Consider the following 72,089-nt stretch of genomic DNA (forward strand, 5'->3'; position numbering starts at 1 on the left):
ACTCACCTATAATTACCAAGTAAATAAGTCAGCCGGACAGTGGAGAAGAATAAACAAGGTATTTTATTAGGCCACAAGCTCCCATATGAGAGAGCCCTGTCCGACCTCACCCCTAAGAGTGCGCCGAGAGGACTGACTCATCTCATCACAGCAATACATTATAACAGGATACAGTAGGATAAAACACGCCCATACTGGAAAAGTACTGGACCCCTGAAAGAGCGAACAATGGCCTCACACAAGAAGCATCTGCACCTGCGATGGCAACATTGCTTATCTCGGCCCAAGGCCACGGAGCCAGGCCTCGGCGTCTCCAGCACATGGGAACATCTCAGAGTAGGAATTTGCTATAGTTTCGATCACAGTTGGCCAAGAAACGAAAACTGCTGCGCTCAGGGTTTTTTCTATTCCTACGGGAGGGGTGAGCGAGTGCGACTCGCACACAGAGAGAAGCACTCCAAAATGGTGGCACACAGGCTAAGCTAAGAAAACTAAATAATGTCACACGCATAAATGAATAATGAAATGGAGAATATAAATGTAAATGCATAAATGAATATATCATTGGTTAGACACATTATGCTAACTCATAAACGTAAGTGTAAGTGGGCGGGGCATCGGAAAATGAAACCTATCAGACCCTCCTTTTAGCAGAATGTGGCTAACATGAGTGTAGCCTTTATTAGCTAAAAGGTAGGGCCTTTAAACAAAATGCTAGGGACGGGGCAGCATATCAATCGAACATATCATCATCAATAAGCAATAACCAATGGATATCATGGAGCTCTACATCATCAGAAACAGGATATTGGCGTGTTGGTCTCCGAGGAACTCGAAAATTGCTAGCACACATGGAGCAACAAGGGGGAAGGCAATAAACGCATAAGGAACAGGTCAGCAATATACCCACAACCCCCACAACACCCATCAAAATCTTCCAGCCCCAGGAGGAGAAAACACTCCACAACCATGTCTTTAATGACCAAGTGCCCGTATCTTGATGAAGTTCAGCTGCCAATCTATGGAGTTTCTGTACTGCTAAGTTAACAGTCGGGGCCGAGTCAGGAATATATACACAGCAAGATGTCCCGATGACGCGGCAAGCTCCACCCCTATCTGCAAGGATGACGTCGAGCTCCATCCTATTCTGGATCGTAAATAGCCTGCATCTCAATGGACATATTAGCTGCAATATCCGCCTCCATATTTACTACCTTTTCCATCACCCTTGACAGTCTCCGAATAGGTCTACTGTTAAAGATAGGGCCCCAGAACGGCAGTAAACCCTTAGAGAAATCCGTCCATTGTTGCAAAGAGGTGTCAGTCTGATCTACATCCTCAACTTGGAGTGCCCTCCTTTTACACTGTCCAGGCATTATGGCAAACCGCCGACGCGTCTTATGATAATCGGAGGGTGCTACATAAACAGGGGGAAGTAAATAGGCCAGGTAGCAGACCCCACCCCAACCCCCGGGCAACCACAAGTAACCATTTCCCCCACATACAAAGTAAATATTCGGGGGAGTTATTAAAGAAGGACTAAGGGGCAGACGAATCGAAGCAGTCACATTACAGGAACTGTCCCCCACCTTAATAGGACCCCTCCCTAGGATACAGAAAAAGGGTGAAGGCCCAACAACTGCCAGGGGCACCAAAGAACGACCACTACTATTTGTCGAAGGAGGATGTCTATAGGCTAGGGAAGAGTTCAACTGTAGAAAACTCTCCCTCACTTTGTCAGTGTCGTTGGGTGTCACAAATCGTTCTACCTTCCTCGAGCATGTTTCCAAAAAGGTCTGATCAAAACGTCCGTCAGTAAACAACCGTCCAAGGGAAGAGGTGGACATAGGGCGTACTCGCATTGTCAACGTCGATCCTGTACCAGGTAATCGGGGGTCCAAGAAATCAGGCTGCTGAAAGAATTTAACCATGCCAATTAGAGTGTACCAACCCACACAACTATTCACAGGTGTTAAAGGAAGTGCCAGCAATCTATCCTTTTTATATGCAGCAGAGGGGAGCAACCCACAGACCCAACAATCTGTCACATTATACACGGCATGAGCATGATGTAGAGTCTTAATAAAAACATTATCTCGATAGCCCATCCGCATGCATTGTTCACCATAGTCAACAGTAACCATATTATGTTCAGGCAAGGCGGAAGGAGTAGGAATGAACTTATGGACAGGGTAAGCTTCGTCAAGGAAAAACAGTATCCCAAGAATTATCAGTAATACAATGATCAATGTCACTATGACCACCACTTTCCCTTTCCGTAATAGAGCAAGCCATGGAGAATCTGGTTCTGGTCTACGAGGAGCTGCAAAGGGTTGCTCCTCCTCAGGGATGGGACGACCAAAAGGATACATATTTCCCTAACTAAAAGTCCAAAACTAAACTAAAAGGTACTCAAATAGTCTCAGTCACTCTGAATCCGGCCAGAGGGGTTCTTCACCCTCAAAAGGGATCTTCTCCCTGTGTCCGTTAAAGCCTCAGAGGTAGACTTCTATTGTTCGTTCCCTAATCCCACGACGGAGTCACACAGACTTTGCAACTCAGGAGCACTGAATCTGGGCCCAGTCGCAATCCTTGTGTCCCATTCAACAATGTCTCGACAGTGCACCAGGGCTCTTACCAGCAGTCCATCCCTAGCACCTAACTATTCTGCAACACAGTCCTCATCTAATCCCTATCTCCAGTGCTCAGTACTTTTTCTTCTCCTTTCTGGGCCGCAGATTATAATGAGTGCTCCCTTGCACCTCTGGATCTGTGAACAGAATGGGGGGCTCAGTGGCAGAAGGTGTATTCTCTGACGTTTGCTCACTGTGATCAGAAGAGGCCTCACCACTTGCAATCAGAACTGGCCTCTTTGCTCTTTGCTCCTTGATCCGGCTCCTCACCCCTCAATGAAGCATCCGAGAAGGGTATTACTGAGGAACCGCCTCACACTCTTGGTCAGTGACACCTCCTCTCACCCATTCATCATATGGCAGAGGTAAGGGGACGCGTTTGACATGCGAGGCATGCGTACACTCCTTTCGACCCTGGATCCGGAGTGCGGTGCGGGTGGTCAGAAGCACCTGCCTCGGTTCTGACCACCTGGGTTCCAAGCAGGACTTCCTCTGGTACTTCTTCATGACAACCCAGTCCCCGGGTTGTATGGCGTGGCCTGTCCCCTCTGGCAGCGGCTTCAGGGTGTCTGCTACCTGCTGATGAATAGAACGGAGATCTTTAGTCAAAGCATACAGGTAATCTATCAACAAAGGATATTCAATCTTGGAGAAACATTTTGGTCTAGGGACACCCCACACGTTGGCGGGGCGGCCAAAAATCACCTCGTGAGGTGAGACACCTGTCTTAGAGTTGACTGTCACTCTAGTGGAAAGCAATGCTAGGGGAAGTACATCTGGCCAACGCAACCCTGTACTTGGCCATTTTCAATTTAAGTGTCCCATTGAACCTCTCTACCAAACCCGCAGCCTGGGGGTGCTGTGCTGTGTGGAACTTTTGAGAGATCTGCAGCCCCTTACATATATGTTTCATCAATTCGGCATTAAAAGACGTGCCATTGTCGCTCCAGATCACCCGGGGCAATCCGTAGCGGGAGAAATACTCCTTGATCAACATCTTAGCTGTGGAAATAGCTGTGCAATCCTTAGTTGGGAAAGCCTCCACCCACCTACTAAAAGAACACACCACTACGAGGACATATTTGAGGTTGTTGACCATTTCCATTTCAATATAGTCCATCTGAATCACTTCAAAAGGGAAGGAAGGAGGGGCAAAGTTACCAACTGGAACAGGTGTTCCCTTTCCCGGATTATGTCTTAAACAAACCATGCACAGTTGCACCAAATGGGTTGCTACCTTGGAAATGGTCTTATTGCTCCACACTGTATCTAACAATTTACATATCCCCCTTGCACTAATGTGTGCTGGCCCATGAGCCATCGTCACCACTGGGATGCATCTGGGAGTAACCATCGTCTTTTGTCTGTCATATCCGTCCAACACTCATCCGAGTCCAACCGCCCCACACCATTCTTCCATGTCCTCAGCTCATCGTCAGTTGCTTTTTCCTGTATTTTCCGCACACTCTGTACAGTATTCGCAAACATATTAACATCCGGTACCCATCTAGCTGGTCCTGCCACAAACATTCGTGGGAGTTTCATTCTCGCCGTCTCCTTAGCTGTCTGATCTGCAAATGCGTTTCCCCGTCCTACATCATCCATCCCCACTTTGTGTGCACTACATTTAATCACTGCCAGTCGTCTGGGAAGCGTCAATGCTGTCAATAGTCGTAGTATCAATGGACCATTCTGAATCCTTTGTCCGTGTGATGTAAAAAATCCCCTCTCCGCCCACAGTCGCCCGTAACTATGAGCCACGCCGAAAGCGTATTGGCTGTCAGTGTAAATATTCACGTCCAGTCCTTCACTCAATTCACACGCACGCATCAATGCTATTATTTCTGCAGCTTGGGCTGTGTGGTACGGGATCCTAGAAGTCTCCACCACTGTTTTCAATGTCGTGACTGCATATGCTGCAGTTGAGGTACCATCCGCAAGTTTAAAACAAGAACCATCAACATACAGCTCCCCGTCAGGATCATCTAGGGGGGTGTCTGTCAAATCTATCCTTCCCTTTGTTTCCTTCTCTGCCCGAAAAAAACAATCATGGACTTCATCGTCCTTTTCATCTAAAGGGATAGGTATCAATGTGGCCGGGATCAGAGTGGCACATCGTTTAATCGTCACATGGGGTGCAAATAACGTCATCTCATAACCAGTAAGACGAGCACTTGTTAAATGCTGTGTCTGCGTTCTGTTCAGTAGAATATCCACAGCGTGCGGTACCATCACTGTGAGTTCTGAACCCAACACGAGCCCTGCCGATTGTCTTATTGAGACCGCAGCAGCCGCTGTAGCCCGTAGACAGCTCGGCAACGCTCTCGCCACATTGTCAAGCATAGCAGAAAAGTAAGCACACGGTCTTTGTTTCCCTTCGAAACATTGAGTTAGGCAAGACAACGCGCAACCTGCCGCCTCATGTACATAAAGCACAAAAGGCTTCTGGTAATCAGGAGTTCCCAAAACAGGCGCAGAACACAAAGCTGTTTTTAGTAACTCAAACGCTTCTTGACATGCCAGAGTCCAGGGTAGGGGTTTGCGCACTTCTTTAGTAGTCAGATACAGAAGGGGTTTGGTTAGTAAAGCATAATTAGGTATCCACTGGCGACAATACGATGTTATACCCAGAAATGCGCGCACCTCTCGCTGCGTGTTAGGTACAGCCATGTTAGTTATCGCCTTGATGTGCTCCGGTGTCAACCTCCTCCCCTCCTTCGATAGGAGATGACCTAGGTAGGTAACCTCCTGTCGACAGTATTGGAATTTAGGAAGGGACACTTTATGTCCCTTGCGAGCTAAATGATGCAGTAATTTAACCGTGGCTTCTCGACACCCTTCCTCGGTGTCAGATGCGATGAGAAGATCATCTACATATTGCAAAAGAACATTGCCCTTGGGTAGCTCTAAGTCGTCCAATTGAGCCTTCAAAGCCTGACTGTAAATGCTGGGGCTCTCGGTATAGCCTTGGGGAATTCTACAAAATCGGAAACTTCGGCCAGCCAATGAGAATCCGAAAAGAAAACGGCTATCCGGATGCACAGGAATGCTAAAGAAAGCGTTTTTTAAATCCAAAACAGAATTTTTTTTTTCCGTGGGGGGTATCATTGTCAAAATCGTGGTAATATCAGAGACCACCGGGTATTGAGGCTCAACCACCTTATTAATGTGGCGCAAATCAATCATAAATCGATAGACATCAGGTGTACCATCGGCAGCATCGGCGGAGTGTCGTTTAAGGATCGGTAGAATAGGACTATTACAACTGTTAGAGTCTGTCTCCTCCACTACACCTGATCGTATCAAATCCTGTATTATCTGCAGCAAAGCCTTCTCTCCATCCCTAGATATCTTGTACTGGGGTATCCGTGGCAACCGGGCTCCCAATTTAACCTTGATGGACACAGGAGCTATATCCATTTTTCCCACATCAGTATCACTACTGGCCCATAGAGTCTCTGGGACTCCCACAAACTCAGCCGGCTTTTGAAAAACACTGCTGCGCATGCGCGACAGTAGGACCCAACGTGAGATACACACCGTCCGGAGAACAGTAAATCGTAGCATTTAATCTCTTCAATAAATCCAAACCCAACAAATTTTCACCACAATTCGAAGTCAGAAGGAAGGGGGAGTCAACAGTAAAGGGACCAATCGTAAGAGTAAGAGGCTTAGAAATAGGGCTAATCACCGGAGTACCTGAGAACCCTACAGAGATATTATTCTTGCCAGACAGAGCCGCCCCTGGGACCTGAGAACGTGCCACAGAACTCTTCATAGCACCCGTGTCCACCAAAAATTTCTGAGAAGACCCCAACAATTCCGCCGTCACATAGGGTCCTTGTTGATCAACATCCACAGAAACCGGTTCCATGCTCTGTCCTACGCTGTCCTAGTTATGAGAGAACCCAGTCAAGTCGTCCATAGCATATGCGTCATTGTAGTATTGTCTGTCCCTACTAGCATCACCCTCTGTTTGGAAATGTTGTCGATCCTTCTCTCCGTCAAAATAATTTCTGCCTTCATCAAACTGTCTGTCATCCAAACGAAACTCACCCCGACCTCTGCCTCTGCCTGACCCAGCATTGGACCGGAGCTCCGGACAATCTCTCCACCAATGCCCCTCCTTTTTGTAGTTCGCACACTTATTCTGCCCTAAACGCTCTCTCTTCTCTCCCCTTCCGTAACTACCTCCCTCTCGGCCCGCTACCATGGGTGGGGCTCCGCGTCCCCGACCCTTCGACACCTGCTGCAGTAACACCTTTGTTTTCAAATCTTTGGCTTTCTTCTCCTGTCTGTCTTTGTTCTCGTTCTCTCTATGCTCATAGTACTGAGCCATACTCAAAATACCAGAGGGGTTAGACGTCGTCCACGTACTCTCTGACGCCTGCAACCTAGCCGATATTTCCGGTAACAAATTCGTTACGAATCAATAAATGAAAAGTCTCAAACCTCCATACTGAGATAGATCCTGACCACTGAAATCCATGAAAGCCTCCTCGAAACGAGTGAAAAAATCTGACGCTGCTTCATCCTTCTTCTGCCTACATGCAGTCAACTTGTCCCAATCCACTTTCTTTGGAGGAATAAGGGAATGCATATACTTTATTATTCGTCCTGGTAATGCTAAAATCTCAGCTTTCGGCTTCTCTCCTGGCTTCCGCTCCTTGTCCCAGTCCTTAATTTCCTCCCAAGTACAGCCCAATTCCTCTGCATGATCTGTCCCCTTCACCTGTCTCCACACATCCACCGGAACCAGTAGTCCAAAAAACAAATCTATGTCAGCTAAAGTCATGACCGTCGAGGAAGCTGCTTCCGTCAGCTCTTTGTAGTAAGCAGTCGGATTTTTTCGTGAATCGGGCAACTGAGCCTTCAAGGCTAGAACCTCGCTCCGTTTCCAAGGCGTGTATACCCACTGTTCTTGGAAATGAGCATCCACACGAGCCCTAGTAATATTCTGAGTTACTGGGTCTACCACTTCAGGCACTTCAGGATGGAAAATAGGGTGTACCTCACGCATTGGGTGCACCCCAGGAAAATGGGGCTCTCCTGCCGTCGGCAACTCATTCCTGTATTCCAACAAGGACCGCAAACTCTGCAACACATCCTTTATTCCAGTATTAGCCCTATAGGCTCTATTCTTAATATCATGAAGAACCACAGGTGCCGCTCCACCATAGCCCTGTTCCCACAACGCTATTAGAGTCGTTGACATATGCCATAAAGCATGCTGCTGCATCAGGGGTTCATAATCTTTCATCGTGGACCAAATGTCTTCAAGTGAGTAAATGTTATTCCTGGCCCATTGACAAGCCTGATTAGCCACTACCTTTTTCTCATCTAACCCAACAGTGGAGCGCGTAAGCATCTTCCGTACCTGAATAAATAGCCCATTTCCCGCACCTCGAGCCGGAGTCAACAACCCACTCTGAGGGGTAGCGCTGGCAGAAACAGTAGGAAGTGCAGGAGAGGCCACCGAGGGTGCAGGTGAGCTCGCCGCCAAGAGAGAGACCAAGGGCGCGGTCAATGAAGAAGTGACAGAAGACAAGGCTTGTTCAACATCTCTCAACAAAGTAGGGGCTGAAACAGAGGAGGTAGGGGTGCCAGACAAGGGAGGGGCACCCGTTTGTGGAAGTGAAACCACTGCAGAGGAAGCAAAACCCGGCAGCACGGGGTACAACGGTTGCGGGGCATACGGGGGAGGGGGACGATCATTCAAAATGTCCTCCATCTCATCTTATTCTTCCTCTCTTACTACATAACTTTTATTGTCTTGCAACCTATAAAGTCTGTATGCGCGCTCAATCCGCTGCTCATTCTCTTTCTTAGTATGTTCTCTAGCCTTCTGCGCCATCGTCTGCGCCGCCCTCTTCTGAGCTACCTTCTCCTCTCTTAGCTGTCGCTCCTTTACTTCCTTCTGCCACATCCTCAGGGAGTCAAACATGCTCTGGCGACTGCGCCTAGCAAATAATCTGTCTTGTAAATAATCTAATTTTGCCACATTGAAAGAACCAGTCAAGGGTCACTGCAAATCCACGTTTCCTTTCGTATATCTGTGCCACAAAGTGATAAACAAAATCGGAGTCAGTCCATGCTTGACATACATCTCGAAATTAGGGGAGCCCTCCACTGGGGCGGGTTGGCTCTCGGCCAATCTAGTGTCTGAGGTGCCGCAACAGCACCCGAGACAACGCAGCTTACTGAAACACGGCATCTCCACTCACTCAATCTCGCACCAATACAAAATTTTCACTCGTCCTCTCACCGACTCCCAAATCCCAAATCGCACAATCACAACGAAACACACACACACGTAGTCGCACTTCTTATCCGTCGAATCCCTACCAAACACGTGTTACCAAAATGGGACAAGGCCCGTCAACCAAGTCCTGGGGAACCTGGACCCTAACCGCAGACCGAACAGTGCACACACCGTTCCGAAATTGGGGAACACATCCGCCTCCCGGGCGGCACTACAGATCGCTGCGCACTACACCACGTGAGATCCGGGACCCGTTCCCAACGAACCACACACCCTAGGGGTTCGGGTAAGTCCCAGAATCCATCTGCAGTGAGCCGCGGCTCGACCGCAGTACCATCCCGTCGGATGACAAAACAAACGTCCACCCAATCTCCACCAAGTCTGTCAGGGCGCCACTCTCACCCTGAGTTCCCCAGAGCACACTAGCCCCAGGAGCACACCGGCTCCTCCAATCACCAGAGACACACCGGCCTCAGAGACACACCGGTCTCATGGAGCATCCCAGCTCCCTCAATCAATAGTCGGACCACTCACCTTCTATACGCGGTACCGTCCTCTACTGTTCTCCACCGCCGGCTGCTGGGACCAACACGGTCAGCTCCAAAGTTCCGCCTTCCAGACCTCGGCGCAGGATCACGATCCGGGACCTCTCCCGATCAGCAGGGTGGGGCACTGCTGCGAGAACCAAGCTCGGCATCAAAGTGGGTACCCAGACCCACCGTGCCGACCAGAGGGTCCCCGGTCTTCTGCTACCCACTTACGGGTGAGAAAGATCCTTATCGCGGGGTCCCTGTTCGGGCGCCATCTGATAAGTGTGGCTCAAATCCACCCGAGTGACTTACCACACTCACTTATAATTACCAAGTAAATAAGTCAGCCGGACAGTGGAGAAGAATAAACAAGGTATTTTATTAGGCCACAAGCTCCCATATGAGAGGGCCCTGTCCGACCTCACCCCTAAGAGTGCGCCGAGAGGACTGACTCATCTCATCACAGCAATACATTATAACAGGATACAGTAGGATAAAACACGCCCATACTGGAAAAGTACTGGACCCCTGAAAGAGCGAACAATGGCCTCACACAAGAAGCATCTGCACCTGCGATGGCAACATTGCTTATCTCGGCCAAAGGCCACGGAGCCAGGCCTTGGCGTCTCCAGCACAAGGGAACATCTCAGATTAGGAATTTGCTATAGTTTCGATCACAGTTAGCCAAGAAACGAAAACTGCTGCGCTCAGGGTTTTTTCTATTCCTACGGGAGGGGTGAGCGAGTGCGACTCGCACACAGAGAGAAGCACTCCAAAATGGTGGCACACAGGCTAAGCTAAGAAAACGAAATAATGTCAAACACATAAATGAATACTGAAATGGATAATATAAACGTAAATGCATAAATGAATGTATCATTGGTTAGACACATTATGCTAACTCATAAACGTAAGTGTAAGTGGGCGGGGCATGGGAAAATGAAACCTATCAATATCTACCTAGCGTTCATTATCGCTTTAGGGATATAATAGTGTATAATAGTTGCCCTCCTCAAATACACGAAGCACCTACGAGCTCATACCTGACATCTACCAACTATCATCTATAGAACAACAGCCTGAGTTAATGAAGGAAAACAAGCATAGTGAGCACACTGAAGAGACGCCAGCGGGGGAGGGGTGGGAGACGCACTTGAAAACCAGGATCTGGAGGTTCAGAGGCAGTTTGGGGACTAATACTCATATAACATATGCATGGAAGCGAAATTACGTCATTATAGCCATCTCTGGGGACATCTGTCACACCAATTTTCTAATAATAGCCACCATGAGTGGGCCCCTTTCCAAAGCAATCTTTCTCCCCTTCTTGGGGAGGGATCCAGCATTTATACCCTGGAGTCTCAGAGACCCCTCTGAGAGAGTCCACAACGACTAGGGAGTCTCACACAGCGGAGGCCTGGGTTTTCACCCTATTACCTCTGGGAGCACAGCACCATACACCATGACCGGCGCACTCGATGGAACGTTTTGGACTATGCCCCTTTAGGCGGAAACTATGACCTTCTTTGTATGTATGTTCGTCCATCACCACCCCCTTTTGAACTGCTTTGTTCGTCATAAGTTGTCAGGGTATGCTCAGACGTGAGTCCCTTGCTCACTTTGCCACTGGATTCAAGCAAGCCTGGCTGAAGACGGCTGAAATGCCAGAAACCGGTCCTAGGAAGTTTGTTTCCGGTCCAGGGAAGGCATGGCTTGGCAGTTCGGGCTGGACTATTCCCATGAGGCACTGGGTCAGACTGATTTGCATATGGCCATGTCTGAACTGGGATGGCAGAGTGGGCTAAAGAACGGTGATGTATTAAACCCAGATCTGTTGACTGGGTGTAAATGTTTGATTGGTTCAGATGCTCCGTCCATCACTACCCCCTTTTGTACGACTTTGTTCGCCATAAGTTGGCAGGGTATGCTCAGACGTGAGTCCCTTGCTCACTTTGCCACTGGATTCAAGCAAGCCTGGCTGAAGACGGCTGAAATGCCAGAAACCAGTCCTAGGAAGCATGTTTCCGGTCCAGGGAAGGCATGGCTTGGCAGTTCGGGCAGGACTGTTCCCATGAGGCACAGGGTCAGACTGATTTGCATATGGCCATGTCTGAACTGGGGTGGCAGAGTGGGCTAAAGAACGGTGATGGATTAAACCCAGATCTGTTGACTAGGTGTGAGTGTTTGATTGGTTCAGATGCTCCGTCCATCACCACCCCCTTTTGTACTGCTTTGTTTGCCATAAGTTGGCAGGGTATGCTCAGACGTGAGTCCCTTGCTCACTTTGCCACTGGATTCAAGCAAGCCTGACTGAAGACTGCTGAAATGCCAGACCAGTCCTAGGAAGCTTGTTTCCGGTCCAGGGAAGGCATGGCTTGGCAGTTCGGGCTGGACTGTTCCCATGAGGCACAGGGTCAGACTGATTTGCATATGGCCATGTCTGAACTGGGATGGCAGAGTGGGCTAAAGAACGGTGATGGATTAAACCCAGATCTGTTGACTGGGTGTGAGTGTTTGATTGGTTCAGATGCTCCGTCCATCACCACCCCCTTTTGTACCGCTTCTTTGTATGTACTGCGGTGCCCGAGCAACCTGGCAATGACCAGTGGAGCTGTCCCACGCAGCTATAGAGGAGTTTGGCTTTGGTTCACCCCTCAGCCGTCACCTACCCAGCCGGACGCTAGACACTGTTTTTCCTTGTTTCCCCATTGTGCCTCCTATACCCTCCCCCTCCTGTCCCTCCATTATTCTCCCCTACCTCCCCTATTCCTTCCCTCTCTCCCCTATCCTTCTATCCCCTTTCCTATTTTTTTCCTCTTGTATATGCTATGCTTTTGTACTAATATTATTCCTGTAACTAAGCTCCAGAAACTGATGTAACTTTGCAACCATGTACCTCATGTAAAGCGCTCTGATACATCCGGGTCTAGCCAGCGCTATATAAAACTCAATAAATAAATCTTAAAAAGGGCTTTTCTCAGTTCCCAGTGCCCAATTACTGTGTTCATTTGCTTTTGTGTGGAACTTTTTTTTCTTGTTATCTTTCTCTGGCTCCACGCATTTATGATACTTCTACTAAAGCTGTTCACACTGTTTAAGCCCCATTCACTGTTAAGATAAGATCTCTTCCCACGGAAAAGGCAGACAGCTTCCAACAGTATGCTTGAATGCTCGCTTTTTTTACCTAGGGCCTTATAACATTGAGACCCGGAAAGCCCCCTGTTAGAAAGGCGATCCCAGGGGAGGCAGAAGATGTCTGACTGACCACCCCGAGACCCATCTCTCCTTCTGGAGTTGGCCGAGCGCCGTCGAGAGGCCTCCTGGGTGAGGCTCCTCTCCTAGAATCGTACAGCCGAGCAATCCCCCCACTACAAATGGACACCACACCAGAGGATGGACACTTAAAGACTTTATCAGCAATCAAGGCAGGTTCTCTCAGCAATATATATATAAACGGATCAAGGGATCCTTAATGTCTCGGTAATTAGGGGAATAGGGTAGCGGGACAGTCTTAGTACCAGCCTGGCACCGGAATACCCTGCGCGGAGCTCTCAATCCTCGAGCTGGGGGGTTCCGCAAGGTCGAGCCGTGACGTCGTCAGCAGGGCTTCGAAGATGGTTTCAGCGAGGTCGGGCCGCGGCAGCGCCAGCAGGGCTCCGAAGATGGTTTCAGCGAGGTCGGGCCGCGGCAGCGCCAGCATGGCTCCAAAGATGGTTTCAGTGAGGTCGGGCAGCGCCAGCAGGGCTCCGAAGATGGTTTCAGCGAGGTCGGCCCCGGCAGTGCCAGCAGGGCTCCGAAGATGGTTTCAGGGTTCAGAGTAACGAGGTTTTCTCAAGGTCAGCCGCGATTCGATCAGCAGGGCTCTCGACTCCAGGATACAACTGCTGACCCATTCCAGAGCTGCCCCAGATATAGGTCTGGAGTCCTTTGATGTCCAGACCCTCGCGCCTGGGGGTCGGAGGGGCCGGGATGAGAGTGTCCAGACACCCAGCAGGGGCGTGGAGCCAGCGCCCAGGGAGGCCGGAGGGCGATCGAAACCAGGCGTCTGGGGACGGCTGGAGGGCCATCAAAACTCCCCTCCTCCTTGATCCGTCAAGTGGCCGCTTTACCACCTGGTCGGATCTTGGTGCCTCGATGTCGGGGCTTCGCTGGGGCCGCGGCCGAGGTCGGGCCGAGGCCACGTGGTCCGGACGTGGAGGGCCCAAGATGGAGTCGGGGCCTGAGATGGCGGCCCGGGGTAGGACCGGACCAGCAGAGTGGGGTGAGCAGGAGTCGCCGTGTTCCTGAGGGGGAGAGCAGGGGGTCGCCAGGAGTGGTGGCTCTCGTTGGAGGCTGGAGAGGGTAGCTTCAGGGGGGAGGACAGGGGTCGATGTCGTCCAGGGCCCGCCATGCGGGAGGAGGGGGACCACGCCACGAGGCCGGGTCCAACACCCCCGACCATAGGTCGGAGGCTTTCCAAGTCTCATCGTGGTTTCAGTTTCGACTGCCGCATTATGATGCAGGAGGTCGAAAGTGAAAGTGGCTAGTCATTCTTGCTGGATTCCGACGGGTCTTGAGCCTGTTGGCCAGTCGAAGACCGGAACGTAATACCAATGGACAGCGGTTCTGCAGTTGGGATTACGATGTTGATTTCCAACAGGCTTTCCATGTCAGGCTTTCCGACATGGAAAGCCTGTCAGAAAGTGGCATTGGGGACCCCCTAGCAGGGTTCCCTTCACCCTGCAGCCTCCGGCTGTGGACCAAGGGGGCCTTTATGGTGCTCCCCTGTCAATCTCTACACCATGTGGCATGCACCATGAGATGCCTGCCACATGGTGCAGGGATTTACACAAACTCCCATTTCTCTATGGGAGCATGGGCTACGTCCGGTTCATGGCCACAGCACATGCTCCCGTAGGAAAATGGTAGTTTGTGTGTTTGCAACCGCACCATGCAGTGTATGGTTTTATTTTAAATATTTTGTAGTTTTGACAACTGTATACAGGGCTCTTGCAGCATCAGAGTGCCTTACATAGAGACAAGAAAGTCGGTGAAAAGGAGTTACTAAAAAGATGAATAAAGTACAGGTAAAAAGAATGAGAAATAAAAATATACACAGTATCTACAAAGCATTAGGTTGGGTATGCATTTTCTTATTGTAATGAATATAGTAAATAGGTTTCCAAAACTGTGTTTGGGGTTCCACATCCCAGATAAAAAGATTCTAAGAAAAAACACAATTGTCTCAGGCATGATATATTGCATTGATGTCAAAAAGCACCAAGAAAATTATTGTGAATACAATCAGCTATGTAGACAGCTGGGCCTTGTTAAAAAACTATAAGGAGAAGCCCTGCAGCTGCGAAAATGTCACCCCCTGGCACACAGGGAAGTGCCTTCCTTTTGTGTTGCTTTCAATCCCTCTTTTGTTTCTTTTACAGGCATGATAGGCCTCTGCTCCGGCTCACCTGGGAAAACCTTTTTAATGTACATTGTGGTGCACGAAAGTTATGTTAGTATAAGTGGCCACTGAGTCACGCGCCTTAGAGGGAATACTGTAGTAAGCCCCCTGCACTGAGGTTAATGCTAGTATGCGTGGCCACTCAGGCATGCACCGTAAAGGGAACACTGGTGGCCCCACGAAGGCATGGATGTCCGTTATCCAAGAAATTACATACAATAAGCCAGTGCCAGAATGTTGCCACTACTGCCATCCATATACCATGGGTGACCTTTTTTTAAAAAGTTACCTCTGGCATGCGTTCAGCATTTTGTCATGTTTGCCCCATCCCATGGACCATGATCATCCTTCTACATGCCAAGAATTACCCTGATTGTGCCAGTGTCAGCAGTTTGCTATGGGTGCCCACTAGGCAAAGAATGTTCTCCAATATGCCGCCATCAGAGTTTTTCCACAGGTGCCTCTATGTCAAGAATGACCTCCTGTCTGCCAGTGCTCGCCATTTGCTATGGATGTTTCATATGCTAAGTATTAGCTCTGGTATGTCGGTGTCTGTATTTTGTCACAGGTATGCCAGCACTAGCATTTTGACTGGTTGACTTTATAAGCCAAAGACTACCTCTAGTAAGCCAGGTTCAATGGCAGACTTGTGTGTATAAAACCACATTCTCACTGATGCTCATTTACTGTCAGTCACTCACACTCATTCTCACTCATTCCTTCTCACTTACTTGCAATCACTCATTCGTTCTCACTCACTCTTGTGCATTCACTCTTGCTCTCACTCACTCTTACCCATGCTTATCCACTCAAATGCACTCACACAAATGCACACACATACACACACACACACACTCTTTCTCACACAGACTTACTCTCACCTCACACATGCACACAAGAGATATGTTAAAGCATTTTGTTATACTTACCTCAGTTAATAGCTCCTCATGCTCTATAGCTTAGGTCGAGCCTCCCAGACAACAAAAGCTGCCTGGTTGCAAAGGATATATTGTGGGGTTGCCAAGAACACAGAGGGACATGCAGCCTGTCTATTACTTGCCATTGGTTTCCTTTAACATCACTTCATTGACTTGCTTCCTGTTAGTTGTCTTGCCTTGGCCATCTTGTGTTTGTGCCTCCGATGGAGCATAGTCTCTCTACAATCTCTTTGACTGACTGTCTTCTATGCTTCCTCTGCTCACTTTTAGGGCCAACTCTTTTCTTTTGTCTGAAGCACACCACAAGAGTGAATATATTTTCCAGCTGTCTCCCCAGTGTGTTTCTCGTCTCATCTCCTCTCTGCACTGCTCTCTCTCGCCTGTGAGCTTCCTTCTACCCCCCTCCTTGGTGCGCTAGCCCTTGTGTGCTTCTCCCCCTGATTGCTTTCTTGCCCATGTGCTTGCTATTGCCACCCAGCTACAAGTTGCTCTCTCTACCCTGTCTGCTTTTCTCCCCACCCTGTCTGCTTTTCTCCCCACCCCATCTACTTTTCTCCCCACTCCCATTGCTCTCCTTTTTTCCATTTGTTTTTGATCCACCCCACTCCACGGCCTCCCAGTTGATTTCCCCACCCACTCCCATTTGTTTATTCTGCCCTCATGTTGCTTCCCCACTACCCACGTTGCTCCCCCCCTTAAGAAAAATTCCCTTTATCTATTGATGCTACTTAGATCTGTAAAAAAAAGAAAAAAAGTTCCTGCACAAATACATAGTGCATGTGCCTCAAAATGACATAGGCAGCTGACTCATAGTTTTTGTTTCCTTTGATCATGCTGAACAGTATCAGGGATGATGTGCAGCTTCGCTAAAGACCATTGGCGGAGCCAATAGGTGCTAAAGCGAGACCTACTGGCTTTATCAATGCTTGTTTTTTTTTACTACTAGCAAATAACAGATTATTATAAACTGTTAGCATAATTAAAAAAAATCGTAAAAAAGCACCAAAGCCTACAAGAGCGAGCTGCCTCCGTTCTCTTGGCACTGACTGTGTCACATCTGAGGACAGGGGTCGATTAGACAATGCCGGCAATTGCAGGGGACAAACAGGGGTTTCAGCTGCAACCCCTAAATGACATCCTTGATAATTACATCAAACTATTTACTTATGAAAAAGGAGAACATTGGACACATACTAGTGCTCTGACTCCCAGGAAATAAAATATGCCAGCATTGGCAAACACTTGCTGTGTTAGGATATTGGAGCAAGACACCATGTAGGGAGCTGGCATTAGTGGATAGAGAGGGCTATAATTGTAAAGTAGTACCTTATGTAGTTTAATGACCCGTGGCCTGCCTACCAGGCAGGCCACAGGAGCCTTCCTGTCCTTGCGGGCTGCGCGTGGCTCTGCAGGCGCTATGGACACGGCTGATTCTTCTAGGGCTCGCAGCCTGCTGGTTTATGCTCTGCTCACCTGCAGGTACTGCGGCCATTGAATGCTTGGTGTAGGCTCTGCGCCCATGCGGGCACCGGGGGAGCTGCGGGAGTAGGATCCTTGTCCTTTTCAGTGAGGGTCATCGGCTGGGGCTCCTCACACACTGTGTGTACTGCAACAAATTTTTTTCCTTTTCCCCATAGTCAAGAAACATTCCACAGGCAGCAGGGGGTGCCCATGACAGGGGCTAGACCGTCCCTCGTGCAGGTGAGCAAAGGGGCTGCCAGCTCATGCAAAGGTGTCGACCCTCTCGTCGCCAATGTGTGGTGTTGGGCCTCAGGCCCACATGACGAGGAATGACAGACACAGACACCTGGATATGTAGTGTAGTAAACTGGCCACAAGCATGTGCCCTGGGCCCTTTTATTGGTGGGGCTACTTCAGTCGTGACACCCGTGATGGATGGGTTTAGGGGTGCAAGTGTGTCCAGCCCTCGAGGGAGTACAACTTCCTGCCGAACACTAGAACGTGTCCTGCAGGACCAGACCACAAACCAGATTTTGTGTGTAAAAGGCCGCTTTATTGAAACAGGTGCACATAACAATTTTAAAACCTCGGCCAAACGCCTTACAAAACTAAACCTCACTAATAAAAAACTTACTTTTTTTTTTTTTTTTTTAAATCTCTTTATTAGCATCAGATTGGTCCGTGCAAGCATACAATTACACATTAAACTGTGTACAAAGAAAACGTTAATGGTCATTATACAAAGGAAGTAAATGGAGGACGAGACCAATGACATTACAAGCATTGGAACACATTCTAAAGTCTTATTTTCACTTTTCCAAATCTGAAGGAATATTGCACACGTGGAAAGATGACACAAAGAGATATAACCTTTTCCAAACAAAACGAAAACGAATGAGCCTTCGTGATAGAGAGAGCGGCAAGCAACACATCCATTTACAAGCATGATGGCAGTAGCATTGGCATAGGCAGACAAGGCCAGGTAAAACGACAAACGAAAAGACCAGGGTGTAGCAACCACTCCAGCCGGGGCAAAGCATGCAAGAAAACGGAGGAGGGAAACAACTCGGTCCCAACCAGCATACAATCTAAAATCAGCAGCACACGCATACCCCTTTCTAATAGTGTGTACATGCTAAGCCTTGTAGAACGCAATAGGCTGCGCACGCCAGGTTAACCAAGACCACCTAACCCACCCCTTCTGGGACAATAGAGCTAGCAGCTTGGGAGTGTGTATCTCGTGTAATCTTGCCAATATACTGCCGATATGGGCCCCAGATGTCGATCGGGCGTGAAGCTGTTGGGATCTGTGTGGAGTATTCCACACTATTGGTGTTGCATTGGGCAAGGCTGCGCATCCAAGTTTTGGAATCAGGGATTCGCCTGGACCCCCAAAGTAAAGCAATTTCCCTTTTCGCCAGCAAGAAACCTATTGCAGCAAGCCTACGCGTGGTCCGGGGGAACTCAGCGACATAGCCAAGCAGTGCAATTTCCGGCCTGTGTTGCAATTCGCAGTCTAAAATGTCGCCCAGGATGCGGTGTACCTGCAGCCAGTAGGTGTGCAGTTTCGGACAGGTCCATGTGAGATGTGCAAAATCGGCATGTGGAGCCTTGCATTTAGGGCAGTGATGAGGCCTGGCCGGGTCAATTTTGTGGGCCAGCGCCGGGGTGAAGTATAGGCGCCTCAAAAATTTAAAATGAATTAGCTTATGTCTACTGTTGACAGACACTTCTTTAGTGGAGCGGCAACAGGCATCCCATTGGGCGTCCGTGATAGGGCCACCCAGATCAAGTTCCCACGCCGCACGAACTTTCGCATCCGAAGCAGGAAGGGCCGCCACACAGAGTCCATACAACCTGGAGACCATGTGGGCTCCTGTTTGTGACTGGAGTAGGAAAGTCAATGCTGCCATGTCGTCCGGCGGCAGTGGGAACGAGGGAAACTGCGCTCTAAGCATGGACCTCACCCTAGTCAGGACAAAGGAATCCATAAACGTCCGGTCCGTAAATCGCGGATCCTCGGACACCGAAAAAACATGTCCGTCCGGGAACAGATCCCCTATCGTGGCGAGCTGGTATTTGGACAACGTTCTGCGGACCACCGCTTCCGCGGTGATGGGGAGCCAGTGTGGGTTAGGCAATGGAAGAGCCGGGGAGTACAGCACGTCCAACCGGAGCAGTCGACGCAGCTGCATCCAGGCCCACGATGTAGTGGACACAGTTTGTATGTCAAGTGGGTCTCGGGGCAAGCCTTTGGGCAAGATCGAGTTGAGGGTAAGTGGCAGGACCAAGTCCGCTTCAGGTCTCAAATATGGGATCCGAGCGTCCGGATGGAACCAAGGATGCGCATAGGCGCATTGCGCGACTAGGTAATAAATATAAAAGTCTGGCACTCCAAAGCCACCCCGTTCATAAGGCAGCGTTAGGATGCGCCAAGAAACTCGAGGGTTCTTATCCCCCCACACTAATCGCAACAACAGAGAGCGTAGTTGGGCAAAAAAGATTTGAGTGAGCGGGATCGGTATGTTATTAAATAAATACAAAAAACGGGGAAGTATAATCATTTTGATTATGGCGATACGGCCGGCCATCGAGAGAGGGAGGCGAATCCAACGCGCAATATTATCCTCCAGAAAGTCTAACGCCTGTCCGTAATTGAGACGAATCATGGATACCGTGTCTAGATGAATGTGGATACCCAGATATTTCACCGAATCAGTATTCCACTCAAGTGGGAACGGGCAGTCCCAGCGGGCAGTGGAGGGGGTGAGCGGGAAGATGTCAGACTTGTGCCAATTAATGAGAAGGCCGGAATATTTCCCAAAGCGTTCCACCTCAAGCAGCAAGGGCGACAGGTTGGTCTCCGGAGACCTGACATACAGAATGGTGTCATCTGCGTAGAGGGAGATGAGTAACGGACCCGTCCGGAACTGGAGCCCGCGGTGCAAGTGGCGCTCCTGAAAGTGTCGTACCAAGGGGTCCATGGCCAGAATATACAATAGTGGGGACAGGGGGCATCCCTGTCGGGTTCCCCGGGAAAGAGGGAAGCCAACAGAGAGCGTGCCGTTAAGGCGCAGCCGTGCTCTGGGGGCAGTATAAAGTAGCTCGACCGTGGAGACAAACAAGGACGGCATGCCCATTCGGTGCATGACGGACAGAAAAAACGACCATTCTAAGGAGTCAAATGCCTTCTCGGCGTCTAAAAACACCGCAGCCGCCGGAGTATCCGGCTCAATCCTGTGAAGTACAGAAAACAACGTCCGCAGATTGAAGGAGGTGGATCTATGGGGGACGAATCCAGACTGGGCTGGCGAAATGATAGATTCCATAAGTAAAGACAGTCGAGTGGCAAGGACTTTCGCCAAAATCTTATAGTCAAGATTAAGTAGGGAGAGGGGCCTGTAGGATCCACACCTAGTGGGGTCCCGCCCCGGTTTAGGAAGTAAAATGATAACTGCCTCCCGCAGCGTGGGCGGCAGAATCCCCGTCTCGAGCGCCTCCGCATACACCTCGATGGGGCGAGGAACCAGTTCCTCCTTGTACGTCTTATAAAAGTCGGCCGAAAAGCCATCCAGACCCGGCGCCGAGGAGCCTTTTAATGCATCAATGGCTTCCACAACGCAGTCCGGCTCGATAGGCATCGCCAAAAATTCCTGCATATGTTTCTCTAGGAACACCATAGAGATTTCGTTAATATAGGGGCCAGGGTCGCGACAGTCAGCCGTAAGGCTCGACGTGTACAATTACTTGTAGTAGGATAGGAAGGCAGCGCAAATGGCAGGGGTGGTCTGATGACGAACACCCAGATCATCTACCAGGTCAGAGATGTATGAAGCCTGGCGGGGGGGACGGAGCAAGTGGGCCAAGAGCTTGCCAGGCCTGTCACCTTCGCCATATTGCCTAGCTGAGTGTTGTGTGCAGAGATACGTCAGTTCCCTGTCTGCAGTGTCTCTGAACTCTTGCAGCAGTTCTAGCCTTTTCGCCTCCACCCCACCGTCTGCGTCAGTGAGCGTGTCCATGTCCAGTGCGGCAATGTCCGTCTCAATACGGGTCAGGGAGGCACGGATCTCGCGCAAAGCCCCTACATGTTTGTTGATGCAAACCCCTCTAATAGTGGCCTTGAACCCCTCCCACAATGTAGCCCAAGTGTCCACCGAGCCCTCATTGAACTCAAAATACTCCTCTATGGCAGTACGGATGTCCTCCTCGAAAACCGGATCAGCTAACGCCTTGCCAGGAAAGCGCCATTGTCTCTCATACCCTCCCAACCTGGGGATCAGTAGGGTCAGCACTATGGGAGAGTGATCAGACAGCGTGCGTGGGAGTGTCGAATGGTCTCTCACCCAACCGGCCACCCCTGGGGAAAGAAGCCAATAGTCTATTCTGGTACTAGTGTTGTGATATCCCGAGTGGTGGGTGTAGGTGGGTGTGTTGGAGTGCAAACGGGCCTCAATGTCAATCAGTGGGTAGTGCGCGCACATATCCGCCAGCACAGCGCGTGAACGGGGCTTACAATCTGGGGAAGAGGAGGTGCTGTCCCTGGCAGGGCACATCAGCAGGTTAAAGTCTCCCCCCATTATCATCATATCAGTGTCCAATCGCAGCAGAACATCCTGGAGACCCTGGAAGAAGGCAGGGGAGTCAGAATTGGGGCCATATATTCCAACAAAGGTGACCTTGAAGCCAGAAGTACCCCTGTAACCACAACATACCTGCCATCTACATCAAATACACTGTCTGAGAGCACAAATGGGACGCGTCTGTGTATCAAGATCGCCACCCCCCTTGCATATCTGCTATAGCTAGAAAAAAATCTGTGCGTGCCCCAGCCTTTTGCAAAGGAGGAAGAGTCAGCTCCCACCAGGTGCGTCTCCTGCAGAAATAATACATCCACCCCGTGTCGCGCTGCGTAGTTCAGAACTTGCCGTCTTTTCCTCGTGTCATTCAAACCCCGGACATTCCAAGACATGAAGGTAAGTCTGGAAGGACCAGACTGCTGACCTATCTTAGCCATTCAGACTCGATGGAATCATAATAAAACATGTGTGTGCAGAGCCGCCGCCACTCTCCCGCAAAACAGGCATCATCAAAATAGCAAAACAGTGCGTGTGCACAAACAACAGAACCAAAGCATAAACCAACCCATCCCAACCACCCACCACCCAGCCACTCCTCAAGTCCCAGGAGGCTTTTCCCACCCTTACGGAGATAACCTAGAGCAACAGACAATAACAGTTGTCCAACAAAGTGCCTGTAAAATAAAGACAACGTTAGAGAAAAGTACAGTACGGCTCGCGCCATGGGGGTAGGCGACGCTCCGCCATGCGAGAACCACAATCGGGGCAACGTTCAATTCTCAGCAATTATGGAAAGCACTGCAAAAAAGAAATAACAGCATGGACAGATGCATAATACTGAGGTAAATAGCCTGCCATGAAAAAGATGGGGTGGAGATAAGTCAACCCTGTCCGGTTTCAGTAAACAGGTCAGCACTAGCCTGCGAGTCAATGTGTGGCGGAGATCGTTGTGCATCATCTGATTTACGAGGCGACCCTCTGTTTTTGTAGGCTCGACAAAATTCCTGTGCCTCCGCAGGGGAATCAAAAATGCGAAACCTGCCATCCACGTCCACTCTGAGCCTGGCAGGATACAGCATCCCATAGCGGAGGCCCAGTTTACGCAAAGCAGCCTTGACACCAGTGTACTTACGGCGCGCATCTTGAACCATGACTGTGAAGTCCGGGTAGAAAGAGAGCACGTCCCCTTGCCACCGAACTTCGCCCGCCTCCCTGGCAGCTTTCAGCGCCGCATCTCTGTCCCTGAAGTTCATGAGCCTGGCTATAATGGGTCGGGGCGGCAGGCCCGGGTTAGGCCGGGGCCCCAGCGATCTGTGCGCGCGCTCCACCACGAAACCAGATGTAAACGTGTCTCGGCCAAAAAGTTCGATTAGGAGGTGTTCCACAAAAGTGTCAAAGCGTCCGGTAGCTGTCGTCTCCGCCACACCAATTATTCGGATATTATTGCGCCTACTGCGCGCTTCTAAATCCTCGTTCTTGATTGCGACGTCTTTAAGGATCTTCTCTACACGTTCCAGCCTTTTCAACGTCGACGCAGCTCCATCCTCGATGTCGGAAACCCTGGATTCCGCCAGGTCCAGGCGCCTATCGTGCAGCTGAATCGTCGCGCCCATGTCCGCCATTTTCTTTTCGAGGGTATCAAAGCGGGAGTCCAGGGCCTTGAATCCAGCCCGCATCTCACCCATCATTTCAGCGACCATACCAGCGGTGTCCTTCGCCGCCGCCTGGCCCCCGGCGTCCGCCTCAGCTGCTGGCGAACCCGCAGACGTACGGAGGGGCGCTGAGCTGAAGGTAAGTCTCTTCTGGGTAACATCCTTCTTCACCATGTTGGAAGTAATGGCGGGCAAATCACCAGTGTCACAGGACCCCACGACAACTGCGACAGCCAAAGAGTCGAGCACAGCGACAGGGCACCCCGACGGCAGTCAGGTCGGGACCAGAGGATCAGGGGTACTCGATGTTACCCCGCACCAGGGCTGAGACGCACCACAGGAGCCTCAGAGTTGCCAAGGTAGAAGCACACAGGTCGTCGGGATATCAATCCGGCTGGAGCCAAACGTCAGAGGCCCTGCGCAGTACGTAGGGTCAGCAAATGGACGTGGCGACCACTCAGCAGCAGCTGGCAGGTCCAGGGCCTCGCCGAGACAGGCAGCAAATGGTGGCGTAGTGTGGGGACCAGGTAGTCAGGGTCTCGAGGCATCAGCAGCACAAATGGGCAAAGGCTCGCAGGTCATGCAGCCAGCGCCGGCCTTGTGAATGTGCATAGGCGTCCGATATTTCCGGCCAATCGCATCAGCAGGAGATCAGGATAACGTAGAGGTCCTGGGTCTGCAGGGGGACAGACGCGGGTCTGGGGTGCACGTTAACGGTGGGGGCAAAGGAGACAGGCCCCCACCGAATGCAGCGATGCGTAGCCGTCCATAGAGCGCCTAGGAGCCCGCCGGCCACACCCCCCGCCAAACACCCCCCAACCCCGGAGCCCGCCGCCCGCACCCTCCGCCCGCCGCCGCACTTCCCGGGCAGCCCCCGAAAATCGAGGACCCGGCTCCCAAGGCCGGACCAGGCCGCAAGTGCCGGTCGCGCACCGAGGGGCCGCACCCCCACCAACGGGCACCACCGGGGCCGAGCAGCGGACCCGGGAGGGCACAACAGCGACCCCAAGGCCGAAGGGGACAACGGGGAGGCAAACAAGCGGACTCACCAGGCGCTCCGGCGCTGCGAAGTAACGGCCCGCGAGGCCCAGCCGGCCTCAGCACCCCTCAGCTGTTCCGCCCGTTCTCGCTGTCCCCCTTCCTCCAGACTAGGCAGGCTGCATCAGGTGGCGTTAGGGGTCAGTGGCAGGCATATTTCGACCCCATCGCAGCGCCGGATCTCTTGCGAACGGCCCCGTTCCTCTCTCGCCCGGCGGAGCTCTACAGTCAGGCGGCCATTTCGTTCGCCTGCGTAGCCACGCCCCCCCAATAAAAAACTTACTTAACCCCATCTCCCCTCCACTGCCCCTAAAATTTCTCTCAAACCCGCCCCCACCCGTACAATACCACATTACAAAATTACAGACAGTACAAATCAATGCATCAACGTATAAACCTATAAAGCCAAACCATCTGTTACACAACCTCCCCTGCCTGCCATTTCAGAACTTCCGATCACCCAACCTATGTAAACACCCCAACCATAAACCTGCCCAAACTATCCCTGTCTATGACCCAACTTCTAAAAATGAACAACAAAACTCAGCCAACCCTGACAAACTTCCAATAACCCCCGCACTGCACCTGTTCCAAATGACAAATACAAAAAGAAAACCTTGCTCATCTGTACCAACAAAGCCACCATAAAGAATTCACAAAACTTCCAATAACCCCCGCCACCTAGAAAGCCGGGGGGGGGGGAGAAAAAACCGCCCCCCTTCTGCCCCCCAAAATGACAGCAAATTTCAGGCCTACACGGCATGCCCCTGAACATTCAAAAACCTCGAAAAGACTTCTCTTATCTCCAACAAATAAAGGTCCATACCCATCCTGTATAAGTGAATCCCATCCCCCCTGAAAAACCCCACAGCCTCATAACGAATGTCCCTATGTGTCACTCTACCAAAACCTAAACTCCTACATAATCTGGAGATCTCTAAGTTCACCTTCTTACGCTCCATGTCAATCATCCTATGGTTCGAAGCTCCCCTCCAGATTCTGCGCGGCACCAGTTTTGTCCACAAAAACGTGGAAACCAGCCCACTGCTCCTTCAAAAAGTGCCAAGTCCTTCTTCATTGCCCTCAACAAAACTACCCTTTTAACTCCACAAAGGCCGTTCTCTCCCAAATTAATTAACAGCCCAACTGGCCACAGACCCCCAACGATCCACTTGTTCAGAGCAGGTATCATCTCCCTCCAAAGCATCCCCACTTTTCCCATCAACCCGATTTTAAACAATCGCTCATTGAAACCCAACATTACCCAAAATAATAACGGCACGCTTGTATCTGTGCCCATATGATGAACGAGTGCCCAACTATCCAGATGGTCAGTTGCGTCAGGCGTGACTGGCTACTTAAAATGTAACGAAAAACATAATGAGACTTATGACAAAGAGGATGACGCATGCGCCTTCTCCGCATTACTTCTCACGTAGCGCTGGAAACAATTAGAAGACCAGAGCCCCAGCCGCATAATATCCCTCCTAGCGCAGCCCCGAATAGAAGCTTCCATTGCTGGACCGATCCTCAAAGAGTGCGTCCCATATTGTGCCCCATCCAACCCAATACTCCAAAGGCCCTGCGCATCACCATTCGCAACTGATACCCTGATACCCGGCTTCCGTCGGCGCGACAGACCATCCTTTTAACCTCCTCCCCTCCCGACAACGCCTTCCCACGATGAGCCTAATGTAGGGGGAATGTCAATACGGGCGTAGCTGCCGCCAGGCAAACACCTATCCCTAAGCCTCGCTGGTCCGTTTTTAAGCTGGCCAGCCATAAATGCACCCCCCTTTCTGAAAAAAATACTTCCTGCCAAAGAATGCCCCATTTCAACTTAGTGCTTAACAGCTCAGAGACTCTAAAAGCTCCGAAACAAAATCTATACCATAAGGGTAGAAAAAAACAAGACTAAAATCCATCCTTACAAACACCCAATAACACTTCCAACAAGCGCGCTAACTTCTGCCATGACAGAGAGCTGCGTGACAACGCTCTTCGCCCCGCTCCTAGGCCCACCTTCCAACATTCTCCTCCCTACTTCACCCACTGAAGGGGAATAACCCCACAGGAGTTTCTCCATGACAGAAATGCCTGCCAATTTCTCTGCAATGGTGACCTTGGAAAGACCCATCTCAGTGATGTCTTAAAGAAACTAGATTGCATCTTCTGACCGCCTCCATTCTTCCTCCCGCCTACAGGCCCCTGATGCTAAGAAATCCTAAAAGCACTGAGAGCCCCTGCCTGTTACCACTTGGCCATCTATTCTGACTAGACCCTCTGTTCTGCCTTGCCCTGCCAGTATATGCCAAAACAAAAACTGCCTGCCACATCTTAAAAATTATTTAAAATCCCATTGAGAATCCAACTCCCTATTCAACGGGACTCCCTTAAAAAAGTGGAGAAAAACTACCCAAATGCGCAACTCCTCTATCACCCCAGACGACAGATGGACATGGTGGTGAGGCAGATGATAACCTGCCAATGCTCGCCCCAATCTCCTGCAAAATGTCCTACCCGCCCTGACTACCCTGCAGGCAAATTAAGGTGGCCAAGCAAGGCCTGTATGTCTTTTACCATCACTTTCTGTTTTGATAGCATGCCATTCAGTAATTGTAACATTTCATTTTTGTTGTCCTCTGGCAAGCAAGCCTGCATTGCCACAGAGAACAGCTCAATTCCCGGAAAAGACATGGTTGTGCATGAACCCATTGTCTTCACTGGGGCCAATGGCACACCCAAATCCTCCATGAGCTCATGGAACGTGTCCAGGGCTACTTGGCACTTTGTGGAGCCCAGGGAATTGACAAAAAAGAAGTCGTCCAAATAATGTGTCACCAACCCATGACCAGGGTGCTGTGTGAAATACCACTGCAACAAGGTGCTAAAACACTCAAACAGGGCACAATACATTGAGCAAACCATCTGTAATGCATTGTCCACGTACCATTCTCCTTCAAAATAGATCCTCAGAAGATTCCAATCATCTGGATGGACTGGAAGCAACCGAAATGCAGATTTTATATCACATTTTACCATCTCTGCATTTGCGCCCGCGGTCACAACTAGTGACATTGCAACATCAACTGAGGAAAATCAAACAGAGGCCGCCTCCTCTTCCATAACATCATTAACTGAAGACCCCTTTGCCCATGACAAGTGCTGTATAAACGGTACTGACCCACCTCTTTTTTGGGCACCACTCCGATCGGAGAAATAATCAGATCCTCCAATGGCCAGTCATCAAAAGGACCCGTCATTCTCCCTTCTCTCAACTCCTTGTCCAGTTTTTCTTGCACAACTGTCTTAAGTTCTGCTGCCAATTTTAAATTGTGCACCCACCTCTGCCGTGACCCGCTGTATCCCAAATGAAAACCCCCTCCCTAAAACCCATCAAAAGCACCTGTTTTGCCCCTACATCTCCATACTCCTCCAAACATTCAGCCAGTGCCACTAGCCTAACTGGCGTATGAGCCCTTGTGCCCAGACCCTTTATCTCCTTTCCCACCATTACCAATCTGGGATGTCGAAGAGGGCCCCAGGTTGGTAGCACTTGTCTGCTGGCCTCCCTGCTGCATAACTCCCCAACATTTTACCACAGGGTGTTTCTTCCCGCACTGAGAACACACGTGTCTGAACCTATAGTATTCCCTTGTGCACCGGCCTTCGTTAAAATCCTGCACGCCCGGGTCCCAGATTGTGTAGCTGTTGTGCTCCCCACCCCTCCATAGGTGGGCTTCCCCTGAAAGGGGAGGTATACTAATGGCAACCCACTAGCCGTGAATATGGTCTTACTCCCAGCCGGTGCTCCCATTGTGTGCTTCCACAAGTTTGTGTCTAACTCACCCCACTTCGCCTCCGGGTCCCAAGCCATGTGGGCCCAAAATTTCTCCTCCTACTACGCCCACTCATAACTACTACCCGTGCTCTGAGCCTTACTAATAACATCCATATTTTTTGAAAATGGCAACGCAGCGCTCAGGAAACTTTCGCAATAAACGCTGGCATAAATTATAATGCAGCCGTCCATTTTTCAATTGTCAAGGGCACCTTAGGCTGCTTAGCTAACTCATACCCCTCCTCTTTAGAACCTTCCTTCAACCGCACCTCCCTATGAAGAAGCAACGGTATTTCAACATATTCCCCCTTTTATATGTGTTCTCTGGTAGCTAACATCAAATGAACACTCAGGGGCTTCATCACGCCCATATAAGGCAGTTTTTTAATCTTTAACTCTTTACTCTATAAAGGCTCTTTACCTGCTTCAAGTGCCTCAGTATACGTCCCACTCTCCACCTTAGTGCCCAGCGGACCCTCCACGTCCCTTGTTCCCACGCCTTGATCCTTAACGTATTTAACTTTGTGAAGCTTCACTTCCAGCACTCCCCCTTCTCCTTCACCCCCCGTCCCCACAGACACCATTTTTTGGCTTGGCCCGTGATTCATAAATCTCACCTGGCTCTAATAAAGCTGCCCGGCCGAGTGCCGACCGCCATGCGACATGCTCCACGCTGTCCACCGTCCGAGGAGCCCTCACCGAGGGGCCGCGCTCTCTTCCGGGTCAAGACGCCACTGCCCTCCTGGGCTGCACCAACCACTGGTGCCTGTAAAAAACTAGGAGACACATGAGAAGCCCCCCCGATGCTCGTTGACCCTCAGTTCTCCTTCCTCGGGCTATCTTCATCATAGTCGAGCACAACTGGCTCCTCCATTTGCCATGTATCCGAAACCATTTCAACATCACAGGCCTTACCGGACCCTACATTGCCCACATCGGCCCTACCGGCCACTGAGTGCACTCCTGAGGGGGGAGCCAACTTTACTCGCCAATACTCCCCCAAGCGTTGACTACCCTGAAAAAATTCCGTCCGCTGGCTTTGCTGACCAATGTATCCTGCTTGTCATTGAGGCCGGCGAGGTCGCGCTTGACCTTCATATGCTGGCCGCGCAGGGATCCCCCGCCGGTACGGAATGTGCCACGCAAGGCTCCACCCTCCCTTCTGCTCGGCGATGTTGGGCCGCACCACTCCCTACCGAGTCTGCCATCCTGAAAAGCTCCCTGCCCTGTGAACAAAATTCTTTGGACTGATTTGCCGGGTCCTTCAAACCTGCTTTCTACCATGCACACCTGCCTACCCCTACCCTACCAGGGGCATGGCAGGGGGGGAATTCCCACCCTTCCTCATCCCCGCTCCCCTCCAACCTTGCTTGCACAGCGACAGTAGCTTGCCCCTGGACCTGGTGCCCGCTCCTCCCCCCAAACCTCTAGAAACCCCTGCGACCCCACCCAATTGGTCTCTTAAAATGAGCTGAGACTGCACTGCGCCGGGCGGGGCTAACAAAGTCTCACCGGTCCCCTTCACCAAGGCCCTGCACACCAGCCGACCAAGAAGGAAATTTAAAGGCCCTCCCAAGCCATGTTCCCACTAGCCGAGGCCAGTTCCCCTTCCCGAGTGCCCTTTTATACCCCACTACCCTGCCTTTCTCCTGCCTTCGGCCTCTCGGGGGTTGAAAGAGGAACTGGTGTCAAGATCTCTACCTCCTGAGTAACCCCCAACTGACGAAAAACTTCCCAACCCCCCCACCTGTGCCCCTTCCCCATCCCCCACTGAGCTACCGAACGCAGAGGCCACTTTGCCCCCAGGAGAATATGGAGGGGGGAAAAGAAAGGGGGCTAAAGGAATCCCCACCCCCACAGCCTCATGCTCCACAATAATTTGGCCTCTCTCTCTACCCAAATGACATGCAGGGGCCCCCATAAATGATGAAACGGCCCGCACCGGAGTGCTAAACCCCACCCCCCCCAACCACCCCACCAGCCACAGTGCCCAGCTCCACTACCCTTGGAGGGGAAGCGAGCTGCACCTGCTGCTCCCCCTCCGCTACTCGCTTCCAAACTCCGCTCGCTCCCAGACTGATAACAACTCCCAGGCCCCCCTGCTCCCCGCCCTCATATACCGCCTTCTGTGCCGGAGCAGCGGACACCGAGGGAGAGCGAGTGCCTCTTGCCGTCCCGTGGTCCCCCGCGCTTACCCCTCAGCGTGAGGGTTGAAGACGCCCTTACAAGCAGCTCCGGAGCAGGCAACAACACTGCCGCTCCCAGCGTTGCTTACTCACCAGCAAGCCCCCCCCCCCGCCCTCCAGCATCAAAAAGCCCGCCTCACACAGAAAAACAATAATCCTGACTATCTAGAGCTCCCGGCCACCAGGTCAACAAAGACAAAATGGTGGCCGGGAGCGGGAGCCCAAAGCCTTTATGCTTGGGCTCCCTTTGGGCTATAAACAAGCCTAAAACAAAATGTCCGGCCCATAGCCTGCTGGCCCCTCCCCCTGCCCCTCCCAAACCACTGGGGGGGGGGACCTCCCTGCGGTCAGCAGCCCCCACCCCCCCCAAGCTCCCCTTCCCACACACACTTATTCCAGATGCAGAAACACCCAAACCCGAATTTACCCACTGGTAATTCCGGCTGGTAAAAGCTTTGTCAGAAACTAGAGCCAGCCTCGTCCCTCACTCCAGCTCGATTTTATTTCCTCCAGCAAGGTTTAACGTTCAGTGCTCCCTCCTGCCAGAACCAATTTTCCACTTCCATCCAACTCTCCTCTCCACTCCTGGCCCGTAGTGTAGCGCTGCTCTCTTTTACCGCCTGGCGGCGTTAAACCCCATGGAATTTGGAATCCAGGTAAAATCAGTTATTCCTCATTCCATGAGGTGAGGTTTAATTCCTAATAGGAGTAAACACGTGGGGAGATAAATTATAATTGGAATCTTGTTTACTCGCATTGTTATCGGGTCAAAGTGCGGTTTTCTTGGCCAGTGAGTTCTTCTCAAGGTCATAACCCACCAAAGAGTTAGACCTCCTCTACAGAACCCCATTTCCTTTACCAACAGCGCATGCATTTTGAACGTTTTAACAGAAATGTAGATTTTTCTAGTGTTCATGACGGAAAATCTTAATTTTATTAAAGACACGGAGGCGAGTATTATGCTTTCTTATCTTGCATTTAATTTAACAGCAGCCAAGATAAGTAAAAAACTACAGTTCCCAGAGGGCCAGGAACACACTGGGCCATGGGAACGAGAAATAACGAGAATACAGTAACCAATCACAGTAGACCTATTAGATAAACACTCTAACTGACTGCGCAGCTTCCTCTTTTCGCTGGCGAGCAGATCAAGTATAGTCATTAAACAAAGGGAAAATAGATAAAATTAAGGATATAGCCAAAGTCCAGGAACATAAGTCTTGAAGCAGGGGAATCCAAGGAAGACCAAATAGGAGTCCAGTACGATGATGCAGGAGCGCTGGAGAAGGAGAAGATGGAGGTGAAGATCGAAGTAGTCGAAGTGAAGATCTTCTAAGATGAAGCCGGTGGCAGGGCTGGATTCGCTGTAGGGAGGGAGAACAATGTTAAAAAATGTTGCGGCGGGATAATACTCGCCTCCGTGTCTTTAATAAAATTAAGATTTTCCGTCATGAACACTAGAAAAATCTACATTTTATGGCAAGACCGGAGGCTCCTATTATGCTTGTTTAAAGCATATTAACAACATCAGAAGCCACAGTATGTACAGGTTTACAATAGAACATGCGAAAAATACTGTCATTTGACCAGTCTGCTGATCTCAAAATGTCCTCCAAACGAGAGCCAGACCAAAAGGCTGTAGAAGCCATGGCTCCCCTGGCCGAATGAGCCCCGAAAACGGAGACATCAATTCCGGCAAGAGACATGACCCAACGAACCCAACGGGCGAGGGTAGGAGAGGAGACAGGAAGATGGGGTTTACGAAAGGATATGAGGAGTTGAGAATGAGAGGGCGTTCTGAGATCAGCAGTTCGGTGTTCGTACACTTTTAAACATTGTCCCACACACAATTTGGGATGATCTGGAAAGTAAGGATAAAACACTGAATCCAAATGAGTTTTAGTACGTCTGCGTATCTGAAATAGGACACCTGTAGGAGAGAATTGGCGAGCAGAAACATCTAGAGCCTTAACATCAGATACTCTCTTAATAGAAATTAGACACAGTAACATGGTAAGTTTGGCGGATAGCATTTTGAGAGAAAGAGCAGAATTGTCTGGCCAATTAGAAAACAATTTAAGAACCACTGTAACATCCCATAAAGAGGTATACTTAGCCAACGGTGGTTTTGCACAACGAACACCTTTGAGTAGGCGACAAATCAGAGGGTGAGCGCCAACCGGTTTGCCATCGATTTGGGAATGGTAGAGGGAGATGGTTGAACGATAGAGATTGATAGTGCGGTAAGCCTTACCGGCACTGGCTTGAGAACCAAGGAAATTAATGATGAAATTCAGAGAGGCTGAAATGGGATCGAGGTCCCTTTCCAAACACCAGCTTGACCAAAGAGACCAGGCGGATTTGTAAGCTTTGGATGTGCCAGGAGCCCAGGCTTGGCTGATAAAGATTGAAGCCTCTTGTGAAATGAGGACGTCAGAAGTGGAAGGCCGGAAACTTTCCAGGCCGAGAGCTGCAGGGAGGAGTCTAGGATGAGACTGTGTTGAACGCCTTGGGGATTGAGCAGAAGATCCTCGAAGGAGGGAAGAAGGACAGGGAAATCCACTGCCATCTCGAGAAGAGTCGGAAACCACACTTGAGCTTGCCAGAAGGGGGCCACAAGAACCAGAGACGCAGACTGGCGGCGAACCTGAGAAAGGACCCTGTTGATCATCAGAAAAGGAGGGAAGGCATAATGAAGGTGACGAGACCAGTCCTGTAGGAAAGCGTCTGTCGCCAAAGCCAAGGGGTCCGGGCGCCAACTGTAGAACCGGGGTAACTGTGAATTGAGCCGGGATGCAAAAAGATCGATAGAGAAAGGGCCCCAAAGATGGGAAAGAGACAGGAAGACGGATGGACAGAGCTTCCAATCGCTGGAATCTCGAAGAAATCTCGAGTGCCAATCCGCAACACTGTTGAGATCTCCGGGGAGATATTCTGCGGTCAAGGAAAGATGATGTGCGAGACAGAACTCCCACAGACTCTTTGCTAAGTCCGCCAGGGGTTTGGACCTTGTTCCGCCTAGATGGTTGATGTAGCGGACCGCAGAAACATTGTCCATACGAAGAAGGATAGAACAGTGGATCCTGTTTTTTGTAAGGCTTTTGATCGCAAAGGAACCTGCAAGCATCTCTAAACAGTTGATGTGCAACTTGGACTCCTCGGCGGACCATGAACCTCCAGTCGAGATTGGTCCACATCGGGCGCCCCAGCCCGACAGGCTTGCATCGGATTCTAAGACAAGATCTGGGGCAGTGGCGAAGATAGTGCGTCCGTTCCACGCATCTAAATGGTCGATCCACCACTGAAGCTCGGTACGAGACTCGGGATCGAGAGACACTAGATCCGAATAAGCGAGGCCTTGTCGAAGGTGTTGAATTTTGAGGCGCTGAAGAGCGCGATAATGGAGAGGGCCAGGGAAGATGGCTTGAATGGAGGAAGATAGGAGGCCGACGATCCTCGCTAAGGATCGGAGAGACAAAAGAGAGGACTGAAGAATGGAAACAATCTCCGCTTTGATCTTGGAAACTTTGGAGAGGGGCAGGCGCAGGGACGCTGCAGCAGAGTCCACTAGAAAGCCCAAGAATTCCATGTTCTGAGATGGAATCAGAGATGACTTGTCGATATTGATGAGAAATCCCAGGTCCAGAAGAAGCGACCGAGTCACCCGCAGGTCGGAGAGGAGGGACTGGTGGTCGGAATTCATGAGGAGGATATCGTCCAAGTAAATAATTAGTCTGATGCCAAGAGATCGAAGATAGGCGACCACTGGTTTCAAGAGTTTTGTGAAGCACCAGGGCGCGGATGATAAGCCAAAGGGAAGAGAGGTTAAACAATAGTTGACACCTGCCCACTGAAACTGGAGATATTTCCATTGAGAGTGATGAATAGGAACCGTGAGGTAAGCATCCTGAAGATCCAAACGGACCATCCAATCGTTGGGGCGAAGAGTGTCCCTCAGGTGCAAAATGGTCTCCATTTTGAAATGGCGATAAACCACAAATTGGTTGAACCACTTCAAGTTGATGACTGTGCGGAGCTTCTTGTTTTTCTTTTGAACTAGAAAAATGGAGCTTAGAAAGCCTGAGGAGTCGAAGGGAAAAACTTGAATTGCCCTTTTTTGGAGAAGAGCCGTGATCTCGGCGGAGATCTGAGATGCCACGAGAAGTGAAAAAACGGGAGGGGGAGGAAGAGAAGACTGAACGGGAGGAGAAATGAACTCTATTAGGAATCCCTGCACCGTGTGTAAGACCCAAGGGTCTGCACTGAGAGTGCACCATTTTTGAAGAAACAGTTTTAAGCGGCCCCCGACAGGAGGGGAAGAAGAAAGGCTTACCTTGTTGGTTGGAGTTGTGGCGGTAGTTTCGTTGACCTCTCCCACGGAAGCCACGTCCACGTTGGGGATAGAATTGGGGTTTGTAGTCCTGGTTGTTGGTGGACGCACCTCTGGAGCCTTGGTGATAGGGACGGCCGGAAGAGCGGCCCCTGCCTCTGCCGGCCCGTCCAAAAACCCGAGGGGCGAAAACCTTTTTCACTGTTTGCTGGGCTTTGTCCAAAGAAGCAAAAGTAGAAACGAATCTACTGAGGTCACGCACCAAATTTTCTCCAAAGAGGAGACCGTTTGCCTTGGGGCCAGGATCCATAGGAGCTAGATTGGAGAGTTTGGGATCCAATTTGATCAGGAGACCCTTGCGACGCTCATGTGTAATTGCGGAATTTGCATTACCCAAAAGACAGAAGGCGCGTTGGGCCCACATGGAGACTTCTTCAGCAGAAAGGTCAGTACCTTCCAAGCGGGAGCATTCAGCCAAATCAAAAATACGGGCTAGCGGGCCCACAACATCCAATAATTTGTCCTGGCAAGTGGACCAAGCCTTGTCCACCCCTCTGCGGGGGTCTTTGCCAAACTTGGAAAAGAAAGTGAGGAGAGGTTGGTCGATAGAAGGAACCAAAGTGATTTTGTCGGGAAGAGAAGGTTTAGGGCATTCAGATTTGAGTCTGGCTCTCACAGGGGCCTCCAGCGGGAGACGTAATCTGGCAGAAATATACTCTCCGACATGGTGAGAAGGGAGCCATTCGGTAGAATTCGGGTGTCGAATAGTAGAGGGATCGAACATAGGAAGGCCCTCGGAGTCAAAGACTGGCTCAAAAGAAAAGGAATCTGAATGAGATTTTGAAGGAGGGGGGGGGAAGGGTCAGCAGTGTCAAAGAGGTCAAATAATTGATCAGCGTCATCAAAATTTGCATCATCATCATCGTCTGTGTCCAAAATGGTGGATATTACCAACTTTTTTCTAGGAGACTCTGCATGTTTGGCTTTTTGTTTGCGCTTGCCCTCGGAGCCAACAAACCCCTCCTTAGCAGGAGGCCTGGGAGGAACTGGGTCCTCAATCAAGTGCGAGGAAGACTCGCAAGACAATGACGCTTTTTTAGGGACATGAGAATGAGCAGAGTGTTCCACCTTTCTTTTTCTGCTTTCCCCCGCAGATTGGGCCAAAACTTTGGACATGATGCTTAACATGGAGTTTTCCATGTTTTTTGACATTCTTTTCATTGAAACTTCCACTGCAGTCTCCACAGAATTATTAATAAACTTATTCAGATCTTTCCTGAAGGACTGGGAGTCCTGTGCAGGAACTTCTTCAGAGGAACTATCGAGTTCCATTAGGAGGCTGAGACAGCAAGAACAAAGGAGGTAGGCGAGGGTTAAAATGTGAGCAGGGGCGTGTGAGGGGGCGGGCCGAGAAGAAGCATCAGCAGAAGGCTTCACACGCAGTTTAGACAGAGCACCAGAGCTGAAAATATCGAAGCGCAGAGGAGCCGGGAACCAGAGGAGCCCTGAAGAGGTGAGGAAGGTCGGGGAAGACGCGCGAAGCAGCGCGCGCAAGGAAGGAACCAAGCGAGGCCCAAAAACGGGGGGGGGGAGCGGGGGAACAGCGCACCGGAGCCGGCCAGAAATACACGCGGAGAGCGTGAAAGCAGTAGCGCGAGGTCGCGCTTTACCAATAAACAGATATGAGAAGAAAACGGGCACAATAAATGTAAAAGCAATAAATATAAATAACTGTGAGCAAAGATAGACACTTATCTGACTGCGAGCAGCAAGAAAAGAGGAAGCTGCGCAGTCAGTTAGAGTGTTTATCTAATAGGTCTACTGTGATTGGTTACTGTATTCTCGTTATTTCTCGTTCCCATGGCCCAGTGTGTTCCTGGCCCTCTGGGAACTGTAGTTTTTTACTTATCTTGGCTGCTGTTAAATTAAATGCAAGATAAGAAAGCATAATAGGAGCCTCCGGTCTTGCCATAAAATTTAGTGGCAACAATGCTCATTCACATCTGACTGTCCTTTTGTGTCTCTGCCCCCAGGTGGCAGTCTTATCCCAAAGTATTTCATGGTGTGACATTCAATTTACAGTACTTCAGCTCCATTTGGGGGGAGGTTCTTTTTTTTTTCTTTTAACTTTGAGGCCTATTTTTAGGAATCAGTCCCAATCAGACAGCTATCTAATTTTCAGGAGCATGTCTGCATCTACTTTACCTCACCTACAAACATGCAATCATCAAAGAGATTTATTTTCTTTGTCACTATATGTTTACTTCCTAAAACTCCAGAAGATTCCACAATACCCTTTTAGTTCTATTTGAAAATGCTTTTTTTTGCTATCATAATTAAAAGTTTTTGCAGCACTGGACATGTTTTACAGATTTTCTTCCATGCTCTACTTCGCTCAGCTCCTATTGGCATTAAATGTCTTTTTTAAAAAAAGGCGAAAATCATGCTTTGCCTGTGTTAATTTGACATTGCAATTATGTGATTTTCCTTCTCGAAACTAATGTGGTAAGCCTCTGTCTTCTTCTACTTGGCATTTAATTATTGTAGCGTCCGTGTGCTGCAGGAGTACTTTTGCTTATGTCTTTTCAATGGTTTATACTGCGAGTCAGGGGCATAGCTATCAGTGGTACAATTTCTTCCCCCGCCATTTTCAGTCGTACAGCAGGTGCAGTGACACCAGGTCCTGGGGGCTTATGGTCTCGCTGTACTCCATTGAAAGCTGTTTTACGTTATGCGGTAAGCAGATGAAGTCATATTTTCCTAGCTTGTTTTTCAACTGCTGGGAGTGGAAGTCGCCTTGCACACTGCCATGTTTGCCCGGAAGTTGCTTAAGCCCTAGCTTTTCAGGATCCTGTGTGCCAGGAAGTGATGCTGTGCATTATTATAAGCGGGAAAATAAGAGACCGAAAAAGCCAGAGAACTGTAAAGTAACAGTGAGAAAACGGGACAGCAAAAGAGCAACAGGACAAACATGCACTGGCAATGCCTAGTTGTAAAAGAAAGTTGTATGGTAATGTGAAGCATTACAAGTATATAGGATGGGGATGGATACGTATTTCTGAGGAAGCAAAGGACTGTACAATAATATTTGTGTAGGTTAAAAAGTCAGGTAACTGTTGCACAATCAAACAAAACCTAAAAATAAATGTAGGCTAATCACTGCCCTCCTCCCATCTGTGTGGCTGCCAGAGAAAAACAACACAAATTACCTGGTTATCTACGACAGTTTAATAGCATTACAATGTCATATGTGTGCCCCTGAAAGTTCAAACTCAGGCAGCTGGATGAATAAATAAATAGCTGTGTGGATGTCAAGCACGTTTTTGTGGATCCACACAAATTCTGCCCAATCAAAACATGAACTCCTAGCTCCTTACATGTGGGTAGAGCACCGTCCCACCTCTAGTGAGTATCGCATAATTGTCTGATGAGAAATGTGATGTCAACCTAGACTATAAAACCATTTGAGGGCAGTAAAGGTTTGATAAAAATAACAATTGGGCAGTAATAAAATAGTACAATAATAAAACAACAAAGCAATAAAAAAAATATCAGGGAGTTCAAAGGCAATGAGACTAAACACGTATTGCCAAGCCAAAGCAAAACAAAAGGCAGTTTAGTGGAATTACCCAAAATTTTGGCCAAAACTTTTTACCAATTATGATCCTCATCAGCAGAGAAAAAAAAGCGTGTGTTTGCTAATAGGTAAAGGCACTACTGAAACAAAATCAAAGCTGTGTAGTGTGATGGCCTAGAAGTGTGCATACACCCCCATGCATGCACCCTTATGAGTCATAACATGGTGGCCATTTATTTACACTATTTAAATATTACTTTACCATTCCAGGATGGTGGATGTCAATTTTGGAGTGGTAAATAAACAAAAATACACAGAAATGCATATCAAAGAAGAAGCAGTGGCATAGCCAATAGGTCTCGCCTTTGGGACCTTATAAGTGTTTAGCCATGCAGCACATTATCCTTGCATCGAATGAGCTATCCTGAGGGATGTATGATGTTACAACTAACCCTGGGCGGGCGGCTACGTTCCGTGCACGGAGTGTGCGTAGTGCCGGCTTCTACGCATTTTGCGTAGCAGGCGTAGAATCCGGCACTATGCACGCTCCGCAGACGGAGCGTAGCTGGCCGCCACCCGCCTCCCTCCCGCCCTCCCTAAATACTTTAAATTAAAAGTGTAAAAGAATTAAAAGGCACTTACCTTGCCCGCCGCTGCCCGCCGCGTCCCCGGGGCTCGCTATCTTCATGGCTTCCGTCTTGTGTATCTAATGCGCATGCGCGAGCGGCCGCGCATGCGCATTTCTCACGAGAAATGCGCATGCGCGGTCGCCCGCCAACTCCAGTCCCCGTGGATAGTAGGGAAGGTGTTGGAAACTATTCCCTATCCTAGAGCGCCCCCCAGCGCAAGTCGTTGTAAAAGTTGCGTTGTAATTGTGCGTCGAAAAGGTACTTTGTTGTAACAGTTGCGTTGTAAAGGATGTTCCCCATCCTGAGCCCCTCAAAGCAATAGAGACCAGGTCCAAGGGGCATCAGCCTGATGCAGAGTCAGTAATACGGGAGTGTGGTCTAGAATGTGACAACGTACAGCCTACAGAGTCTAGGACAGTATTTCACTAACTTTGGCTGGGTCGCATGCCAATTTATGGTGAGTTGTGAATGTTGAAGCAATAAATCAAGATGCCTTTAAATTCAGCATTTATCTTGTCATATTTTCTGTGTTTCAAAGACAGTGGGTTCAAACGTCGGGCTAAGTCTAAGTCTTCTGACATGTATCATTTCGCTTTAGGCTAGCTCAATTCTCAATGATCCCTTCATTTAAAAGTCTTACAGAAGTTCATTCTAAGTTCGAAAGACTAAGATATAGTACTATTCTCACATTTTCCCTACAATACCTTATGCACAGGTACCACTTCACTGTATGTGCATATTTACTTACCCCACAATACATCTACCTACAACCAACACCCTATCAAAGATGCACCCCAAAGAGAGCGCTCAAGAGCAGATGTGCATTGAAGCGCTTAGCAGCCTCCTCATGGAAATGATGCAATTTCCACAATTCAATGTTGGCAGTCCTTTTGGAAGACACGCTTTTGTCCAGCCAGCAAAGCTTTGCATAATATATTGATTACACAGCAGTCTGTCGATTCACACAGTGGCGTCACTAGGGGGGTGCGGACCGCACCGGGTGACACCATCACCTGGGGTGACACCAATTACGCACCAGGTGATTGGTGTCACCCCAGGTGGTCATGGTTAGTGGGACAACGGGGCTGCGGCTCACTAACGCTGCGAGCCTGGACTACGCGGCAGCAGTCTGGAGTTGACTGACAGCCTTGCAGGCAGGCCCAGGGTAGCGCAGCAGCAAATAGTGCTCATGTTCCGTTTTAACCCCCGCCCCCGGTCTCCTATGGGCAGGTAGTAGTATCCCTGCTCTAGCCAATCACAACGCTGCCATTGCAGCCTTGTGATTATCGCAGGGGGGGGAGGGAGGCTGCTTGAAGCCTGTCTCGAAAAAATGCGGCAGCCCAGGACCGGTTAGGCGCGTTGAGGCGGCGCGGAGTGGGACCAGGCGGTAAGGTAAGTTTTTTTTGTTATAACAAACACCTCCCCCCCTTCCCCCACGACCCCATCTGCCATGCCATTGCACTCCGGTGTCCACAATAAGGTAGGAATGTTAGGCAGTGTCAAAACATTTCGCTACTCCTAATCAGGTAAAGTACTAAGATTCGCTATGGTTTTGAATGCTGTTTTGGAGTAAAGTGTGTATAGTATAAAATAAAAAAAAATACGAATAAACCGATTCAAAACGAGGAACTTTATCGCTGGGATGGTATTTTCCTCTGGTTGTTTCCATTATTGCAGTGGTTCTGTTCATTTGAATTATTAGGCAATAATCCTGTAACCTTTTATTTGGAGCGTATAATAGTCCCGTCTGGACTAAAGATGTGTGTTTATGTAACACAGCGCATGGAACACAGTGTCCCTTTTACACTACTGGTGATATTGTTTCACTACTCGACGGTATCCACTGTATCGGCTACAAAAAGATGAAAGGCCGAAGAGGCCCAGGTGGTTTTGAAAATCTGGCCGATTGTTCTTAAAATCGGTTCTTGGGGTTTCACTCATGCCCCGGATGTGTTCATAATAACCCAGCCTTCCTTCCACCCAATACTGGGGACCCCGATTTACCACTTAGACATCGTATGAGGAGGGACTTCGGGGAAATTCCCTTTCCCATGTACCCGTACACACCCCTCTGCCTGTCTTTCCCACCAGTCGTGAGGGGGTGACACCTTTACCCGCACTGGGTGACACCAACCCTAGTGACGCCACTGGATTCACACTTGAATAGATAAAATAGAAATTATGTCTCAAATTCAAAGAAGTCTTGTAATATATGCTCCGACGTTCATGCCAATGGAGAAATCCTTGGTTGTTATGTAATGGTGGGGGATCAGTGAACAGAGACAGATAAAGAATAGCAAGTCTGGCACAAAAGCGCTTTGTTCATAAGCAGGGTTTTTGCTGAGTACATAGCATTGTGATATGGTGGTGCATCTTACTCACTTTGAGCGCACCCCTATGCACCACTGATCATGCACCACCAGAGATCACCACATTCTTTAGGGGAGGGGAGGTCCAATTGAGCTCTGAAGAGCAGATGTGAATCAGAGAGCTTAGCAGCCTCCTCGTAGGCATGGCATAGGTAGGTAAGGTAAGTATACTTGTAAAGCACACGGTTACTCCATCTCGGAGTGTCCTGGCGCTGTATACCGCTGGGGAACCCGGCCTGGCTTTCCCTGTGAGATGGTCCCTCCTGGGCACCTCCAAGGTGAAGCCAGGCATCCCCGGCGTTGATGGGGCCGTAGTGGAGATTAAGAAAGCTATTGCCCAGAGTTGCAGAGTGGGACCCATGGTTAGCTTAGGCACCTCGGTGAGAATTATCGAGTCCGCAGACATTGACCCAAGACCCTGCCGCGTCGGGAATTGAACCCTGGTCCCGGGCCGATCTCTGCTTCAGGGTCTTCCGCTTCTAACCAGTGAGCCACACTTCTCCACATACTATACATGCAAGTTCTACAATTCTATGTTGCCAATCTTTTTGGAAGGCAGGTTTTTGTTTTGTAATGGTGGGGGAGCAGTAAATAAAGACATATAAAGAATGGCAAGTCTGGTGCAAAAGTGTGTTGTTCGTAAGCAGGGGTTGTGTGGGGTATATTGCATTGTGATATGGGGGTATCTTACTCACCCAGAGCGCACTCCAAGGCACCATCAACCATGCCACCACCAGAGATTACCATATTGTGCATGGGAGGGGAGGTCGCGGTTCAGTTGCCTCTACAGGGAGCCCATGGGGCGCGGAGCCAACTCAGAAACCGCATTCCCAGTGAGAGAGGCATTTCCAGGTGAGAGAGCTCAGCAGCCTATATGTTAATATGAGCAGTGCCAACAACAGAGAACTTTTATTTCAGGGATTGTGAAATATAGCCAGTTTCATAAGGACAGTGACGTCAGTAAGGTCAGTTCAATGGGACCAGTGCTAATAATAATATCACATTGTTAATGCTTCAAGAAAGATGCTACAAGGGCATGGTATTTACAGTACATAGCCTGTGTGTTTTGCTGTTGCTGCTTCAGCTCCTCCTGTGCCTTTAAGGGGCTGCTCCCTGCACCTACTCCGCTCTTTATGCTGTGACTGGGAGAAAACAGCCCAGGGAGGCAGCAGACAGCGCAAGCAGTTACGGGAGCCCTGTGGCCATGCAGAGGGAGCAGGCCGAGTAAGCAGTTCGGACACTGGCAACCATGAGGGGGACCTCCTGCAATATCCTCCCGCCTCCCTCGTTGCCGCTCGCAGGGTTTTAAAAAGACGTGGACCGCCATTGTTAAAGATTAATCGTGGCATGCAAAAAAAAAAAAAAAGAATGTTGGCTTGGAACAATATCGCAAGTGTCCGCGGGCAAACAAGAAACTGCGCTGGACTATTCGATGAAAGAAAGAGTGCACCAAAGACACAATAAATACAGTCAAGAGTAAGAGGACATGTACCAGGGCAGTCGCCACAAAAGTCAAAACACACCCAAAGGCAGGACAATGAGCAACGTTTCACCCATGAAAAGTAAGCAATTTTGACAGGCACAGGAGGGAACAAATCGAAAGTGGTGGGCGTGGCCTAAGCCCCCAGAGTAGATACAGAACGCCTTGCAGAGCAGCACATGCGCTGCTGGGTCGACCTAAAAAGGAGCAGCCTTGTAGCAATTTGAAGCAGACAGAAAAATATGTTTTTTTTAAAAGAAAGCAAAAAAGATTGGCGGAGAACAGCATGGGCTTGGGTGAGCCATGTCAGGCAAAAGATAAAACTTGAACAGCAACAGGAACTGAAGGATCTGGGAAGGCTGAGGAGAGGAAACTGGGAGAACAGAACATAAGGGGTGGGGATTTGAAGGTGGTAACAGCATAGGAGGGACAGAGGAAGAAAACACACTTCTGCTGACTTCTGAAAGAAAAAGAAAAATGTAGTTCCCTGAATGTAACCAGTGGAAGGGTACAAGTCATCCAACCAAAAGCATGGTAAAGAAGCAGCTATGCTTCAGAGGAGGGAAGCAGAAAGAGGAAGGAAAACATTGGAGTTTAAGCAGGCAAATGAGAATGACAAAAAGCCAATCAATTGTAAGCAATTGGCTCATCTAAAATCTGACTGTAAGCATTGATATTGTCTACAATGGGACTTTCAAAAGACAGCAAACAGATGCAATGGGCAATACCTAAAAATATGCATCCCTCTATACATCCCACGTGCTCTCCATATAGATTCTTTTAAATCTGTTTTATTGAATTTTTTGTAGCATTAACATGACTGAAAATCACTGTGTAGCTTCTCACTCCCTCTATTGCTGACTCCATCACTCACCTCCCTGCTCGCCTTATTTATCCCTCAGCTCCAAGCTCCTCGATTATCCCCTCACCACTCGATGCACCATGTTGTTCCAGCCGCTCTATGATGTTCACTTGTTCATCAACTTTCTCTTCTTGCTGCACTATGGCTCTCCTGTCCCCACCTTCATGTTAACTAAAAAAACATCTTGTTTGGAGTGCCCAGCAGTCAGAATTTGCTGTCTGACCACTCCTTTCTAAATTATTTACTTTAGAAAACGTTTAATATATTTTTTCATTTACTGCCCAACACCTTGGACCAGTAATTAGCCGCTGCAGCATCATGAGGCAAGATGTGCATGCATGAAAGTTCTACAGAATATCGACTCCCAGAATATCGTGATCCAAGAATATAGTGGACAGAATATATAGTTACAAATACCTAAAGGTAAGTGCACATAGGGAAGTATAGATATACTATTCCTTGCTCCACATTTGTGTACCTTGAAGATATATGTATAGTAGAAGTACATATGTGTGAAGTTAGGTATAGAATATCTAGACTGATTTACCTATACATTTTTTAAATGTGTTGTCATGTCACATCAACATTCTGGTGTCAATATCCAGGGCATATGTCATCGTGTCTGGAACACCATGGTATCATGATGAATAAGAACGCATGTGAGATGATGCATGATCACATATACCTCATCGCCCTAGTGCTTTTTTTCAATGCTGAAGCTGTTCCGCATTGGCAATAACCATTTTGTTGATAGTTTTGCTGTTGCTGAACAGCATCCAAAAAAAGCATTGGCAAACAGTGCCGGACTGGGAACCCAAAGCAGCCCTGGCAATTTTTTATCTGGACCGGCCTCCACCCCCGGGGAAGTGGGTGAGGCAGCAGCATGAAGCACTACAGCTAAACAAAACTGGCCCCCAGCACTGCTGCATTTTAGGTCGAGGACTCCGTTGCACTGCTGTAAGCAGTGTGGGCAGAGCCCGAAGATTTATTGTTTCTTAGAGAAGGCTTGGAACCCGCCCCTCTTCTCCATTGGCTGGCCTAGTAAATGCTGGCCAGCCATTGGAGGAGAGGGGCATCACTCCGATCAAGCCCCGTCTTTTTGCATTCGGGGGCGTGTTTTTTAACTTTCTTTCTATTTGCTTTCTCTCCTCTTCCCATTGGTTGGAACTTTACATTCCAGCCAATGGGAAGAGGTGAGAACGAAAACACGCCCCCAATCACGAAAATGGCGGTGGTTTCTCCGAGGTATTTCTGCTTCGCCTCGGAGAAACGTGGTGGTGTGGAGCACTCCTCGGGGAGACCGGCGTGCTGGACCCGCTTCTACAATGCAGGTGAGAGGCCCTCTACTGCCCCCCCTTCCCTCGTTGTGCTTGCTTTCTTGGTTGCCCGCCCGCTCCTCGTAGTGCTTGGTTGCCCGCCCGCTCCTTGTTGTGCTTTGTTTCCCGCACGCCCCCCCTTGTTGTGCTTTGTTTCCCACCCGCCCCCCTCCTCATTGTGCTTGGTTGCCCGCCTGCCCCCCTCGTTGTGCTTTGTTTACCGCCTGCCCCCCCTCGTTGTGCTTTGTTTCCCGCCCACCCCCCCTCGTTGTGCTTGGTTGCCCGCCAGGTCACTTTCTCGGGTGGACCGGCACATTTCCTCCTCTGCGCTCCTTGAAGATTCAGCTGCGAGGGCTCCGACCTCCTGCAAATACACCACAAGAAATGCAGCACATGCAGAAAACACTGGCATACGACCGTCCCGGACAGAAAAAAATCCAGTGATGGGCTTAAATCGGAAATATTCCAGTGCTTCCCTGCAGTGAGAGGGTTAACCCGGCAGATATTACCCACAGGAGCCTGGGTGTCCACCTCCCAGCTGCTGGGTCAGCAGGTCTGGGCGCTTAGGCACAGCTGCCCTTTAAACCGCAGCCTGGTGTCTTCCAGTGCAGACCCGTGCGCTGCAGCCGGGGCTTCTCCCCGGGAGGGAGGCTCGACCTTTCCTCCTTGAAGTCAGCCTGCAGTGGTCCAGGGTTGGGCGCCCCTGTCCGCCTCTGCAGTCCAAGGCACTGGCAGGGAGTCGCCCCTCTCTCTGTCCCCTTCTTGCAGGGATGCACTCCGGGTGGTAATCCTGTTTGTGTTTGTGTGTGTTTGCCTGTTTGTTTGCTGCCGGGGTCTGAGCTGTGTGTTCTGCTGCCCGTCCCTCCCCCTCCTCTTCAGATCTGGGTCCAACTGCATGAATGAAAACACTGCAGAGAAACACATTGCTGTGACCCGCTCTTACCGTACTCTCCCTACTCCAGGCCTCTCATTAAAACATAAGGCAAAGTAAGTAATTATTAAGCAAGTATGTTGTTTTAATGGCTGAGGAATGTGCTGGAAAAGTGCACCTCTCATTTGAGTGAGTCAGGGGGAAAAAGGTTGTTTTTGCCACTAAATCATTCGTTCTTGCTACAAATCTGTGTTTTACTCATCATTGATTTTTTTCTTGTCATGTCTTTATTGTTTATTACACATTATTTTGTCATTTTTCACAATTTGACTTTCATGGCAGTGTTTAGATGTTTCTCCACACAGATTTGTTTTTCCACACGGATTTGTTTTCCCTCGCTGTGCTTGCTCCCCTGCCCGTGCTTGCTCCCCTGCCCCCTGGCTGTGCTTGCTCCCCTGCCCGCTAGCTGTGCTTGCTCCCCTGCCCCCTAGTTCCCCTGCCCCCTGGATGTGCTTGCTTCCCTGCCCCCTGGCTGTGCTTGCTTCCCTGCCCCCGGTTGTGATTGCTTTCCTGCACCCTGGCTGTGCTTGCTTCCCTGCACCCTGGCTGTGCTTGCTTCCCTGCACCCTGGCTGTGCTTGCTTCCCTGCACCCTGGCTGTGCTTGCTTCCCTGCACCCTGGCTGTGCTTGCTTTCCTGCCCCCTGGCTGTGCTTGCTTCCCTGTCCCCTGGCTGTGCTTGCTTCTCTGCCCCCTGGCTGTGCTTGCTTCCCTGCCCCAGGCTGTGCTTGCTCCCCTGTCCCAGGCTGTGCTTGCTTCCCTGTCCCCTGGCTGTGCTTGCTTCCCTGCACCCTCGCTGTGCTTGCTTCCCTGTCCCCTGGCTGTGCTTGCTCCCCTGCCCCCTGGCTGTGCTTGCTCCCCTGGCTGTGCTTGCTCCCCTGGCTGTGCTTGCTCCCCTGGCTGTGCTTGCTCCCCTGCACCCTGGCTGTGCTTGCTCCCCTGCCCCCTGGCTGTGCTTGCTCCCCTGCCCCTATGGCTGTGCTTACTCCCCTGCCCCTTAGCTGTGCTTGCTCCCCTGCCCCCTGGCTGTGCTTGCTCCCCTGCCCCCTGGCTGTGCTTGCTCCCCTGCCCCCTGGCTGTGCTTGCTTCCCTGCCCCCTCGCTGTGCTTGCTCTCCTGTGTGTGTATGTGGCTCTGGGTGTGTGTGTGGCTCTGGGTGTGTGTGTGGCTCTGGGTGTGTGTGTGGCTCTTTGTGTGTGGGGCTCTGTGTGTGTGTGGGGGGGGCTCTGTGTGTGTGTGTGTGAGGCTCTGTGTGTGTGTGTGTAGGGGCTCTGTGTGTGTGGGGGGGGCTCTGTGTGTGGGGGGGCTCTGTGTGTGTGTGCGTGTGTGGGGCTCTGTGTGTGTGTGGGGGCTCTGTGTGTGTGTGTGTGGTGCTGTGTGTGTGTGTGTGTGTGGGGCTCTGTGTGTGTGTGGGGCTCTGTGTGTGTGTGGGGCTCTGTGTGTGTGTGGGGCTCTGTGTATGTGGGGCTCTGTATGTGTGGGGGGCTCTGTGTGTGTGGGACTCTGTGTGTGTGGGGCACTGTGAGTGTGCAGCATTGTGTGTGTGGGGCTCTGTGTGTGTGTGGAGCTCTGAGTGTATGTGTGTGTGTGTGTGGGGCGCTGTGTGTGTGGGGCTCTGTGTGTGTGTGGGGGGGGCTCTGTGTGTGTGTGTGTGGCTCTGTATGTGTGTGGGTGGCTTTGTGTGTGTGGCTCTGTGTGGGTGTAAATGCAATAGGTCTTGCATTTGCGAGCGATTAACCTATTGGCATTGTAAATGAAAATGCCATTTATTTAACGATTAAGCTATTGGCAATGTAAATGACAATGCCATTTATTTAAGATTACAAGAAAAAAATGTCATGAGCAATGCCAAGAGCTCTACCTTTAATAATGCCAAGACCATTGCATTGTAAATGCTTGTTTTTTACTTGGCACAGTTGTGCAGCATTGCTGCACAACCTTCCCCACTGCTCCAAAACCAGACCCCGCTCTTCCAGCCTCCCAGGCAAACACCCGATGCCCGTCACAGCCAGTCCAGCCCTGTTGACAAAGCCAACAGGTGAGACCGGTTTTTCTCAAGTGATCATGGGGAAAATGAAAAGGTCAATAATTCTGAAGCTATTTTGTCTGAGGTTTTGCTTCAATGAAATATCATAGGAATTGAAGATAAATAAATAGGAGATCATCTAATGTCACACATGTTCAAACCCAAAATTCTGAAAAAGTTGTGGGATGAGAAGAATGAACCTATCAGAAAGGTAATAAGATTTACTGCAAGGGGTGGAAATGTTGAGTAAATGCAGAATGATTGATATTAAATAGAGACAGTGTGATATGGGTAGCTATAAAGGATTGAAAACACAGTGGAGCCTGGCCAACGAAAGGAAATCATATGACACAGAAGGATGGGCATACCACAGATATTAGTACAGCTAAATTAGGAGGGACAGAAATGAATGAGTGCATCTGGTGGTATTTTCCAAGTCACATGAAAATATGTAAAGATGTCTCACTTTGATGAGTCTGTGTAGAAGATGTGGTTTAAAAGGCCACTATGGGAAGCTGGATAAAAAGCACAGCATGTCCAAGAGTGCTTTGGGTACTGAAGTAAACACTGATAATGTTGAGTGATAATAAGTGATTATATGTTATAGATTAATGGTGAAGCTGATGAACCTTTACCCCTGTTTATTTATTTTTTGGTTTGTGATCTCCTGGTGAGTGTAAGGTAGAGCACGGATCCTCATTAAAGCAGCACTGCAGTGTATGCAAGGGAATACTGAATCGACCTAGTAATGAAGCGAAGATAGCCCTCATTGAGCAATTGACACCAGAAAGGTTTGTGGCTGTACAAACTTTGTATATGCATAGTTGAGCTGCATAGGGTCGGTTTTGCAGCAGTGATGCAATATAAGCCCCGGATAACAAACGCAGCAAGCAAGCATGTTCAGCCTCCTGGAACCAGGTAGTGCTTCCCCAGGGGCTGGCCCTAGTGAATTGCTAACGTTGCTTTTTTTCCAAGTCCGGCCCTGGACGCAATGCATAGTTTAAAGTGCCCGCCGGGTGCCTACCTGGCACTTTTCAGTGTTCTTAGTGATGCCCTGGGGGAGCACGAATCTTGCTTCCGTCATCTCCTGCTTTCCTTGGATTCACATCCCGCCCTGAGACAGGATAAACAAAGAGATTGTAGATGGATAGTTGAGAACATGAAAAGAAATGCAGATGACTGAAGCAAGCCACACGTCTGCTCTATCAATGTTGGTAAGTGTCGGGAAATAGAGGGATGGTGGAACAAACTGGGGGATGTCAGTCATGGCTGGGGAATAAAAAATGCTTTTTCCAAGGTGGCAACAGGGCTTTTTGCCAGAGTGAGTGGTTGCCCCGAAGACAGTCATCTACAGGGCTGGGGCAGGCCCTGAGCTTCTGGAACCACTTGCCTTGGTGCTTATAACACTTGGATCTCTGCAACAATTGATGTTGGCTGGCTTTACTTTCAGTTTTACCATCATGTTTCTGTTGTGTACTAGGTCTGGTTCACATTATCAAAACTACAAATAAATAAATAAGAAGCATTGAGAATGGTTTTATGGCAGGCGAGTAGTCAGTGAGTTGATAGCACAGGAGATGATAAATTAAAATACTCACAGTATAGCTATAGAGTTGAAAATACAAGAGCGATTCCAGCAAGAAAAAATTAAAGACTGTTTATAAAGACTGCTTTGGCCATAGAGGGTTTTGACAGAGAACTTATACAATTGTAGACTACATGGCTCTTCCAATGAAGACATCAGTCATAAATTCTTGAATGCTCAGATGAGAAATTTAAACATGTTTTGTGTTTTTTTTTACCACAATTAGATTTGTCATTGGCAGAAGCAACTGGTCTTTGCTTTGGGGTTTGTAAATATGTTCAATCACCCATAAAACATGTGTTAATACAAAAAGTTTTATTTGTGGGGCAGTATAAATGTGTTCTTTTTACAAAGGGTTGGCCATTATGTTACATTATGTTCTGTTATGTAATGTTATGTTTTGTTATATCATGTTATGTTTTGCTTTGGTGCTAACTTTTGCACCTTCACCTTGATACTCTGTTCACCTTTTCAAAGAACTTTGATGAACACGCAGTGCGCCATACCCATTCCATTTGGCATATTTTCCTCCACTGTTCGCAGGGCAGGCAGCACGCACCTGACAACATGCAGTACGAAGAGATATCCAAATCCACTGAAGCTCGAGCTGAAACTCTAGTCTTTGACACAGACGCCACGGAGAGGATATACGCCCTGATTAGCGATGATTTAACGCAAACTGCGACCAGCAGAACAAAGGAACAATGCATCAAGCAACTTCTTTATTTATCAAGACGCCGAATTAACCAGAAGCTACACGCCAATACCCTGATAAAATATCACAAGGTACTCCGCATTCCCCGTGGCCTACGGATCGCATTGAAACCGTCACTCTGTAAAAATTCCAAACAATTCATTGAGAGATGGAACGCAATTCTAAACAAGTGCAGCCTCGACTTGATTTTGTTAATTGTGGAGGAGTTATCTGGCATACTAACTGATCTCACTCAAGAAATAACAACTCTTGAAAGTGAACTAAAAGATCTGAGCACCCCTGAAGAATTAAACGCGACACTAGAAGAAATTTCTGCTCAACTGGACAGACATACTAAAGAAATAAATGAAAGGAAGATACGTAAATTTCGACGGGACACCCTGGACTACAAGCTAGGGGAGGTATATACGTGGGCTGATGTTTATGCCCAACGCCGCAGAAATAAACCCTTCAACCCAAACACAGATACCTCATCTTCGGGGAGTGATAACACCAACAGACCTCCGAGAAGAACACCCGCAGGACCAACCACGTCTGCTCAAGCATCTAGTGAAACACCTCCAACTCAAAATATCGATTCAACCTCCACTGAGTCTTTTTTAGGGGAAGGCACAGACAAAACCGCAGACCCCGACGGGGGAAGAGGGCTGGAAAAAGGCAACGGAGAAGTTCAACAACCCTCAAAGACCAACAAGAAAACCAGGAAGCACCGCTAGTGATTAACATCTCGAACACCACCCTGACTGATCACGAAACTAACATTCTTCAAAAAGGCATGACTTTTGTTCCCACCAACGATACCAATCTCCTTGAATTGGACGTTAGCACGTTCAAACTTACAAGGAAACTTCGCCTCAAGCATTTCTTTGAAAAAGTTTTGGACCCCGCTACCAATCAAAAACCAGATGAACTGATGGGTTTACGACCCTCTAGTACCTTCATACCACCAGTTAGCCATAAAAGCATCGACACGTTCGAGACTCTTGTGAAACAGGACATTTCCAAGATTAACTTTCGGAAAAAGACTCACAAGAACATCACCATTAAAGACATGGACATTCTAAGAAACATTGCAAAAAATCCGGCTATAAAATGCGTGAAAGCCGATAAAGGAGGCGCTCTCGTCATCCTCAATACGGACCTCTATAAACAGAGAACCATAGAACATGTCATGGACTGTAATGTCTACTTACCTCTAGACGGTAACCCTACGAATGAATATAAAAGGGAATTATTGTCCATCGTTAACAAAGCCACAACTGATGGAGTCATTGAAGAAAGAACTAAGAAATTTCTAATCTTAGAACATCCACGGAGTCCGTCAATAACCATGCTCCCGAAGATACACAAAAACTTGTTGGACCCACCATTTCGTCCAATTGTCTCGACTAGAGGATCAATTCATGAGCCCACTGGTAAATTCATAGACCGTTATTTGCAACCAATGGTCCAAGCTTTACCCAGTTACATTAAGGATACTACACAACTGCTAAACAAATTATTGACCATTGAAATTTGTGAAAATGAGAAACTGATCCTGTGCACAGCCGATGTGAGAAGTTTATACACCTCCATCCCGCATGAAGGTGGTATTAACGCGGTGGAACAAGCCTTGCTTTCTTCAGGAATCAACGACACCTTGAAACCTTTCATTCTAGAACTGATGGTATATACTCTATACCACAGTTACTTTGAACATGACCAAACCTGGTACTTACAAATGTCCGGAATGGCTATGGGGAATTGTGCGGCTCCTACCTATGTGAACCTATACATGGGTAACTTCGAACACAACCACATATACCAGAACAGAATGTGGACGGACAACCTTAAACTCTACACACGTTACATCGACGACCTACTCTTTATTTGGAAAGGCTCCCAAGAAAGTTTAGAACTGGCCTTAACGGACCTCAACACCAAGGACGATCGTATAGACTTTACTTGGAACATCAACCACCAAGAAATTGCTTTCTTGGATGTACTCATCCAAATAACCCCACAAGGTATACAGACAGATCTTTACAGGAAAACTACAGACCGCAATAATGCGTTATTGTACAGCAGCTTCCATCGAGACTCCCTCAAAAGATATCTACCTTATAGCCAGATGCTGAGAGTAACCAGAATCGTTTCTGATCCCATCATCAGAAGGAACCAAATCACAGACATGGCATCCAGATTCCAACGGAGAGGATATCCTGAGACCATCCTCAAAGACGCCAGGGATCGCATATCCAATATCTCAAGAATTGACGCCTTAGTAAGCAAACCTAAAAAGGAAAGCCAGAGAATGGTATTGGTTTCAAGGTATTCGACCTCAAGCAACCAATATAAACAGATCATTATGAAACATTGGCGCATCCTATCATCAGAACCGGATTTCGGTGACCTCTTTCATGATCCCCCGATCTTTGCCTACACCAGGCCTATGAACTTAAAGGAAATTCTATCCAAGCCCCTTGCTGCAAATACACCCATTACTCACACTGGAACTCGACCATGTCACCACTGCAGCAACTGCAACAATGTAATTAAAGGTAACACCATCTGCCATCCAATGAGAGGATTTAACATCAAACTGAACGTCGACGCTACATGCGACTCTTCAAACTTAATCTACCTCCTGAAGTGCCCATGCGGCAAAACATATGTGGGAAAAACAAGTAGGAAAATTAAAACAAGGTTGAACGAACATAAGTCCAATATCAGGACCAAGAATTCCAAATCCAACATTGCGCTTCACTTCAATGAAGCGAACCACAATATATCTCAACTCAAATATCTGGTTCTTGAGATTGTCATTCAAAAAGAAGGCAGAGACAATAACAAGGCGTTACTTCAGAGAGAAACAGCCTGGATGTACAGGCTACAATCACAGAAACCTTTTGATCTTAATGACCGGACTGAGCTAAGTTGCTATTTGTAATGCCGCCCACGGGCACTTTTTGATGCACTGTAATACTGTCTTGCTGTTTGCTGTTGATATTGTTATTTTCTCAATCATGTCACATTACTGAGGCAGGAAGCTCACTTCCGCGCGCGTCCCGGGGCTCCCTCGTCTCTTTCAGTGCCCGCGTCTTGAACCCTAATGCGCATGCGTGGCCGCCCGCGCATGCGCATTTCTAGCGAGAAATGCGCATGCGCGGGCGGCCACGCATGCCCATTAGGGTTCAAGACGCGCACTGAAAAAGACGAGGGAGCCCCGGGACGCGCGCGGACCAGGTAAGTGGTTTTAAACTTATTTAAACATTGAAGGGGGTATTTACTGAGGGCGGGAGGGAGGCGGGTGGCGGGCCAGCTACGCTCGTCCACGGAGCATGCGTAGTGCCGGCTACTATGCCCGCACCGCAAAATGCGTAGCAGACGGCACTACGCATGCTCCGTGGACGGAGCGTAGCTGCCTGCCCACCCCTACCATACAGTGCAACACGCACACAAAGTCGGAAAATAAAGAAGAAAAAAAGCATTTGTACTTCATAGCGCCTGGTTGAAAGCTGCCCTACTTTCTGGCACTAAACCCTGTCTACTTTATTTAGTAAATTGGGTTTAGCATCAGAAACCTTAGGTGCTTGCAAGGGAACGCTAAGTAATGATATTGAGCTTCAGTCATATTTTTGGGTCAATAGTTATTTTTCATTCAGTGAGCTGTGTGTGGCTTTGTCAAATGTTTATACACCTTCTAGGTAGATTGACATGCCTAGTGCCTAGAAGACAGCAATGTGCGTGAGGCGTGTCTTGGTAGCCAATGCTGTTGGGTTCAGTGCTAGTCAACTTTATATCATCATCATCATCATAATCTTTATTTCGGTTGTAAACCATAAAAGATACACACATATTCTTCCTTAACAGTGGAGCCCATGATACAGTTAAAACAAGTACAAGCAAATATTTAATATACCAAGTTGAAATGGTCAAGTATCAAGTAATGAGAATTGTAGACACTGAGAAAATCGCAAAAATGCAGCATTTCTATGCGTGTACGCAATTAAAAATCAAGTAAAAAGGATAAAACAGGATTAAAGTGCGAGTGCAATAATGACTAACAATATCCACAATTTAAAAAGATTTTGATAACAACTTGGAAAAGGAAGTTAAAAACAGGATCCTGGGGATTAAAGCACCCTCGAGTCGTACGATTTATACTATAGCTGGTCCCTGGCACAAGGAAAAGTGGACCGGAGCCTTTGCCCAATGAACCAGAACCGGCCAAGAAATTTTGCAATGGCACATACAAAGGATGGTTTCGTATCCGATCTTAAAATCCGTAGTGCGTCAAGATGGCTATGGGTCCCCAACTGCCTGCATATTGGGACAAACCAATTCCTTCTTGGTCTGTCGTAGGTTGGACATGCAAAGAAAACATGGCCCACAGTTTCGTTTGGGTCGGGACAGGATGGGCATCCCTTGGGCTGGCTGGTGTTTTTTAGCCAAAGGTTGGTAAAGGCATTGATGGGTAAGCAGCCAAACCTAAACTGGGTATACAATTTCCTGTCCCCAGGCACTTTGATGATATCAAGATATTTCTCAAGGTATTTCTCAGATTTTATGTCTAAGAAAACAACCATGACGAATCCTCGAATAGGTTGTCTGTTCTACCCAAAGCCAATATTGACTCTTTAGCTGTTCCTTTGAGTTCCGTGGTAGAGAGCTAGCAGGCTCATTAGGGAGGCCAATTCCTGCCTGAGCAGTGTTAACAGATTTTATCCACCCAATTATTTTGTTCCTGTGTAAGGCGCACACTTCAATAAAAGCAGCAACATAAGGGTCGGGGTAGTAACCAACCTATACCAAAAAAGCAAGGGGCGCAGACTCGTTTGGTCATGTATAGACCTAACTCCCAGGTCCAGTTTCAAGGGAAGGAGTGGGGTGCTTTGGGGCAGGGCTACAAGACTCCTACGAAACTTGTTTTCAACTGTTGTTCATTTCCTTGCATCCACCAGACCCCACAGTTCTGCCCCATAGAGTACACTACTCACAACCTTTGAGCTACATACTCTAAGAGCTGGGGCTACGAGCTTCGTATATGATAAGCAAATCTCGCACCGCAATGCCCCTGCTGGCTGAGAGATTTTTAGGGACGCCTTGTTCAACTGATTATTCCAGATCATGCTATCGGAGACCACTATGCCCAAATATTCAAAGGAGCTACCCCTCTCCAAAGGGACATTATCTAGGACCAGGTTCTGTTTAAAGGATTTATGAGGGTTCATTGTCATCAACTTGGTTTGAGGGTATTAATAACCAAGCCCCTGACATCACAGAAAGCCTTAAATTTGTCCAGGACCTTCTGGAGACCTATTGGACTTTTAGATACCAAAAGGGTATCATCAGCTAACAGCAGAGTAGCTATCTTCTGGTTCGCCAACGAAGGGGCATCAGCTGGAGTTGCACACAAAAGGTCGACAATCTCGTTGACATAAAGGGAAAAAAGAGTAGGGGCCAAAACGCACCCTTGGCGTACCCAGCGCCGGATCTTAATTGGGTCGGTAAGTTGCCCCTGGTTGCCCCACCTCACACGTGCAAAGTTATCATCATGCAACCTGACCAAAGGTTCTAAAATTTCGAGAGGCATTCCCATATTCATGAGGGTTTGCCAGAGTTGGTCTCTAGAGACAAGGTCAAAGGCGGTTTTGAGGTCTATAAAGGGAAGATATAAGCTGCCTTTGCCCAACACAGCCACCTTCCAATATAGCAAGAGAAGGCGAAAAGCAAATCAGTCTTGACCTTGTTCCTCATGGGAACAGTCCAGCCGGAACTGCCAAGCCAGGTCTTCCCTGGACTGGAAACAAGCATCCTGTGACCGGTTTCAGGGTAACACCCCTAATCAGCCAGGCTAGCTTGAATCCAGTGGCAAAGGGAGCAAGGAATCCACGTCTGGCCCTAGCCTGCCAACTGAGGGTGATCAAATCAAGCACAAGGAGATGATGAACAGAGCGCTGAAACTTTTCAGACACTTACCCCCAGTCACAGATCTGGGTTGAATCAATATTGTTCAGACCCAGCCATATGTAAATCAGTAATGACCCTGTTCCTCATGAGAACAGTCCAGCCCGAACTGCCAAGCAAGATCTTTTCTGGACTGGAAAGAAGCATTCAGGGACCGATTTCGGGGTAACATCCCTCATCAGCTGGGCTAGTTTGAATCCAGTGGCAAAGTGAGCAAAGGACCCACGTCTGGACATACCCTGCCAACTTAGGTCGAACAAAGCAAACACAAGGAGAGGATGGACAGAGCGGTGAAACATTTCAGACAGTCACCCCCAGTCACAGATCTGGGTTGAATCCATCATTGTTCTTTGGCTCACTTCGCCACCCCAGTTCAGAGCCAGCTATATGCAAATCACTCCATTGGATTTATTAATAGATAGTTTAAAGACTGGGGAGGGGATTTTTATTTACAGATAGGTAGAACTAAGTTTATACATCAGACGAAATTAAGAGAAAATCTTACTCGAACAAAACCCTCTCAAAGGACATGCTATGTCAAATTATACATGCAGATACAATATTCTGCCATACAACCTCGTGAAAGCAATGTGGAAGCTACAAAACACTATGGGGTCCATTAGGATGGCGGACAGACTTAGTCCGCCAGCCATCCCATCGGTAATCGGGACCGCCCGCCATAAAGGCGGCGGTCCTGCGGGGGGTATTAGGATGCATTCGCCACTGTGGCGGGCGCATCCTGTATTCATAACAATGCTAAAAATGCACTTTTACATTTGCATAAACAAAGTGGCAGGCACCGCGCGGTGCCTGCCGCTTTGTTAATGCAAATGCAGGGGGGTACCACAGGTACCCCCCCGTGTGCACCCCCCACCTCTCCCTCACTCTGGGGGCCCACAAAGGGCCCCCAGAGTGAAGACCGCATGCCTTTCCGTGCCGCAAGGCGACCGGGGCGGTAAAGCGGCGGACGGTCTTTCCGTCCGCCGAGGTCCCCCTCCCGCCATACTAATATGGCAGGGGGGAATTCGAAGGCGGATGTCGGGCGAAATCCGCCCGACATCCTAATGGGCCCCAATGTTTTTTAGCAGAGATGCTATCATTAAAACCATTTGCAATACAATAGGTCTTGGCTATTGGCATTCTAAATAACAATGCCTTTTATTTATGTGTTTTAAAAACCTGCAAGTGGTGCGTAGTCCTTGCTTACGACTAGCAAAGCTGGCAGTAACTGCGCAACTTATACTGCCAACCCTGATCTTGTAAGTAAGGACTATAAGTACAAAGTGTGTGTTTACGCGCCGCTTGCACATTTTTAAAACACATAAATAAAAGGCATTGTCATTTACAATGCCAATGGCTCAAATTCTCGCAAATGCAAGACCTATTGCATTGCAAATGCTTGTTATAAACTGTATTATGTTTACTTAATTTACCCAGCTAAACTTAACACCTGTATGCAGTAGAACTGGGGTGTATACACAATGATATAGGATTTATGTAATAATGCAAAAATGTTGTTGTGGAAGGAACAGCTGGACACGAGCCAGCCTTATATATTGAATGTCCATGTTCCTAAGGGTTTAAGGCTATGGCGTGCAACAAGATTTTACATGGAGAGCTGCTGGCTGGAAATGAGGGCACGAAGAGTTGAAGCACAGTGAAGTCATTATTCCTTCCCAGTCATCTGACCAGGGTTTTGTTGCCAAGCTCTTCTGATAGACTTTAATTCACTCTCGAAGAACAGTGTTCCTATTATCTCTTTACATGAGTAAATACATTTCTGATTCTTAGTGCAAACCAAGCTCATTGATTCATGCTTATTCTGAGCAGAAAAAATGCATGATTGTGTTGAAATGTGCAGGTCAATTAACAATTTAGGGCTTAAGGGCCATCTGGGTTTGGCTCTGAAATCTTTATGGACACTATTATTTTTCAAAATAACTACTCTTTAAAAAAGAAGTACTACCAAACATAAACTTCAAATTTATTGTCAAATTTATTGTCACTTGCTATGCTAATTCTTTCTTTTTGTTGATAAGCTCCTCCTACCCCTCGATGTATACCTGCTATAAGGATTTGCTTCACTTTGAAATATGTATAGCTGTCATGTTTGAACAACTTAAATGGGAATTTAAGATAGAGAGATAGAGTAAGTGATCTACGATCACATAGACAAGAGGAGAAGCTAAAAATCAACATCTTGTATGTAGATCGCTAAAATGTTTTTCACTCCTGAGCAGCCGAGGCCCGTGGAGGGAGTTTGGTGAGGCAGGGAGGCGGTGCGGGGGAGGGGCAATGTGGACAGTGGAAAACACCGGAATATGGACAATTGCAGGTAAGTAAACAATTAAAAAAATGTAACAAATCTTGTAGCGCACCATGCCACGCAAAATGCGATGCAGCACGCGCTCCGAAATTCGTTTTATTTTTTAAATTGTTTACTTACCAGCAATTGTCCATATTCCGGTGTTTACCACTGTCGACCTTGCCCCTCCCCTGCTCCGCCTCCCTGCCCCACCGAACTCCCTCCACGGGCCGCGGCTGCTCCTGAGTGATACTTAGGTCGACCATTGTGGGAAAGATTTATCATACTTTGAAGCAGTGCAATGCAGCAAATAAACTTGCTTTGCTGCGCTGTGTCAAATGGAGAGGGCAGAAATGTCCTATAATTACCATAATATGGCACGTTCTTGCTCTCTCCTTGTGCTGGCGTACTACGTAGTGCCTAGCGCTAATGCAGGCACCGTAGCGCTATGATGCAAGGGTGTCTGCATTGCAGGCAGGATTGTTTTTGTATCATTAGAGATTATTTCCTCTTTTTAAGTATGCTGCAGAATGCAGCACAGTTAACAAGAGGAAACAACAAGGATAAATTAAGGTATTTCTCCCCGTTGAACCTACCCAGCAATGACATAGCATTTTGATGCATTCCTTTTACCCATACTTGAATTTCACCAAATCACTGTCTAGAAAGGAAGTCCCTTTCTTAGAGCTACTGGTTACCATCAAACAGGGACGTTTACATACAAAAACCTACAAAAAAAGACACAGACTGTAACAGTCTTCTCCCTTTTGACAGCCACCATCTGAAGGCTCTGCAAGAATATCTGACCTATGGCCAATTTCTCGGAATCCACAGGAACTGCAGCTCCCTAACTGACTACGACTTCCAAGCAGCTTCACTAACAGCTTACTTGGAGACCAGAAACTACCCAGTGTGATAAAGAAAGACAGGAAAAGAGCCCGCAATAATAACTGTGAAGGCCTCCTGGAAAACAACATACGATCAAATGAAGATGTGATGACCTGTGACACCACCTTCACCCCAGTGTCCAATCAAATCAAAGACATTATACTAAGAAATTGGAGGATCCTGAACACAGACAATCTAAATATAGCATGGCCCAGGTTTGTCTTAAAGAGGACCACCAACCTGAGAGACCAGCTGGTACATACCAGACCACATTCCGGCAGAAACCCGGGAGAGAATACCCTGTGGAACCTCCCTCTGGTAACAGGACATCACCCATGCAGTACCTGTAACGCTTGTGCACCCACCAGACACTGAAATTGGGCAAATTTATCTGGACACAGAGACAACACACGAACTGTAACACCAAGAATTGTATATACCTCATATGCTGCCCGTGTGAATTATTCTACATAGGGATGACCTCTAGACCGGTCAAAGTCCGGATAGGGGAACACAAAAGTACGATTCGATGCAGGCGCATCACTACCAGAATGTGCAACCACTTCATTGAAAAGAAACATTCTGCAGATGACATCAAATGGACCATCATAGCGACAGACCCCACATGGAGCACGACTGCCATATTCAGAAGAGAACAATGATGGGTACATCGCCTTCAGACACACAAGAGGGGACTTAATCAGGACATCCCATGGTTTGAATTATGTCCCACCCTGACCACCGAGTAAGATACCTTTGTCCAACATTATCTCTAGGAAGAGACTAAATACATTTATTATTGGGCACCTGTAGACCGAAAACAAATATCTACTACAAACTATGGCAGCATCAGAAGTGGGGTACTCCGCACGCCCTATACCTTATTAACATAACTAGGTAGATGTACCTCACTCTTCTTTACCCCTAAGAACATGAAGCCGTTTCACTCTCTTTACCAAGAATCTCCATGTTATAAGCATCGGGGATGGGGCCTGCAGTGTGCACTGGTAGGATTGCCTGAGTGCAATGCTTATAGCCTGAAGATACTGGTGGCCATGTTAGGGTCAGGCAGCCATCGGCCTCAGCTTCGAGAATGTAGTGGCCCCAGGGACCACTCTCCACACCCTACATATGCCAGGTACTCATAGTAATTTACAAGGAAGGATGGGCCAGTCTCCCTTTGCACTTCAAAGGTCACAAGATCTCCCAGGCGTCCACGGGCGATCGTGGGTCATGCAGTCCCTATAAGCCCACCGGGTCGCAATGCCCTCTTGGCAGGCCAGCACGGTAGGAGGCGCCATTTTGCATTGTGCGGGGGGGAGGTCTGCTCACCTCTTCCTTCAGCTACAAGTGCCTCTGGGCTCCTGAAAACTTGTCCGGCATGTCCGCTGCGGCTGCCGTTTCCTTCCACATGCTGCGGCCGAGCCACACAAGCAGATGGAGGCCCCCGTATGACTGGATTTCGTTGGTTGTAGAGCCGGTGTAGTTTCCCGGGGGCCCGCTCCCGATGTCACGGCCCCAGCTATGCTACATCAAAACGCGAGTCCCCTTCACCCCAAGCACCTTCTTCAGGCGCGATCACCTGCAAAGAATTTAGCCAATATCATGGCAATGCAGCAGCAGGTGAAACGGTGGCCACAGAGGCAGACGCTTCCAATGTTCCGATGTCAGAATTTGGCCCTTCCTGCTGGTTTTGTGGTGTTGAAGCATGAGTTATGCTCCTCCGTAGCACTCCCTATCCTTGTGTGCCTAGGGTGGGTGAATTTGCTTAAATCCCTGCGGGTGATCCAACTCCCCAGTTACCTATAGGTAGGTTTCATCTGGAAGCCCGTCATAGTGCAAAGCCGGGCACCATCCTTCTCAGGAGGTAAATAGGATTCAGCTGGGCTGGAATTCTGGCATGGGGAGACCTCAACAGTGTCAGCAAAATGCTCCTCTAACTAAGCAAAGAAGTGATGTTGTTTATAAAATAAACGTCAGCCATGTTGCAATGCTGAAGCCTAATCAGGCTGCCATTATTGTTCTTTCCAGACAGGTCGGTCGCCAAGCGTACAATAACAACAACAACAACATATTTCAGAGACTGTTGTACCGTACAGACGCACAAGCAAATGTGTGTCAAATGTCAATGTTTAAGAAAGATGTCAACTTTAAACGTGAGCACGTAAAATGATGAGCCACATGGTCTGTTGAAGCAATGTCGTCGGGCAGCAGCTTCGTCGGCATGGAAGAGTAACTCAACGGTTCCGATCAGCGCAAAGTCATCGATGAGTGGATTCTGCTGGGTCAGCAGAGAAATAAGCACTTCCAAGGGCCTAGGACTGGATTGGCATTACTTGGCAAGCCAGGACTCACAGATGGCAGAGTCCAGGTACTGTTGCAGGGTTGGAGGAAGTCTTTAATGGCCAAGACGGGAAACATATGTTACAATGCATTCATTACAATGACCTACCTTTACAATGCAACCCTACTGTTACAAGTCAACTTGCTTTACATCGCATGTCAGTAAAATGCATGCCATTACAACGCATGTCACTACAACGCATGCCATTACAATGCATACCATTACAACGCATGCCATTAGGACACATTAAAAGGTAAATAATAGAGATTTCTTTAGTATTAGGGTGGGTATGGGTTTTGGGGTACATGGGAATAGTAATTTTTACCCTTACACTATCCAACACTGCCCCTACTGTTGAACTCACTGGAGTGGGAATAGTAATTTTTACCCCTAAACTATCCAACACTTACCCTACTGTTGCCCTAAAAGTATTATGTGTTGTAATGGTATGCGTTGTAATGGAATGCGTTGTAATGGTAGTTTTTAAAAATGCATATATATATTTTTTTTGCATGCTTTGTAAAATCATGCAATGTAATGGCAGTTGCGATGTAAAGACTGCATTGTAAAAGCATGCGTTGTAATTGCATGTGTTGTAACGTCATATATTCACCCTGACACTTCAGAAGAGGGGGAAAGCCAGCACGCCCTTGGAGTCACTCTGGGTTCAAGTGAGATGGGCCCAGTCATTTTCCTCAGCAGGGTATAGGTTAGCAAGCAGCTGGTAACAGGCAGAATCTCAGAGCATAAATGCAATTCTTCCAGCGCAGGATCCAGCCGAGTAGCTAACCTTGTAACAGCACAGCAGTCCTTCTTCCTGACAGGTTTCTTCACAAGTCTAGTAGCGTACTGTCTTGGTAGAGTCAGAGACCCAGTTGTTATGCCCAGTTGTGTTTTTGAAGTGGAGGTGACTTCAAAGAAGAGTCTTTGAGGGGCACACATGTCCTTTCTCCTAAGCCCTGGCTCCAGACTATCGGTTGGGGGTAATCAGTCATTTGTGTGACAAACACAACATTGCCTATTTAGGTGTAAGTGCCAGCTCCCCCTCCCTTCCTGCTCAAGAAGGGCCATCAGAATGCAGCTGCGTATACAGGCACACCTAACCTTCCTGTGTTGGAGCTGTCTGGAGGGAATGCACAAAGTGTAGCTCTCACCCACCCCTGACATGTATTGGAGACAGGTTGCATACACACAGAGCAAAAGGGCAGAGAAATGCCCACTTTCTAATAGTGACATTTCTAAAATGGTCATTTTAAATCCAACGTTTCCAGTGAAGAGGATTTATTAATACCATTCCAAAGATATAAAACATGATGCGCCACTCCTTTCTAATCAGGAATTGCAGCTTTTTTTTTTTTTTTTTTAAAACCTTTATTGAACAATGAAAGCTCACAAATACTGGCCTACAACCCCACGGGCTGGCCAGAACAGAATGGTCGAACAACCAGCATACAAAAAGAAGACCTGCACAGGATATAACATCAGGAGCACTGGGGAAGCAATAAAAACCATCGAGCGTTCAGCAAGAGCAGGATAATAAAGGTTAATTTTCTAGCACGGGGAGGGGACCAAAGGAATAACGGGCCGTCTATGAGAATAAAAGGGAGGAACCGCGGCAAGCCGCCATTTTATAAACACAACGTAAGAAAATGACTCCATATAATCCAATCTAGTAAAGGACAGAAACAGAATCAGACCATCAAATAGCGACCGTGGCAACAGTCAAACGCGCTCACTCACCTCCGCCCCTACCCGAACAAAGAAGACGTGATCAAAAAGCCCCATCACAAAGACTATGCAATACGCACCCCAACGGAAAAGGGGGACCTCCATAAAGGAGGAAGGGAAAGAGGGAGAAAAAGACAACAAAAGGAACACCCGCCAGACCATGCACCCCCAGGGGGAAAAACAGGACAATAAAACTGGCATGCGATGTAACAGAAACACGATACCAGAATAGGCAGCGAACCACAATCAGCCACACACCGGAAGAAGGACAGAAAACCCCCGGGGGAGACACGAGGTGACAGAGTCCCGAAAAAGTGAATACACAAGAGCCATAGAACAAAAAAAGGGAAAATAAGGGGGGAAAAAGACCCCCCGACACAAACAGACCCCCCCCACCCACCCCTAAGCCCACCCTGCACCCCTGCAGAAGGCTACGGCCTACCCCCCCCGCAGCGTGCCTGTCGCCCTAAATAGAACCCGAAATATAGTGGAGCAAGAAAAGTTGGAATTAAAAGACAAAAAAAAAAAGGGGGGGGGGAAGGAAGGGAAGGAAAGAAGGGAGTAAAGACATACAAACATACACACGGGGGAGGGCCAAAGACAGGAGTAAACGCACCCATCCACCCGCCCGGGTTAAAGGTCCAAGTCCTCGGGAAGCCAAAAGTATCAGGCCAAAGTCCAGGAACACTAACCAATTACACAGAACCATATCAGGACACAGAGATCTTCCAAACCGTGCATGAGCTACCGCATATAAGAGTCAGTTTTCATCAGCCCTGACCCTTTTTATCCAAAGCAGTAAGGGTCCGATCCAACGAGGACCCTGCCAGAAAGAACAGAAGGCAGGCAGCAGGAGAGTCCAACGGGAGTCCAAAAAAGTCACAGGAAGAAAAGCACGGAAGATCCAGGAAAAGCACAGAATGTAGCAAACGATGCAGGCACAGTTCCAAGGATACATCCATAAAAACCGACCCATCCGGGCCGGCACAGGAGACGTCATCGGGCAGTGGTGATTGAGAGGGACCAGGAGAATCATGAAAGTCCGGCAAAACAAAATCCAGCTCCCGGGCCAAGGGCAGAGGAGGCAGCACAGGAGGAGAAGGCGCCATCAGGTTGCGCACCTCCGGGGCGGCAGCCGGGGCCGAGTCCGCCAGGAGAGTACCAGCCACACCCCGCGATATCAATGCCTCATCCGGTCGTGGGGGCCCGGGAGGCCCGCAGTGAGGAACCGTCTCCAGAGCCAGGAGTGGCGCGGCCACCGAGAGCCGCCAGGATAGCAGGATGTTTAAGATCCCCTTAAGTGCAGGAAAACCTTCACAGTATCCGACACCCGGGCCTTGCGGCGGGCCCCCAGTGCTCGTCCGGGCCCGGCCCAAACAAATGGGGTTGGTCGCCATCTTGAGAGCCCGAACAGGCCGCGCGGCCAACAACCTCCGCCGGGGCGGCAGTCAAGCAGATAAAGTCCCGCCGACAGGCAGAAGAACACCCCGGACAGGAAGGGGGGCCACCAGAAGAAGGGGATTCACCGGCCCCCCAATGTCGCCAGTCCCGTTTTCCGAGTCCGGCGGCAAAGAACAAAATGGCCGGACCGGAGAACAAAGGGGGAGGAAGCTGAACACACGAGGAACCCCAATAATGAAGGGCAGCGTCACCATCCAAGGCTGCCGCCACACAGGAGTCCCTCAGCCAGGAACCTCCGGCTCACACGAACAGCGGCCCTCCAATCACCTCCAGCGCGCCCCGAAGGGCAAGCCCGCAGGCTGCATCCGGCCCAGGAGCCGGGACGAAGAACCAGGCCAGTCCGCTCTCGAGTCCCGGGAATGGTCGGGGGCACTGCACCGGACCCACAGCAGCCAGGACAACCGGAACAAGTGGTAAGTGCCTGCAGTGCGTCGTAGTAGTACCACACAGCAAGGAGGGCTTCCCGGGGCAGGATAAATGCAGGATAAATGTGAAAAACACAGGCGGGCGAACGGAGCCGAGCTAAAGCGCGGCCATCTCGGTCGCGAGCTAGGCTCCTCCAGGAATTGCAGCTTTAAAGTGGATTTAGGAACTCCCAATGTTAACCAATGACAAGAGTAGATCTCACAGTAGTGAAAAACGAATTTGGGTGTTTGTCACTACTAGGACATGTAAAACTTAACAGTACATGTCTTCCTCTTTACTTATACAGCACCCTGCCCTATGGGCTACCTAGGGCCTACCTTAGGGGTGACCTATGGGTATTAAAAGAGGAGTTTAAGGTTTAGCAAGTAGTTTTAAATGCCAAGTCGAAGTAGCAGCAAACTGCACACACAGACCCTGCAATGAATGGCCTGAGACAAGCTTAAAAGGCTACTTGTGAGGGTGACACAATCGCTGCCGAGGCCCACTAGTAGCATTTAGCTTACAGGGCCTGGGTATGTGTTATACTGCTGTACAAAGAACTTGCAAGTAAACTAAATATGCCAATTGCATAACCACCAATGTTACTATGTTTAGGGGAGAAGCAAATGTACTTTAGCACTGGTCTGCAGTGGTAAAGTGCTCCAAGTCCTAAGCCAATAGAAAGAATCAGCAAAAAGAGGTGGTAAGCAGGCAAAATGTTTGGGGGAAGACCACCCTAAGGATGACAGACCTATAAGAATGGATTAGGAGTATGTGGTGAGAAGTGATCATGCACCACAAGGGATTTATCTATTGCTTTTTCATTCCAAGCATACAGTTACAAAATACTATGTGGTCCTGGTGCAAAAAACAAGTGGTAAAATCTTTAATTATGTTGTCATTAACCATGAGAGCAAACAGGATAACTATCCGGTGGTGTGGGTAGATAGCTATAGTGAAATAGCAATTAGTAGGAAAAAATTAAAGAAACGTACCCAAGGAGTTAAACCCTTGATAAAGGTTGGAATCATGGGCATGATGGCTTGCCTGCATTTTTTTTTAACAAAAGAATTAGTGCTTTGGGAAGGAAGACATGATCCCACAAAATAAAAGGCATACCTTTTGAATAAATGTAAAATGGTGCCAGCTAAGATATTGAGGAGCAACATTATGCACCTGTTACATGAAGGACAGATAGGGCTTGTAAAAACTGAGAAAATGACTAGATAGTAGTACTGGTGGCCGGTAGTAGATTCTGAAGTAGAGCTATAGGGCAGGATTTGTGTGGAATGTGCCACTGTGGGAACAATTCTAATTACTGTGAAATCACCTGTGTCCCATGGAGTAACCAGTTATGCCATGAGAGGTGGAAGCTATTGACATCAAGCAGATAGTCAATGTCAATGTAGTGTAATTCAGGATGTATTGTGTTGAAACTATCTTCCCCATAATGTCATTGTACACAAGACCATTATATTATTCAAGAAGTCACAGCGTTGTTTGATAAATGGTGCGATATAATCAGCATCTAGATTGGGAAGTAGACAAGATGCTGTATCGCATTACTCTCAATGAAGTGATTGATTATGCCCTTTTAGTGTAATGAGAAGTAGAGTTCTGTTTACTAAGGACAGTCTGGAAAGGATGACTCATTTTAGGAAAGTGGATGGGTCTCCTCAAGCAGTAGGAATAACGTGTTGAAAGCAGAAGGCACATACAAGGGTGAACCACGATTTTTGGCATGGAGCGAAGAGGTTTTTGATTAATATAGGATAGTGGATGCATCTCAAGAAATAATTTGGCATGGCCTAAGCTCGCGGAGTTCCGCTATGCGTTATTCCATGGAATGGCCAAAAAACTCAGCGAACTATGCGGAATTCTGTGAATGGGCAGAGCTTCTCAAAGCAGGAGTTTGTGCTACGTTCTTGACGCTCAGCAATGCGTAGCATGTTCTCATACTTGAAAACACGTGCGAATGGCACCACACAGTGATAAAAATTAATAATGGTAATGAAAGAAAATGAACTTATCTGCTTGGAGCCGCATTTAAAAGAGGCAGATTGTTGATGGCTCATGCCTTTCATGTGCTGCTATTGTTCTATTCTGGAACCTTTTAATATTGCGATGTAAGCGGCTGCTTGGACTGCATTAAAGGAATAATGCATAATGTCAGCCTCCATGTCTTTAATGAAATTTAATTTCTCTAGTCATGGTAATATGAGAATCACAATTGTACAAAATGACAACGTTAGCCCTTTAAAATGTCTGCTTGCCCAGTGTGTTGCCCTGCATGCAGCATACATTTTGGAAACATATGCTCTAACCAGACTTTGTTCTAACCTTTGTTAAATACATTTCTGTGATTCCCATAGTATGCCACCTGACCGGTATTTTGGTTTCTCTCTGAGATGTAATTGTATTCAGATAAATGACACAACAACTGACATAGACCTAAAACCTGTCAGTATGATTGGCTTTGTCAATGGGTGTTAGTTGTTTAAGATAAATGAGTAACAACAATGATTTGTTCTAAATAATTAACATTAGAAATGTTTCAGTTCTGAAACTGTGAGTCTGTGAATTAAATAGCATTGAGGCCTGTGCACGTAGTTTTGGCCTTCAGTTATGTTTGCTTTATGTTAAATATGTATCCTCTTTTTCTCTGCTTCTCTTGTCCATCTGCACATCTTCAACCACCTCTCTTTCCTCTTCAGTATCTTCTTTTTACTCTTCCCCTGAATTCACTTCCTCGCATCTCTGTCACTTCACTGCCCCCAAACATGCACTTTACTCCAGCTAATGTAAGCACTTTAGTTTCTCTTTAGACTTGCAAATATTTTTACATCTGTGTACCCCCTTCACACACATATCCAAAGAATGTCAGCTGCAGACGGAACATATACACATTGTTCTGTGTGCTCTGTAGAGAGGCCAACCCACTGACAGGCTGTTTCTTTGGCTTCAGCCTTGGGGCCTGCGTGTTCAATGAAAGCCCCTCAGAAACTCCTAGCATGGCTAAAGCCTCATAGTACGCACAGAAAAAAAATAGATAAACAACATTATAAAATAGCTTTCTCTTGGGGAATGCAAGATTAAGTATAGCATGTGAAATAAGAGAGCCACTTATTCGCTGAAATGCATTCCCTTAACATTTTTAACATTCATTGTTTGCAAGTCAATCCATGTTTTTGGCATCAGCATTAACTTAGGGGCATGAAGATATGGCCAGTTTTAATGTCATACATCAGAGAACTGTCAACTGTAAGCACATATTAATCACCTTGGTTGACTGGTATTTTTGGATCAACTTCACAAGGGAACAAGAATCCTGCTAGTTATTTGGATCCAGGAAAAAATACAGCAGCTCCACTTCTAATGGAGCTAGCAATCTGCAACGAGGGCCTGGGATATCACAATGGGGGAGGTTAGCATGATGAGGGGCCTCAGCACAACATTAGCATGCAAACACTTACTATTACCGAGAACAAAACACCAGATCAGACGTACTTTAGGCTGAATAATTTGTCACTGCTGAAACACCCTTCCTGTCTAAAAAGCACCTTTAGAAATTGGAATCTAACCAACCTGAAGACGCTTCTAGACACTTTATCCTTCGAGCAGCCTGCTTTAGAAGGAGAGTTAGATAGCTAATTGGCAAATTAAGGCCTTTAATATTCATGCTCCCTCACAGACTAAAACTTCCCGCCTAAGGCAACATGAAGCATCTAAATGGTTCACTAAGGAATTGGAAATCCAAAAACCTCATGTTCGCCAGGCTGAACGGAAATGGACCAAATCATATCCAGTGGGGGATAAGATAACATATACCTCAAAATTGTATGTGTATAAAAATGCCATATTGGAGGCTAAGAGAACCTTCTTCACGAATAAGGTACTCAATTCGGATAATAGCTCGAACGAAATCTATAAGGTCGTGAAAGAGTTATCTAATCCCAGCCGCGTGACTCCGTCTCTCATGGCAACCCAGGATCTCTGTAATGATTTGAACTCTTTTTTCATTGAAAAAATGGGGAAAATTCAACATTCCATTGATTTTAGTAATCCTAGCACAGAAGCTAGCCTGGCCTATCTCCATTCTTTTTCTCTCAATACTTTTCCTAAGTTGGACAGAAACCTTTTTTTAGATCTTGTTACGAAGATTAAATCGGGCTCCCCCAAGGAGGATTGCCCTATTTACATACTAAAGGCAATTTATCAGGCTTTCCCCGATACTATTTTTTAGTTTCTTAATCTATCCCAGTATTATGGTACTGTTCCGTCAGTTTTTAAGGAAGCAGTGGTCATTCCTATCCAAGAAAAGCAGAGTATGGATCCCAAAAAGTTGGAGAACTATAGGCCGATATTGTCACTCCCATTTCCAGCTAAACTGCTGGAGGCTCCTGTAGCTTCTTGTCTCAGTTCTTTTTTAGAGGCAAACTTGTTTCTGGATGCCCATCAGGCGGGCTTTCGCCCCGGGCATTCCACTGAATCAGTGATTCTATCTGTCATGGATGATCTCAAAAGACATGCGGACATTGATTGTATTCAGGCTCTGGTCCTCCTTGACCTATCTGCAGCATTTGACACCGTGAACCACAACATTTTGTTGAATCGTATACCAGCAGTGGGTCTGGGAGGACCAGCTTTGGATTGGTTTAAATCCTTTTTAGAGGATCGCAAACAATCTGTGTGGCTTTCCCCTTTTAACATAGTAGAAATGAGTTGTGGTGTCCCGCAGGGCTCCTCTCTCTCACCAATCTTAAAATTAAACTCTGACAAGACAGAGATAATCATACCCAGCAACAAACTCATCTAATGGACACCCTCTCATTGGCCTTCGGAGTTAGGGGTGATCCCACTCCCTGAAACAGTGAAAAAGAGTCTGGGTTTTCACATTGATTCAGGTCTCTCCATGAGTGCCCAGATTGGGTCAGTTACTTCTTCTTGCATTGTCCAACTTCGTAAGTTGCGCAACATTGGACACTTTTTCAGCAAAGAGGCCTGTACTCAAATGGTGATTGCACTTATCCTATCTAAAATTGATTATGGCAGTGCTCTCTATCTTGACCTCCCGCAAAAGCAGAAACATCATCTACAGATGATTCAAAATCAAGCAGCCCGGAAAGACAATGTCATATTAGTCCACTGTTAAAAGATCTCCACTGACTCCCAGTAGAACAGAAAGCTATGTTTAAAACTGGCTGCATTCTCTTTAAAGCTATTCAGAGAACTGGGCCTAATTTCATCTCTTCTCGAATCAATAAGTACTCACCCCTGCGAACCTTGAGATCACTGCACGTGAATCTTTTAGTGGTTCCCAGATTCAAACGTAAACGCATTGGTGGGACTCAGTTCTCCTTTTTGGGTCCGAGGCTCTGGAACTCGCTACCCATCTCACTGAGGCTTGAAGTAGATTAAATGTGGTTCAGAAAACAGCACAAAACATGGCTGTTTACCTAGGCTTATAACTAGAAGCTCCCTTGCCTGTAATGTCTCTGCTCAGACCCTCAGCACCATGAAACCTGCTGGTATACGTTTGCTTTTACAAATACCTAAGTAACATAACATAAAATCCACTCTCATGTATGATGAAAGGGTGGGATCTATGTCTTTGAATGACGGCCGTCTGAAGTCACGCAGGGATTAAGTCTCAGACGCCCTAAACTGTGACGCTGATTGCGTCACTGGCCCACAGAGTGCATACAACTCAAGACCACAATGGCAATGAAGTGCTTTAAAACAGAAAGCCCTGCGTCCTGCATTACAGTTCAGAAAGTTAATTTACTGCCCAGCTTCCGTCTCCTGCTTCAGATCAAGGAGGGGCAGGCAACCTGAAACAGACAGCCCTGACTTAAATACATCGATTTATTTAGAGATATGATTGTATCTCCAAATAAATCGATCTATTTAATATGTTTTTATGTAAATGTGTAGGAATTTCTGAGGGGCGCAGCTCCTTAGCCCTAATGGAGAAACCGCACCTGCCTTTGCAGTCCTGTATTCTCAGTCAAGTGAAGGATTAAGCTCTGAATCAAGGTATATGCATCTTCGCATTCATGAATGTGAAACTGTCAGACACATTTTTTAACTGCTCCCCTTAGCAGATACAGCAACGGGATTGCTTGGCCCATCCTACTGTCCTCCTTGCTGACTTCCTGTGTGAACACCTCAAAAGGAAGTAGCAGCTCTGTCAGGCATTAGACTAGTTTGTCCATCCTAATGGTCATGCTTTTAGTTACATCCCTCCTCTTCGCATGACACACTCCTTGATCTTGTACTGCTCAGAAAGACGTTGTAATATGTAATAGGTTGAGTTCCAACGTGTTGGCACCTCTTGTATGAGAGCTTCATTTGTACTCTTTTACCATGCTGAATGATCCTCAAATGCTTCTGGGCTTTTAAAGAATGACTGAAATGATTGCAGATTCTTTTGCAGCTGGTCATTAAGTTGCTGACTAGTACTTCCTTTTTGAGAAAGTCTGCACAATGATGTTGAAGCAATGTGTCAAACACAGGACCCGTAAATAGAGACCATCTCCCATGTGGCCTTAATTATATTACTGCCATTATCCATGGCAACAAATCCAATTCTGAGACCTCTGGTTTGCAGTCATTCAAACACCTTGCAGTTAAA

The sequence above is a fragment of the Lissotriton helveticus genome, chromosome 3_1, assembly GCF_964261635.1.
Source record: "Lissotriton helveticus chromosome 3_1, aLisHel1.1, whole genome shotgun sequence".
Taxonomy (NCBI): domain Eukaryota; kingdom Metazoa; phylum Chordata; class Amphibia; order Caudata; family Salamandridae; genus Lissotriton; species Lissotriton helveticus.